The following is a 71,287-nucleotide window of genomic DNA, read 5'->3' on the forward strand; positions in this document are numbered from 1 at the left end:
TTACAAGGTGACTGCAGAGGGGACTGGAAGGGAAAGGAGTTAGCAAACCACCTTGAGTCTCCTTAGAGCTGAGAAAAGCAGGCGGGTATACATCTAAACTCTTCTTCTTCTTAATAGATACATTCTGGAGAACTCTGCTGCTAAGCAGTTTGCATAGGCCAGTGGTGGCGAACCTATGGCACGGGTGCCAGGGGTGGCACTCAGAGCCCTCTCTGTGGGCACATGCAAACAGTGCCCCCTCCCCCACATCTAGGCTGGCCTGGGCCGCTGGGCTCGATTATTACCATTAAACCTAAGACCTAGTTTTGGGGAAGCAGTGTAGGTAACCCTGTTAAGCACTGTTAAACCCCACTGATTTTCATGCGAAGAACTAAAGCGCGATCCTTTACCTGGGAGTAAGCTCGGTTGCTGGCAATGGGGCTTGCTTCTGAGTAAAGCCTCCTAGGGTCGTTTGTTGTGGGGGGGAAGAGATTGTAAGCCTCTTTCAGTCTCCTTACAGAACAGAAAGGGGGGGATATAAATACAACTCTTCTTCTTCACTTAAAGTCTCACAGATGCTCTTTGCGAAGGAGTTTGGGGGGGTGGACATAACTCTTCCTCCCGCACCACCACCATCATGTGGTCCTCTCAGCAGTGTGGCGTAGCAGGTTAAGAACTCGTGTATCGAATCTGGAGGAACCGGGTTTGATTCCCAGCTCTGCCGCCTGAGCTGTGGAGGCTTATCTGGGGAATTCAGATTACAGCACTGCTGCACTCCCCACACACATCCCAGCAATGGGTGAGCCTTGGAGCTAGTCACACAGCTTCTCGGGGCTCTCTCCAGCCCCACCCACCTCACCAGGGGTGTTGTTTGTTGTGAGGGGGGAAGGGGCAAAGAGAGATTATGTAAGCCAGGTCTCCTACAGGAGAGAAAGGGGGATATAAATCCAAACTCCTCCTCCTCCTCCTCCTCCTCCTCCTCCTCCTCCTTCTTCTTCTATTACCTTGGAATGTAAAGAGAATAATTGGCTCAGGCTCACTTAGTCAATTCCATGTTTTAATAAGGACCTGAACTCAAAACTCTCCAGACAAGACTCCGGGCTACTGTTCCCCTTTTCTATGGTTCGCAGTTGCAGAATGAGCATGTGGGGTTTCTCCGCTCATCTGTTCCACCCCAAACTCAGCTGCAAAGAGCTGCTGCTGCTAAGCGTTTAAGCCGGGCGAAGAGTTAAGAGGTGGCAAGCAGCGATCCAGCTTACGTTCCCTCCCTCTCCCCTGCACATTAAGTCTAATGTGCTACAGGCAACCGAGCCTCATTTGTGTTTTTACTGCCCTTAAATCTAGAAAGAGATATTTTCCGTCAATAATAATTAACTAGGTTCCCGTACGACGCAGGAAGGGAATTGCTTTTTGCCCATTGTCTATGTAAATAATGCAACTGCTGTTCGTTGTTAAACGTACCGCAAAGAGTGCAATCCAATTCCTGGGTCATTTAGAGCTGTTCTTGATCTTAGGCAGGCCTTAAATTTCACACTTTAGATAGAAGCATCGTCAGTAATAGTAAGTAAATACAGGCTTGATTTGTGTCAAAATGTGGGCTTTCCGAACAAGGGTGCCAGCCGCCAGGAGTTCTCATGAGATTATACCTTGTTTCCGGACTACAAAGATCAGTTTCTCTGGTTAGGAAAAGGCAACTTCAGAGGCCACGCTCTGTGGTTTACTATAGACTCTATGAGAAACTGAAGTCCTAGAGTGACATCACGTCCCCACTGAACTTCCTCCTTTCCTGAAGCATTTCCCTAAATCTCCAGGAATTTCCAAAACCAGTACTGGCTACCGGTGGTGGGATCCAAAAATTTTAGTAACAGGTTCCCATGGTGGTGGGATTCAAACTGTGGCGTAGCGCCAATGGGGCTGGGCGGGGCATGACGGGGGCGTGGCTGGGCATCCCGGGGGCGGGGCATTTCTGGGCGGGGCTGTGGCAAGGACACAGCCGCTGCGCCGGTCCTTGGGTGGGAAACAAATGCATGCAGGCGCAGGCTGCCATGCACGCCGGTGCACCTCCTGCTAGACTGCTTCAAGTTCTGCTGAGGAGCGGAGGAGGGGCGTTACTAAGGCAAAAATCATGTGGCAAAATCACCAATTAGTCACCCCCTCTTGGCACACACAAATAATTAGTAACCTACTCTCGGGACCCTGTGAGAACCTGCTGGATCCCACCTCTGCTGGCTACCCCTATTTCTTGACAAGTATTCTGGCTTTCTCTGATGGTCTCGATCATTATTGACATGGAATGGAGAAACTGTTCCCAATGGGCTATGGTGTTAGGTCTCGAGTCTTGAATCAGTAAACAAACTCTGGATCGTTGATCGGCAGCATTTACTGGAAAGGTAACGAAGCATTGCTTCCCCACTCCTCCACACGAGCAGTGGACTCTTATCTGGTGAATTGGTTCTGATTCTCCGCTCCTCCACATGAAGCCTGCTGGGTGACCTTGGGCTAGTCACAGTTCGATCAGAACTTTCTCATCTCCACCTACCTCACTGGGTGTCTGTTGTGGGGAGAGGAAGGCAAGGATATTGTAAGCTGCTTTGAGACTCCTTACTGTTGAGAAAAGCATTTATTCTTCTTAATAGATACATTCTGTAGAATGAGGTTTCAGTCCCTGTTCCTCCACATGAAGCCTGATGGGTGGTCTTGGGCCATTCCCTGTTCTCTCCGAACTCGCTCAGCCCAACCTACCTCATAAGGGGTGGGGGGAGGAAGGGAAGCCCCTTTGAGATTCCTTTCAAGAGAGGAAAGTGGGGTATAAAAACCAATTCTTCTTCCATTCAAGAGGCAGGTTTTCCTACAAGTTTGTTGACAACCGAAATTATACATCATCTGTGCCTCATATTTGCATCTTGTCCTGGGATAAAAACAAGTTTAAAAGTGAGAAGGCAGCACCCTCTCCTGTTCACTTTTGGAAACAAAATAGCTTTATCGAGAGCTTGATCATCCGCAGGTGAGGGCAACTCAGCTACAGTCATTCCTTGGGGCGCCTGCAGAGGTGGGATCCAGCAGGTTCCCACAGGTTCCCGAGAGTAGGTTACTAATTATTTGTGTGTGCTGAGAGGGGGTTACTAATTGGTGATTTTGCCACGTGATTTTGGCCTTAGTGACGCCCCTCCTCTCAGCAGTAGCGCGCAGAACTTGAAGCAGTCTAGCAGGAGGTGCACCGGCGTGCGTGGCAGCCTGTGTCTGCGTGCATTTGTTTCCCACCCAAGGACCGGCGCAGCGGCTGCGTCCTTGCCACAGCCCCGCCCAGGAATGCCCCGCCCCCGGAATGCCCACCCCCGCCCCCATTGTGCCCCGCCCAGCCCCATTGGCGCTACGCCACAGTTGGAATCCCACCACCATGGGAACCTGTTACTAAAATTTTTGGATCCCACCCTTGGGCACCTGATGCTCACAAACCACGTCCCAACATCTGTTAATCCAGAAAGAAAGCCACAACTGACAAAAGGTGAGGCACATAGACTCTATACTACCCATTCTCTGTCTTTGGGACCCATTTTCCTTCACTTCCAGGAAGGATTGCCAACTCTGGATTTGGAGATTTCAGGGGTGGAGAAGGAGGATGATACCGTTGGGAAGGAAACTCACCCAAAGTATATTAGGTATCAAACAGGGGTGTCCAACTGGCACTTCAGATGCTCATGACCAATTGGCCATGCCAGCAGGGGCTGATGGGAATTGTAGTCCATGAACATATCAAACGCCCGAACTGGACACCCCTGGTCTAGAACCTTGAATCAATAAACAAACTCTGTATTGTTGATCAGCGGCATTTACTGGCAGGCAACCGAGCACCCAGCTTGGTAAAGCCAGAGTGTAGCTTTTGCTATCCCCTTTATTCAGAAGTTAGCCCCTCCCCCCTCTCATTGTCCCAATGAATGTGAGAAAGAGTTCTTTCGGAGCCAAGGCAGCCCAAGATTGGCAGCAGATAGAGATAAAGCCACCTGGCCTCTTGCCCCCACAGGACAACAGAAACATCCCGGTTCCCATGGGACCGGAAGTGTCAGGGGCAAGCCTAGTTATCTACTCAGCGTGTGAAGCCATAAAGAAAAGATCAAGGGAAGAATGTCCCATTACAGCAATGGTAACATAGAGCAGGCTGGTTACATATATCTTGTGGCGATTACATTGAGGTAGGAATGCATCTCAATCAACTAGATACAACCACCGGCAAAATATTTTGTAAGAACTACATCAAGTTAGGAACGCATCTCAATCCATTAGGTGCAACCCCTGACGCAGTAACTGTCACCACAGCCAATTAGATAGCCTTAAAGGCATATCAGAAGGTTTTGTTATGGAGGTAGAAACTTTTCTATGATGCAACAGGACAAAAGCCGTGTATGCACTTTCGCTTTTACAGGCCTTGGCTCCATCCCCTCCTTTTATTACTAATGCATCTCTCCCCCTCCCCTTTCTTACTAATGCATCTCTTCCCCCCTTGCCCCACCCCCCATGCACGGCTCTCACGATTACTCTCCCCAGAAGTAGTGATCATGCTCCCCCTGCTGGTCAGGTATGGACATACAGCCCACACATATGATTAGCGTATAAAAACGTCAACATCAAGATTAAGTCAATGTAGACTTACACAGATGAAGCTGCCATGTGCTGAATCGGTCTGTCAAGACTATACTCTTTTCAGGATGAAGTTGACGGTGCGATCGCACGTTCTCCGGCAGAGGTTGGAGCAGCAGCGAGCGCCTGCATTGTAAAGAAATCCGATTCTCTGGCAGCGTTTTAAAATCTCATTTAAGCACCGCTACTGTCAAAACCACTGATTCCTAGACCTACCCCCAGAGGTGGGATCCAGCAGGTTCTCACAGGTTCCTGAGAGTAAGTTACTAATTATTTGTGTGTGCCGAGAGGGGGTTACTAAGTGGTGATTTTGCCACGTGATTTTTGCCTTAGTTACACCCCTCCTCTCAGCAGTAGCGCGCAGAACTTGAAGCAGTCTAGCAGGAGGTGCACCGACATGCGTGGCAGCCTGCGCCTCCATGCATTCGTTTCCCGCCCAAGGACCGGTGCAGCGGCTGCGTCCTTGCCACAGCCCCGCCCAGGAATGCCCCACCCCGGGAATGCCCGGCCATGCCCCCATCGTGCCCCGCCCAGCCCCATTGGCGCTACGCCACTGTTTGAATTGCACCACCATGGGAACCTGTTACTAAAATTTTTGGATCCCACCACTGCCTACCCCCATCACTTCTGAGCTTCCCCCAGAAGTGACATCATCATGCTTGTCATACCAATGAGCTTTGCTTTTAATTTCCTCCAAGTGGGCGTGTGTAACAGAAGTTTGGAGTGAAGGATTCCCTATTTCAAATAGGCGCTCGACGCCCTACCGTTAGATCTTACTAAAGGCCCACGTGGTCCTGGTTGAGATTGACAAAGTCGCCTGGGAGAAGCCATGAAGACCTCACAAGCAGATACGGTGGCAACCCTCACCTCCCATTTCAATATGTGTTGCTAACATTGAGCCGTCAGCTCTACTGCTTTTGAATATGGAGGTTCCATTGACCTGTGTGGACCGATAACTGTAGACAGAACTATCCCTCCCGGGAAAAAATATCTCATCTGGGGTATGTTTATTTGGATTTCTGACAAAACAGGCAGTGAAGTAAGCCAAGAGGACTGAAAAAAAAGAAGAGGAAAGGGAGGCAGGATAAAAAGAAAGCTGGCTCACGGTATCAGCCGCCAGCTGGCAGGATGCACCGCTGAAAATATGTCAGGTCCCGTTGATAAGAGAAAGAGACAAAGGAAACACCATGTGGCAGCCAAGACCTATCCTGGCAGTCTGGGCAAAGGACAGCTGCAGAGTTGGGTGCCAAGAGGAAATCAAGGACCGGGAGTGTTTCCCCAGATTTCCCCCCCCCCAGATGTTGAAGGGGAGGGAGAGTGTGGTGCTTCCACTCCATCACTAGACACCTGGCCCTTCACGACACCAAAGGATGGCAACCAAAAACAGAACCAATGGAACCAGGGGTCTGCAACCTGCGGCTCTCCAGATGTTCAAGGACTACAAATCCCATCAGCCCCTGCCAGCATGGCCAATTGGCAATTGGCCATGTTGGCTGGGGCTGATAGGAATTGTAGTCCATTAATATCTGAAGAGCCGCAGGTTGCAGACCCCTGAATGGAACCATTCATCCACAAAATGATGAGTAACAGGCCCTCTGCTTCCACGGGTGTTCAACCATGCTGGCATCAGCTCTGCAGCGTTTGGATGCTACCATTTTGGCTCGAAAGACCGTGCTTACTGGACTCTTCCACATTGTAAGAAATCTTCCCCACACAAGAAAATAATCATTTGATGCCAGGAGACAATGCTAAATATTTAACTGCCAATCCAAAGGAGGGGTGTGTGTGTGTGTGTGTGTGTGTGTGTGTGTGTGAGAGAGAGAGAGAGAGAGAGAGAGAGAGAGAGAGAATATGCCTATGGAAGCGGTGCAAGGCTGCACCGGTAGATTTGCCCTCCCTGGGACACCCTCCCTGGTGGATGAGCAAATCCATCAGAGGGCGGCTATTGCAGCCCTCCAAGGTGGCCAGATGCGACACTCAGCTCTCCTCGGCACCCACCCACTGCCTCTGCTGGCCTAGCAGAGGAATTTGGGAGCCATGGTCAGGGTGGAGTTAACATTCATTCATCAACAAGGGCGGCATCGTATAGCGGATAAGACCAAGGGGATCTTCTTCTTCTTCTTCTTCTTCTTCTTCTTCTTCTTCTTCTTCTTCTCCTTCTTCTCCTTCTCCTTCTTCTTCTCCTCCTCCTCCTCCTCCTCCTCTTCCTGGAGCAGCAGTGGCGTAGGAGGTTAAGAGCTCGTGTATCTAATCTGGAGGAACTGGGTTTGATTCCCGGCTCTGCCGCCTGAGCTGTGGAGGCTTATCTGGGGAATTCAGATTAGCCTGGGCACTCCCACACATGCCAGCTGGGTGACCTTGGGCCAGTCACAGCTTCTCGGAGCTCTCTCAGCCCCACCCACCTCACAGGGTGTTTGTTGTGAGGGGGGAAGGGCAAGGAGATTGTCAGCCCCTTTGAGTCTCCTGCAGGAGAGAAAGGGGGGATATAAATCCAAACTCTCCTCCTCCTCCTCCTCCTTCTCCTCCTCCTCCTCCTCCTCCACAAGTCCATAGAACCCAATGAAGGGCTTTTTGACAGTGTGGAGGTTTTGTTTTCCTTTTGCCTCCGTGTTCTGCAAGAAACCCTCTTGAAGGCGATGGAGGTGGTGCAGCAACGGCGCCGTGTCCCTCTGCCGGGGGCTCTGGATTGGGCTGCCTGTCTACGTTCAGTGTCTTAATCCTGGTAGCAAAGGTTGCTTTAAAAAGAATTCAAAACAGGCAGCCTTTCTGGAAAATGAGCCTCCAGCCCAAATGAGCCTCCAGCCCTGAGCACCAGCTTTGGCGCTTTGGAAACCGACCTTGCTGGGTTAATATATTAACTTCTCTTCTTTGTTCGTGCCCAGATGTTTTTTGACTTGTGACATTGGAATGCCGAACTCCAGAACCACAAGAATCCTCTACGCACCTCGAGCAGCGAAGCTCAACTTGGACAACATTTCAGGAATATGTTCCTGCCTCCTATCACTGAGGAGTTCAGGGCAGGTCACAAGCTTCACCCTTCCCCATTTGATCTTCACAACAACTCTGCAAGGTAGGTTATGCCAAAGGAGAGTTAGTGGCGCAAAGTCTCCCTGCAAGCTTCACAGCAGGGCAGGAATTGGAACTCAGATCTCCCAATCCAACTTGGTAACAGAAGATGAAGAAGAGTTTGGATTTATACCACACCTTTCTCTCCTGTAAGGAGACTCAAGGTGGCTTACAAGCTCCTTCCCCTTTCCCTTCCTCACAACAGACACCTTGTGAGGTAGTTGGGGCTGAGAGAGTTCTGAGAGAACTGTGACTGGCCCAAGGTCCCCCAGCAGGAATGTAGGAGTGCAGAAACACATCTGGTTCACCAGATAAGCCTCTGCCAGTCGGGTGGAGGAGTGGGGAATCAAACCCGGCTCTCCAGATTAGAATCCACCTGCTCTTAACCACTACACCTTGTGAGGTAGTTGGGAAGGAGAGAGTTCAGAGAGAACTGTGACTAGCCCAAGGTCACCCAGCAGGAATGTAGGAGTGCGAAAATACTTGTTGGCTCCCAGCTACCAAAGAGCATAGACCGAATGACTAGCACAGCTAATGCATTCCACAGAGTCCACCTTCCAAAACAGATGTTTTATTTCCGCTGTGCAGAAACGACCGGTGAGATGTGTTTCTCGCCAGGGCAGGGTGTCAATTTTTGAAAGTGAGCCCGGCTCATGAATAACATTCAGGATTTGTTCGTGCGTAAAGTCCGCCCAACTGCCCAGTGGAATTCGAAGGGCGGTGTGGTTAAACATTGCAGGACTGATGCATTAAAAGAGCAAGAAGCACTAAGAAGTCCATTCTTCTGGTTCCAGAACTAAGGGGAAAAGGTTTCTCCAGAAAATCGCCGGCGATTGCTCAGGCCCCGAATGAGTCTTTTTTCCAGAATGGCAATACCCAAAAGTCCGGGAGTAAATTCGCGAAGAGTCCTGCCTTTTGCCAAACCAGCCGTTCTGCAATAACGGGGGAGAAATTTGTTCCAGCCTGTTTTGCCCCCAGTTTTGCATAACATCCCACCTGTACGGAGTTCCCTGCTGAAACACCCCCAGCCGACCTTCGCAGGAAGAAGCCAACGGAGACGGGCAAAATGGCAGCCATCCAGCGTCCAGACTCTACGTTTCAGCATCCGCAAGAGAACGCTGTCTCTTTATTCTCGTGCCAACAAGACGAGAGAACAGAACGAGGCCGCCCCGCTGCCCGTCTCCAGGAGAACAGATCTGCCCAGAAGGTGAGTTCTCCTTTCTTGTTTCAACGCCTGAAGAAGGATCAAAAACGGAAGGTGCGTGATGTAATCTCAAACTCTGCAACGCACGCAGAAGAAATGGCCTGGTCCAGGGGATCCCAGGAGAAAATGACTGCTTTGGAGGGTGAAAACTATGTCATTTTACCCCACTGAGATCCTGAGATTTTACCTCCCCTAGATCAGTGGTGGCGAACCTTTGGCACTCCAGATGTTATGGACTACAATTCCCATCAGCCCCTGCCAGCATGGCCAATTGGCCATGTTTTGCTACAAGTTCTCCAATTGGCTGTGCTGACAGGGGCTGATGGGAATTGTAGTCCATAACATCTGGAGTGCCAAAGGTTCGCCACCACGGCCCTAGATCCACCCCCCAAATGTGCAGGAATTCCCCAGCTCAGAGTTGACAACACAGAATGTTAGTTCCAAGCACTGAGAGCCAGAAGATGGCCAGAAGCAGCGAAACTCTGTCCACAAAGCGAGTTCTTTTTGTCTTATAATTCCAGGATATCTCCAGGCACCACCTGGAGGTTGGCCATCCTATTTGTTGGCACCTTGGAAAACCTGAAAGTGACAGGGAAGTTGTCCCTGTCCCCACTCAAGACTGGCATCCCTGAGTATCACTGTGAAGGCCGTTTGCCAGCTATTTCCCCCATCGCTCCTCAGCTTCCCAAGGGCAGTGAAGAGGTTCACCTGCAGGAGAGGTTTCTTTCCACCATGCCAGTCCAAGCGGCACCTGCAAATCTCCTGCTTTAGAGGGCGAACTCTATGGCGTTATGTCCTGCTGAAGTCCCTCTGCTCCACAAACCTTGCCCTTTCCAGGTTCCACCCAAAAAATCTCCAGGTATTTCACAGTTCAGAGCTGGCAACCCTAGTCAGAGGCATGCTGAGGGAAAATGGCACCCAAGGCAACACCTGCTGAATTGGCCCGGGGCAACACTGGCCCGGGGCAACATCGGCCCAGGGCAACTTCAGCGGAAGGAGCAGCCTGCTGCAGCCCCGCCGGGCACCCCCATGTGACCCAATGGGGGGCGCACAGGGTCAATTGTCCCATGTCCCTCTGGCAGATACGCCACTGACCCTAGCCATGGATGGTTAAATGCCAAGCCCAGGCCTAAAGCAGAGGACTCTGGACAAGTAACATGTCCTGAATGGTTAACAACACAGGGATTAACAACATAGGAAGAATTAGGACTAATAAAAGGAAACACTTCTTCACGCAACGTGTGATTGGTGTTTGGAACATGCTGCCACAGGAGGTGGTGATGGCCACTAACCTGGATAGCTTTAAAAAGGGGCTTGGACAGATTTATGGAGGAGAAGTCGATTTATGGCTACCAATCTTGATCCTCCTTGATCTGAGACTGCAGATGCCTTAGCAGACCAGGTGCTCGGGAGCAGCAGCAGCCGCAGAAGGCCATTGCTTTCACATCCTGCATGGGAGCTCCCAAAGGCACCTGGCGGGCCACTGCGAGTAGCAGAGTGCTGGACTAGATGGACTCTGGTCTGCTCCAGCTGGCTTGTTCTTATGTTCTTATGTTCTTATGGTCAAGATGGCTTCGCATGCCTTACCAAGATCACGGTACCCCATATTCTTCACCGTGGGCAGCAGAGCTATTGATCCTGCAAATCCTCCGTTATGGCCTTAAAATGACAGCGTTTGCTACGTTTGATCCTGTGCCTTGGGTGACATTCGGGGTAATCAAACTTTGTTTCTTGGCATTCGTCTCTTTCTCAAGTGTGAACAACTGAAAACCAGGGGGCTGAATGGAGCGCTCCCAGCAAACCTTATCTTGACAGCAAAAAATAAGGAAAACAGAGATCGCTTAAAGCCAGCGTCCTCCAAGGAAGCAGTTAATGGAAAACCAAAATGCCATTTGAGTTTGGACACTAGGAGCATTTCTAGCACCAAACACTTCTCAAAGGCAGGAAAGGCAAACATGGATTCTTGGACAGGAGACAACTAAGGGAATGGGCCATCCCAGCAATAGCGTCCTCACCTAAGTAATTTCCTCTCTTCTTTCTTGCATTTCTATTTTTGTATCCTTCTTTAAAATGCAGAGGGGGCCAGGAGAGGAAGAAAAGAGGAGTTTTATTTCTAGGGTATAACAATAGCACGCGCTCGCTATAACAGCTGTAACAAAAAGAGGTCCATTATTTATTGACCAATTGGTTGAAGTACCCCTTAAAATATCTTCTGTGGTTATTTGTTAACAGGGTTGTTGCTATTGGGAAGGCTTAGGCTGCCCTCTGGTGGTATGAAAATAATATTGCATTTTCAGAAACCTCCCCCCCCCCCCCCCCGCTTTCAAACAAATATGAAGGCGATAAGAAACACTCAAGATCCAGAGACACTTTTTTCTAGTTCAGAAATCCAGAAGCTTTTTTGAAAACTGCCAGGCAAGGCAAGAAGAAAACGAATCCCAAGCTTCTAATATTCAGAAAATAGTGCAACTGCAGTTGGAGATTCAATTTATCTATCAGAGCAAACAGCTGTTCAATGGTGATTTTTATATTTACTTTTTTTTTTAAGCTGTCTAAGAAAGTAGTTACCACTATATCTCACAATAGCGGAACCCACAATATAGCCTACTTACCTGTAAAGAAGACTAGTTTGGATTTCCTCCACCTTGTGCAATCCAAAAGAAAAGAAAATAGAGGTCAATCATCAATTTGGACACAAGTTACGGTTACATACAGTCATTGAACAAAATCTTGGTGTAAAACTTTTTTTATGGGTCACAATCTTCTGTAGTTTGAATTTGATTTTCACCACTGTTTTTTTTAAAAGGGATTGGTAATTTATTTGTATGGACGTTTAATTGTTTAATCTTGTTGGTGTTTAGCTGTATTACGATTTGATTTTGTCGTGCACCGCCCAGAGCCCTTTGGGGATAGGGCGGTATATAAGATGAAACAATGAATGAATGAATGAATGAATGAATGAATGAATGAATGAATGAATGAATGAATGAATGAATGAATGAATGAATGAATGAATGAATGAATGAATGAATGAATGAATGAATGAATGAATGAATGAATGAGTAAGTAAGTAAGTAAATCAATCAATCAATCAATCAATCTTAAATGGAGGGTCACGTCTTCTGGCAAATGAGGTATGTTGTATACAGAAGTGTTTTCTCCTGTCTCTCTGTCCTTTTGTACTGTCAATCAACCTTAAAGGATAATCTTGGTTTCTAAAGTTACAAGAGTCAGAGACAGAGGGGGGGGGGGGGAACCTTGCTAATGTGTCTCTTCATGCCATTCCTAATAGGTCGAACATGACACAAAGGTTTGGAGCTTCAATGGCACTGAAAGGGAAACACTGAACAGCGTGTGAGGTCACCACTATGAACGTGCTATAAATATAGGAGCATATTTTGGCTGCTTCTGCTCTGGGAATTTTCCCCGCCTGGAAAGCAGGGCAGGATGCCCCCAGATTAGAGCAGGTCCACATGATGTTGTGCTCATGACCAGCATGGCTCGTAGAGGTTAAGAGCTCGTGTATCTAATCTGGAGGAACCGGGTTTCATTCCCAGCTCTGCCGCCTGAGCTGTGGAGGCTTATCTGGGGAATTCAGATTAGCCTGTGCACTCCCACACACGCCAGCTGGGTGACCTGGCTGGGGTCACAGCTTCGCGGAGCTCTCTCATAGCCCTCCCACCCACCTCACAGGGTGTTTGCCAGGAGGCAGGAAGTGCAAGTGCGACTGTCGGCCCCTTTGAGTCTCCTTCCTTCAGGAGAGAAAGTGGGGATATAAATCCAAACTCTTCTTTCTACTCCTCCCTCCTCCTCCTCCTCCTCCTCCTCCTCCTCTCTTTCTTTCTTCTTCTTCTTTCTCTTTCTCTTTTCTTCTCTTTCTCTTCCTTTGGAGTTCCTTGGTGGAGTTTTCCGCCGAATTGAAGCGCGAACATTTCCCCCCCTCTGGTTTAAATGGGAATCTTTGGAGTGTAAGAGAACATCTGTTTGGACGAGGCTTTCCATTTGGGTGGGTGAAGCCCTGCCTTTAGTTCACAGGAGTCAAACTTGTGGTCCTCCAGATGTTATGGACTACAGTTCCCATCACCCCCCTGCCAGCATGATGCTGGCAGGGGGTGATGGGGACTGTAGTCCATAACATCTGGAGGGCCGTGAGTTTGACACCTAGGCTTCAGTTCAGCCTTCATCGTGATGGGCAAGGAATTTCCCTGTGTCTTTACGGTCTTTATCATTGAGATTAGGGGAAATCCTAGAGAGGATACTGCACATCCTTCCCAAGCTCCTCCCTCCACAGGCTCCACCCTGCATTTGCCAAGGCTATGCTGACAACCGTAATGGAGGAGCTCTGTTTTCAAAATGGTGCCCAGCAGGGGCGTAATGAGGCAAACTGTAGCCCTGGGCAAAACCTGAGTTGGATGCCCCCCCGCCCCCATGGGCGGCCACTCCACCACGACCTAACCCTAACCTCACCAAACTTGGGGGGTAGCATAAGGACAGTCTCCTGATGATACGCTGAAATTTTGGTGCCGCTAGCCTAACAACTGCGCCCCCTGCAGGCCAAAAATGGAAAACCACTAAAATACCCCAAAACGAACCCCGCATTTTGATGCCCCCTACAAGGTGGTGCCCTGGGCAGCTGCCCACCTTGCCCAATGGGCATTATGCCCCTGGTGCCCAGCAGTTCAGTGGGGAACACCATTCCCTCTAACAAAGGGCTCGCCCCCACTTCCTTTGCAGGCTCTGCTGTGGTGTGAGCACAAGGCTCTGTAGGGAAAGGGAAACGAAGAGAAAGGTGCTGTGTGTGGGCCATGGAGATACAGTGACAGCTGGGAACAAAGTGTGTGTGTGTTTGTGTGTGCGTGCGTGCGTGCGTGCGTGCGTGCGTGCGTGCGTATTGGCCCTGCTGCCAGAGAAGGGGTGCAATTTGGGGGACCCTGTGCGAAAACAGCTTGTGTCAGACAACAGTCAATGTTTGAGACTTGCCACAGCTCCAGACTGTGGCAACAGCTAATACTAGATGCGTCGGGGACGATTCCTCCTCTCTTCAGATGCTCGGATCGGTGTAGTCGGCACCACAGGGTCTGAGTGAGAATGAGTGTGTACTTCTCTGAAATACGCTTCTGGATCATGGCTAGTCTAAATCACAGCCTGGATCCCAGCTGCTCCATGCGCATGTTTTATAGCCAAGCGATGTAATTAGAATCAGGAACCACGAAAATACCTTTCAGCTTGTCATGGTGTTGAGCTAGGACAGGGGTAGGGAACCTGCGGCTCTCCAGATGTTCAGGAACTACAATTCCCATCAGCCCCTACCAGCATGGCCAATTGGCCATGCTGACAGAGGCTGATGGGAATTGTAGTTCCTGAACATCTGGAGAGCCGCAGGTTCCCTACCCCTGAGCTAGGATCTGGGAGACCAGATTCAAATCCCCACTGAGTGACATTACAAGTTATCTTTACAAGGCTAAATTGGGTAACTAATTCTTATAAGGGGCTTGGATAGATTTATGGAGGAGAAGTCGATTTATGGCTACCAATCTTGATCCACCTTGATCTGAGATTGCAAATGCCTTAACAGTCCAGGTGCTCAGGAGCAGCAGGAGCAGCAGAAGGCCATTGCTTTCACATCCTGCACGTGAGCTCCCAAAGGCACCTGGTGGGCCACTGCGAGTAGCAGAGAGCTGGACTAGATGGACTCTGGTCTGATCCAGCTGGCTTGTTCTTATGTTCTTAACTACAGACCTGATTCTAAACTCTTTAGAGGAAGAAGCAGGGGTCACTAGGGGAGTGGGAAGTGGGGAGGGGAGGTAGAAGTGAATTTCTTGGCCATTAGCTGAATTTCTTGGCCATTAGCACAATGGCCAAGATGACCCTTTAGGTACCTCCAGCTCTATGCTCCTGTGTTTCTAAAGGCCAGCTAAAGCTGTGATGCATAGGGCTTAATGCAGCTGGCACAAAAGAATGATATCTGGAATACACAGAAGTCCTCTGGATAAATTACTGTCTCTGTAGCTTTGGGGGTATAAAATGAAGCAGGAATCTATGGTGAACTCGGGATAAATAGAAAAAGCGGGGTGGCTGCGGGAGAGGGGAAACATGTTTAATTTTGCATTCACGAAAAACAAAATGCTGAACATTTCTTCCCGTTCATCTTTGTATCATCGATGGTATTCATTCCAAACACTTGGGTCACACTCGGAGTACAAGCCTTAAACATCTTTAAAAAGCCCGCAGTGTGACAACATTAGCCAATGCCGACGGGATCATGAAATCACAACTTCGAACATGACTCAGGGAAGCGTGAGTCGGCCACTGATGCATTACGTGGACGTTTCGGCCTCTTCCCCTGATTGGAGTACAGTGAGGAGGGAATCTCACTGAATGAATAAACCCTTTGGGCATTGCAAACTCATATGATGTGCTGGGGGGGGGGATGCTATTCCCCCCCCTCCCTCCAGCCAAGGTTACCAGGAATCATGATTGACTCAGACCGGTGGAATAGCAGTTTGGCTGGCTCCTAAAAATAGCTCACCCTTTTCATCCTCCCAACATAGCTCGGGACACCCAGATATAATCAGCTGTGAGAGGCCAGCCAGAGATACAGTGGCCGCGTTGAGAGATAGGGAGTGGAGCAGGTCTCCCCCACAGGACTCTTAAAGGACCGAGCCTTTCCAAATCCATACATTTCACGAGAAGACGCCTCTCGGGATTGCTGGGAACTCTCTGTAAGTTGCTTCGGAGGGGCTTTATGGGGGGACGGGAGAAGGTCGACGGGAATAAATTCCGAGGATGGTTTGCGGACACCGATAAGGAAATTCTTTCACTCAGCTCAGAGCTCTGCGGGGAGCTGAGGGTCATCGAATAGCTCATTGAATGAAACCGGATTGACCTGTTTGGAATATGCTGCCACAGGAGGTGGTGACGGTCACTAACCTGGATAGCTTTTAAAAGGGCTTGGACAGATTTATGGAGGAGAAGTCAATCTCTGGCTACCAATCTTGATCCTCATTGATCTGAGATTGCAAATGCCTGAGCAGACCAGGTGCTCAGGAGCAGCAGCAGCGAAGGCCCTTGCTTTCACCTCCTGCACGTGAGCTCCCAAAGGCACCTGGTGGGCCACTGCGAGTAGCAGAGAGCTGGACTAGATGGACTTTGGTCTGATCCAGCAGGCTACTGTGTTTTCCCGAATATAAGACAGTGTCTTATATTAATTTTTGCTCCCAAAGTTGCACTATGTCTTATTTTCAGGGCATGTCTTATATTTCTGTGTTCTGTTCGTCGGGCATGCTTCCAAACAAAAACTTTGCTATGTCTTACTTTTGGGGGATGCCTTATATTTCGCACTTCAGCAAAACCTCGACTACGTCTTATTTTCCGGGGATGTCTTATATTCGGGGAAACAGGGTAGTTCTTATGTTCTTATCCAACTGACTTCTTCCAAGCAGGCATAAACTTTAGCTGAGATTCCTTTTCGTGGACTTCCAGTCGTCCTCCGGTCTAGCAAATAGCCCAAATCAGGTCCACGTGCTGCCACCAGACAATTAGACTTTTTTCTTTAAAGCCTTGTCTTGATCTCCCAGACTGGATGCAAATCCATCCCCAGGTGGGTTAAGCCCGGGTTACTCAGTTGCTCCATCCTTCTCCTAACCCTGTTAGTTCCTTTGTCCCAGGTGCAAACTTCCTGGCTCAGCCGTGTGCAGATTAGGGGGGGCACATTTCTGAAGGCACAGTCTCAAAACTTTCAGGGTCTCATCAGGAGACTGCCCTAATGATACCCCCCTGGTTTGGTGCAGTTTGGTTCAGGGGGGCCAAAGTTATGGACCCTCAAAACTGTAGCCCCCATCTCCTATTAGCTCCTATTGGAAACAATGGGGGATAGGGGCACCCCTTTTGGGAGTCCATAACTTTGGACTCCCTGAACCAAACCTCACCAAACTTGGGGGGGTAGCATAAGGACGGTCTCCTGATGATACGCTGAAAATTTGGTGCCGCTAGCCTAAAAACTGCGCCCCCTGCAGGCCAAAAATGGAAAACAACTAAAAATACCCCAAAACGAACCCAGCATTTGATGCCCCCCCCACAAAGTGATGTCCTGGGCAGCTGCCCACCTTGCCCAATGGGCATTACGCCAGTGTTTGCACGTGCCGCTGTAGACATCCCACGCGACTGGGACTGTTTGGACTGGGATCAATGGATATGAAAGAGATGACGTTCCTCGGGTGACTGTGGGTCCGCTTACCTCGCTGGGTTGTTGTAAGCAAAATGGCAGAAAGGAGAACCGCCTGAACTACCTCGGAGGGTGGTGGAGTCTCCTTCTCTGGAGGTTTCTAAAGAGAGGCTGGGTGGCCATCTGTCAGGAGGGCTTTGATTGTGTGTTCCTGCAAGGCAGGGGGTTGGACTGGATGGCCCTTGCTTGGGGCGTCTTCCAGCTCTATGATTCTATGAACCACCTTGAGCTAGTAGCGACTGCGGGATGAATCTGGGAACAATAGATGAAATTTTAACACAGCCGCCATTCCAATGTCTTTGTGCGTTTTACCTTCATTCTCTTGGCCGCAAGAAAGGGCCTGCCAGGCTACAGTTTTTATTTATTTTATTTATTTTATTATTTATTATTTAAACTTTTATACCGCCCCATCCCCGAGGGGCTCTGGGCCGTGTACAACACAAATCTCGATACAAATAAATATAGTTAAATCCTTTAAAAACAGCAGCAAGATAATAAGAGGCATCCAAGAAACCCTAATCCATCTTGCTTTCGGAATTCCTGATCCAAGAGAGAAAGATTTCTGATTGGTAAAAGCTATAGCAGCGGTGGCGAACCTATGGCATGGGTGCCAGAGGTGGCACTCAGAGCCCTTTCTGTGGGCACACGTGCACACAGTTCATGGGGGTGTGGAAAATCACCCCCCACACACACACACACACATCTAGGCTGGCCTGGGCACGATCCTTTACCTGGGAGTAAGCTCAGTTGCTGGCAATGGGGTTTCTTCTGAGTAAACACTCCTAGGATTTTGATTCACCCATTCGAAGCGTTGCATGGTTGCTTCACCAAGCTTACTCCCGAGTAACGTGCGCCTCTGAGCCGACCGTTTTTCTAAACCAAAACCTCAGTATTCAAGTTAAATTGCCGTGTTGGCACTTTGCGATAAATAAGTGGGTTTTGGGTTGCAGTTTGGGCACTCGGTCTCGAAAAGGTTTGCCATCCCTGAGCTATAGGATGACCTGGTTGTTGGCTGGTTAGTTAGTTGTTCTCCAGATTGTACACCGTAGGGTTGCCAGGCACAGCCTGAGAGCCAGCAGATCAAGGGCACTATTGACCACAGTGTGATGTCACTTCCTGGGAAAACCCGGAAGTGATGTCATGCCATTGACCAACTGCAGTTTTTTCTGTATTTTCTCTCACCGGTCATAGCAGGGGTGGCAGACAGTGGGAGCCAGGGGCAGAGAAACTCCTGACGGGGGCTGGACAGATCAAGTGATATTACTCAATAGCGAAGATTAAATCAAAGTGCCTATAGTTATTAAGCTTCAGTTCTTTCTAAAGCATTACAAGCAGCATATCAGTAAACAGAACGCTGTGAAGCAACACATTTGAGTTGTAATCGTTTCTTTATCATTGGAGCTATACAGTGCAGATTTGTAGAAGCATTCATGGGGTTGGCACACTGTTGTTTTCTAAGCATTTAGCTCACACAAGGATTTTCTTGATTGACTCTTCTCTTAATCCTGTCTCGGAAACCCAAAATACAGAAATTGAATTACTGACACTTTCTCCAGACCAGGAAAAGCCCTGCTTACTAAATTTCTGCGTGTCAGGACCGCACCGCGTATGGAGCAGGGACTCTGTGATCAGATGCACAAGAGATAAATTAACATAGAAACATTATTATTATACAGATTAGCCTGTACACTCCCACACATGCCAGCTGGGTGACCTTGGGCTAGTCACAGCTTCTCGGAGCTCTCTCAGCCCCACCTACCTCACAGGGTGTTTGTTGTGAGGGGGGAAGGGCAAGGAGATTGTAAGCCCCTTTGAGTCTCCTACAGGAGAGAAAGGGGGGATATAATCCAAACTCCTCCTCCTCCTTCTTTCTTCTTTCTTCTCCTTTTTTCTTTTTCTTTTTTCTTCTTCTTCTTCTTCTTCTTCTTCTTCTTCTTCTTCTTCTTCTTCTTCTTCTTCTTCTTCTTCTTCTTCTTCTTCTTCTTCAATTTGATAAACCGCCCTACCCCCGAAGGGCTCAGGGCGGTGTACAACAAAACAACAACAACCATAATAAAACAAATCAAATAACCCCAGTTAAAAATACAAAACCTTAAAACTATAGCAGCAGCATCCTACAATAAATAGTTAATAATTAATAATAATTAATAATAGGGGCGTCTGGCATCACACCCCAATGGTCAAAACCTGGGAGTGGTCAAATTCTGGGAGGGGGCTGGCAGATGGTTCGGTGTACAACCAGTGAACAGGGCAAGAAGAGGAGTTGGAAGGGACGCCAAGCGGTCATCCAGTCCAACCCCTTGAGCAAAACAGGACATTCACAACTACTGCCCATTCCCCCAGTCACCTATGCTCAGAAGAAGGGGAAAACAGTTTCCGATGGTAAAATTATTGTGTGCCTTTTGTAGAGGGACGATTTGCTTTACTGTTCTTTTGTAAAGACTTCTGTGAGATTTTTTTTTTTGCTGTATAAGAGCTTGTTTAAGATATGTTTATTGGATATTACAAGTGATTGGTAATTATATACCACTAGCCCAAGGGTAGGGAACCTGCGGCTCTCCAGATGTTCAGGAACTACAATTCCCATCAGCCCCTACCAGCATGGCCAATTGGCCATGCTGACAGAGGGTGATGGGAATTGTAGTTCCTGAACATCTGGAGAGCCGCAGGTTCCCTACCCCTGCACTAGCCTTATTGGTGCTTTTTTTGTTGTTGGTTAACCTTCAAGCTCCCTACCCCCAGTGGTGGGATCCAAAAATTTTAGTAACAGGTTCCCATGGTGGTGGGATTCAAACTGTGGCGTAGCACCAATGGGGCTGGGCGGGGCACGACGGGGGCGTGGCCGGGCATTCCAGGGGCGGGGCATTCCTAGGCGGGGCTGTGGCAAAGACGCAGCCGCTGCGCCGGTCCTTGGGCGGGAAACGAATGCAGGCAGGCGCAGGCTGCCACGCACGCCGGTGCACCTCCTGCTAGACTGCTTCAAGTTCTGCGTGCTACTGCTGAGAGGAGGGCGTAACTAAGGCCAAAATCACGTGGCAAAATCACCAATTAGTAACCCCCTCTCGGCACACGGAAATAATTAGTAACCTACTTTCGGGAACCTGTGAGAACCTGCTGGATCCCACCTCTGCCTACCCCACTCCCATTATGGAACATCCGGGGGGTGGCAAGAGATACCCCACTATTACAACATCTGCAGCTGACAACGGTCAGTTTCCCTCGGAAAAGAATGGCTGCTTCGGAAGGCGGACTCTAGTTTTGGCTGAAAGTGTGTAACGGTCCCAATGTCACCCAGCAAGCCTGTGTGGCAGAGTGGGGAATCGAACCTGGATACCTCTGCTTCTCGACTCCTGCAGAGCTGTACTCACAATGGCTCATTAACATCCCAAGCCTCTTGGGAAATTTTTTTACCACCCCTCCCCGCAAGCAGGGATACTTCTTGAAGGCTGGGTTCCTCTCACAGTTGCCTGCTAAAAGACACCCTCCCCCTTCTTCCCGGTCCCAAAATACTATCACCAGTTGTCACTGAGGGAACCAGGAATAGACTCCGCACATTCCTTCAAGCTCTCCCCATCCTGACTCCATCTCCCTGAACCAAATATACCAAACAAAGTTGCCAAGTTCCACCACCCCCCCCACCGCCCCCGGCTGCCAGCAGGGGATGAAGGGCAGAGGTGGGATCCAGCAGGTTCTCACAGGTTCCCGAGAGCAGGTTACTAATTATTTGCGTGTGCCGAGAGGGGGTTACTAATGGGTGATTTTGCCACGTGATTTTGGCCTTAGTTACGCCCCTCCTCTCAGCAGTAGCGCGCAGAACTTGAAGCAGTCTAGCAGGAGAGGTGCACCGGCAGGCGTGGCAGGCCTGGCGCTCTGCCTGCATTCGCATTCGGCCTAAGGTGACTGGCGCAGCTGCTGGGCAGCCCCCTGCTACATGCCCCGCCCAGGAATGCCCCACCCCGGAATGCCAGGCCACGCCCCCGTCGTGCCCCGCCCAGCCCCATTGGCACTACAGTTTGAATCCCACCACCATGGGAACCAGTTACTAACATTTTTGGATCCCACCACTGATGAAGGAGCAGGATTGCCAGACCCAGATTGGGAAACCCCTGGAAATTTGGGGCTGGGGTTTAGGGAAGACTGGGACCTCAGAGGGTTACAATACCATAGAGTCCTCCCTCCTAGGCAGCCATTTTCTCCAGGAGAACTGATCTCTATAGTCTGGAGATGCTGTAATTCTGGGGGATTCCCCAGCTCCTGCCTGGAGGTTGACATCTCTACCAACACGGGTAATTTTGGCCACATAACAATTTTCTACACTGTTAATCAGAACTGGTTAAATGGCTTTAACTACCCAGTATGTATGTCAATGGATGCTTCTCTACTGGAGAGCCAGTGTGGTATAGTGGTTAAGAGCAGCTGGATTCTAATCTGGAGAACTGGGTTTGATTCCCCACTCCTCCACCTGAGTGGCTGAGGCTTCTCCGGTGAACCAGATGTGTTTCCGCACTCCTACATTCCTGCTGGCTGACCTTCGGCTAGTCACAGTTCTCTCCCAACTCTCTCAGCCCCACCTACCTCACAAGGTGAATGTTGTGGGGAGAGGAAGGGAAAGGAGCTTGTAAGCCCCCTTTTTGGCACTGCTTCCTTCTTGTTGTTGTTGTTGTTGTTGTTGTTGTTGTTGTTGTTGTTGTTGTTGTTGTTGTTGTTGTTGTTGTTGTTTGTTTGTTTTGGTTAGCTGTCTTTTCTCCTGCCTTATTTCACTGGCAGGATTCATCGCTCTATTGCTAGACCTTTCGCTTAAAAAAAAGGTTAAAATCAAAAAGCCCTTCTAATCAATTTTAAATGGTGGAACTAGGATTGGGGAAGGTGGGGTGGAATGAAAAACCTCAAAGAGAAATTAACACATGGCCACCTTCGTTGCAGAAATCGCAGAGATTCTCTGATCTTTGATGTGGTGTGTTTAGGAGCGAGGAAAACATGTGCATAACAAAGAATCTCATATGACGAGGATGAACGCTCTTTCCTTTTACTTTATTTGGGGCGTATATCCCGCTGTGCCCCAGCTGACGGCAGGTGCACAATCAGACATATAGTTCAGTTTTGTTTGGAGTACATGTTAGGTTATTCAGTGCAGAATTTTACTATTCCAGGTCTTTCAGAACACACATATGCAGTCTGTAATCAGATTGGAAAGGCAGCCACTATCTTGCACATTCATCCAGAGATCCACTCATCCCAAAGATCGGCTCAATGCTTGACTCTGTTATCTTTCATCTTCAATTTATGGGAGTCACATAGTGGGCAATCAGACCTTGGAACCAGATTCCTGGGTCAGGAATGCAGACCTGGAAAAGCTGGGCTGAACAACAGGATCAAGGGACTGACAGCAGAACAAAAGCTGATTGGCAGGCAGCAGAGGCAAAGGGAAGCGAGTCAAGCGCCCAGCCATTGATTGAATGGCCTGGCTTGCGGCCAGCGCTCCCCCACCCCGATTAACTTGCCACATTGACTTCTCCTCTGGCTATTATTGCTGCTCATCCATCTATGAGAATCCTGCCCCCCCCCCCCCCCCCAAGCCGCTGTCTAGCAAGCCTTTTGTCGGGCCCCCAATTATCTTGCAGCGAAGCAAAGGGAGAGGATTAGGGGGTAAGGCCGTGCCAGCGAATTCCTCAACTTCCAGCAAGAGATACGCCGGCTATTAAAAGAAGGGCTTGGAATGTGTGGGCATTGTCGATCGAGGGATATTCGGCTTTCTGCGAAGGCAAATGATTGCCTGAAGGTAGATGCAGCCCAGACAGAACAGCACCAGGGTGGTTTTCACCCCTAGCTTGGTTTGCCGACCTTCCGGCAGGATCTGGGATTGTCCCAGAGTCGCGACTGTCCTCTAGACTGCAGAAATCAGCTCCCCCAGAGAAAACGGCAACATGAACTCTATGGTTTCCGATCCGTGCTGAGCTGCCTCCCAAAACTACACACACACACACACACACACACACACACACACACACACACACACACACACACACACACACACACACACACACCAAGCTTCACTCCCAGATCCCCAGGAAGTTTCCAGCCCAGAGTTGGCAACTGGAGAGCCTGGTCTCACAATATGCACGGTACGACATGGATTTGCAATGTATATGATATATATGCAAATCAAATTCTGATTCTGCCATCTATCTATCTATCTATCTATCTATCTATCTATCTATCTATCTATCTATCTATCTATCTATCTATCTATCTATCTATCTATCTATCTATCTTTTATTGATTGATTGATTGATTGATTGATTGATTGATTGATTGATTGATTGATTGATTGATTTTGTATAGCGCCCTATCCCCGAAGGGCTCTGGGCGGTGATACAACAAAATTAAATCGTTTGTCGTCATGTTTCAAGCTTGCCTTTTTGAAAAAATGGGGGGGGGGGGCATCTATTTCTTGATTCATTTGTTTGCCTTGATTTTTACAAACCCGCACACTTTTTTCGTAAACAACTGCAAAAAAAAAGTTCCACAGATTGCGCAGGGGGAAGTGCATGGGTAACGGCACGGGCGTTAGCCAATTGGTGTCATCCTCTGCCGACTTTTCACTAGATGAAACAGTTTCTTGCTGAAAAAATTCAGGACTCAAAAAAAAATTTTTTGTCTGAAGAAAGGGAAACACATGGTGTGTACTGAGTGAGTTGTGTGACTTTCAAGCTGAAAACATTACATCTGAATTTACCCCAATGTCTCCCTAATGTGTCCAGCATATAGAGGTTAAGAGCAGGTGGGTTCTAATCTGGAGAACCGGGTTCCATTTCCCACTCCTCTACTTGAGTGGTGGCTTCTTATCTGGCGAACTGGATTTGTTTCCCTGCTCCAACACATGAAGCCTGCTGGGTGACCTTGGGCTAGTCACCATTCTTCAAAACTGTCTCAGCCCCACTTACTTCACAAGGGGTCTGTTATGGGGAGAGGAAGGGAAGGAGTTTGTAAGCCATTATGAGATTCCTTACAGTTGAGAAAAGCAGGATATAAATCCAAATTCTTCTTAAGAACATAAGAACATAAGAACTAGCCTGCTGGATCAGACCAGAGTCCATCTAGTCCAGCACTCTGCTACTCGCAGTGGCCCACCAGGTGCCTTTGGGAGCTCACATGCAGGAGGTGAAAGCAATGGCCTGCTGCTGCTGCTGCTGCTGCTCCCGAGCACCTGGTCTGCTAAGGCATTTGCAACCTCAGATCAAGGAGGGTCAAGATGGGGAGCCATAGATCGACTTCTCCTCCATAAATCTGTCCAAGCCCTTTTTAAAGCTCTCCAGGTGAGTGGCCATCACCACCTCCTGTGGCAGCATATTCCAAACACCAATCACACGTTGCGTGAAGAAGTGTTTCCTTTTATTAGTCCTAATTCTTCCCCCCAGCATTTTCAAGGAATGCCCCCTGGTTCTAGGATTGTGAGAAAGAGAGAAAAATTTCTGTCAACATTTTCTACCCCATGCATAATTTTATAGCCTTTTTTATAGACTTCTTCTTCTTCTTCTTCTTCTTCTTCTTCTTCTTCTTCTTCTTCTTCTTCTTCTTCTTCTTCTTCTTCTTCTTCTTCTTCTTCTTCTTCTTCTTCTTCTTCTTCTTCTTCTTATTCTTATTCTTATTCTTATTCTTATTCTTATTCTTATTCTTATTCTTATTCTTCTCCCCCTCCTCCTCCTCTCAATCCAAATTCGTTGTCGTCTTCTTCTTCTCCTCCTCTTCCTCCTCTTTGGTGATGATTACTCTAAGAAGCACGCTGGAATCCTAATCTTCCTTCCGCAGGGGGGTGGGAATCATTCATGCTGAGCAGTTCTTCTGTTTGACCTTTGACTCTACCCCCAGAGGCAAGAGTGTCTGGGATGCCTAAGATTCCATGACAGTCAAGACAGAAAGTCCCACAAATCACATCAAAGAAAGCGTCTGTGCACACGTCAGCTTGTTCCCTAAAGGGCACGGTTGCGTGTGGCCAGTGAGTCCCCACAAGGATCCAATTACTGCAATTCCCACTTACTGGAATGCCAACCTGCTCCGCCTTCCCTCTCTCCTACAGATTTTAGAAAATTCTAGTTTGATTCTTGTGTCTCTGTGAGAGCCAGCGTTTTGTAGTGGTTAAGAGCAAGTGCACTCTAATCTGGAGAACTGGGTTTGATTCCCCACTCTGCCACTTGAGCTGTGGAGGCTTATCTGGGGAACTAGATTTGCTTGTGCACTCCAACACATGCCAGCTGGGTGACCTTGGGCTAGTCACAGTTCTTCGGAGCTCTCTCAGCCCCACCCACCTCACAGGGTATTTGTTGAGCGGGGGGAGGGAAAGGTGTTTGTAAGCCTCTTTGAGTCTCCTTACAGGAGAAAAAGGGGGGATATAAATCCAACTCTTCTTCTTCTCCTTGGTCCAGGCCTATCAATTATGTGGGGGGTGGACATAACTCTTCCTCCCGCACCACCACCATCATGTGGTCCTCTCAGCAGTGTGGCGTAGGAGGTTAAGAGCTCATGTATCTAACCTGGAGGAACCGGGTTAAGTTCCTTGCTCTGCCGCCTGAGCTGTGGAGGCTTATCTGGGGAATTCAGATTAGCCTGTGCACTCCCACACACGCCAGCTGGGTGACCTTGGGCTAGTCACAGTTCTTCGGAGCTCTCTCAGCCCCACCTACCTCACAGGGTGTTTGTTGAGAGGGGGGAAGGGCAAGGAGATTGTAAGCCCCTTTGAGTCTCCTGCAGGAGAGAAAAGGGGGATATAAATCCAAACTCTTCTTCTTCTTCTAAAAAGACCGAAAAGCCCCCCTCATGGGTCTCTCAGAATTTCCTCTAAAAAGTATCCCGGGGATTTTCAGAGAGGGCTCCCAGGAGGTCAGAAGAATCTCTCCCACGGGTTTGGCATCTCTCTGCTCAATACTAGGGGAGCCACAGAAGCTCTGCAGGTGTGCAGCTGGGATGCCGAGGGCTCTCCCTACCAGGGAGAAAAACCCCACAGGGTTGGCAGCAGGGCCAGCCGAAGCAGCGCTTCCAGAGGGACACAATAGAGTTTCGCTTAGCAGTTCTCATTGTTCGGGGCCCGTCGGGTTCAGTCGCAAAGCTGACCACAGGCTCTGGGCCACCTCTGGCAGAGCCGCCGGGCGCTGAGCTTGCAGCTTGTGTTTTGAACAGGGGATTCTGCCCACAGCGGCAGAGAGAGCGCCTGGCCAGTCTGGGAGAGGAGATGATCGATGCAAACAGGTGGGTGGCAATCGCTGGACTTCCAGCCGCACAATGGCTTGTAGAGGAGGCAGGAAAGGGGACGGGCTGCCTTGAGAAAAGAGCATGGCGGAAACGCCAGGGAGGATTTGGGGTTAGATATTTTCCTCCCTCTGGGTGTGATTTCAGCTGTTGCAGCGCCTGTGGTTGGGGGGGGGGGCTGCATTCAAAAGAATGCAAGCAACAGTCCCTTAAGGAAGAGAATATTCTGGCAGAGGTGTGCGTCAGAGTTTAGGTGTTTTGAAGCAGAGAATTTCTTTTTACTGATGCCTATGTGGAATTTTTTTTTTTGGCTTAGTCTGTTGGGTGTCAGGATGTGTTTATGCTGCCGTTGCTTGCCATTAGAGTAGCAATAGTGATTTTATTGTCAGGCATAGGCCAGCACAACATCCTTAAATCCCATAAATACGCTAAGGCCCCTTCCGCACATGCAGAATAATGCACTTTCGATGCACTTTCAATCCACTTTGCAGCTGTGTGGAATAGCAAAATCCACTTGTGATTGAAAGTGCATTCTTATGGACTGAAAGTGCATTATTCTGCATGTGCAGAAGGGGTCTCAGATAAAAACGATACCAGATTTAACAATACAAAACCATAAACTTCACACATTACAGTGTAGGTTTAACCTTTTTGATCTGCAACTAATGTCCTCCTTAAAATAGTAGCTAAAAACATAAAAGCGGCCAGCGTAACAGCAACCACAGGGAAAACATTTGCCAAGAAAAGACACACCTTGTTATCCTCCAAAGCGTTAATTTCAAAATAAAATAAAAATTACAGGAGTTACCTTGGATGCAGTCATAAAAGGGGCAATGTAGGATATACCCTGTTTCCCCGAATATAAGACATCCCTGGAAAATAAGACATAGTAGAGGTTTTGCTGAAGTGCGAAATATAAGGCATCCCCCAAAAGTAAGACGTAGGAAAGTTTTTGTTTGGAAGCATGCCTGACAAACAGAATACAGAAATATAAGACATCCCCTGAAAATAAGACATAGCGCATCTTTGGGAGCAAAAATTAATATAAGACACTGTCTTATATTCGGGGAATATAAGAAAATAAGACATAGCACATCTTTGGGAGCAAAAATTAATATAAGACACTGTCTTATATTCGGGGAAACACAGTAATGAGCTAGGTCTTCTACCCGGGCAAAGATACCAATCCCTCGGATTCGGTAGGAAATGATTGAAAGCGCAGGTTGGTGAATGCCTTTCTTCAAGAGGGATCGGAGAGATCAGTTAGGGACCGAGAATAGATTTTGTTTTTCTTAACTTTAGGATACCAATTTGAAAATTTCGTACTGGACACATTTGAGTAACCCTTTGTAAGAGTTGCCAGTTTCCGGGAGGGGAAAAAAAACCATCTGTCCCCTTTAAGAGAAGCTTGATGGGATACTGTTTACCAGCTGATGTTATTGACTCCCGTGCCATGAAAAGTTTGGCTGCTCATTCCCACACCTTAATCCTCCATTACAAGAGAGAGGTATCTTTTGCCAGCTCAATTGGCAACCAAACTGTATTGCTTGGACCTCTGGAATACCTCTGCCCAGTGCATGGCTATCGCTTTTAAGAGAAGCTAAATGGGATGCTGCTTACTAGTTGATGTTATTTTTAAACCCCTTCCCCAGGTTGGGAACAGAGGGAAAAGAAACTCCTTTTACAGCCAAAAAGACTGTTCAAGGAATTGTGGGGCAGGGGCTGTAATGGGGTGGGGTGGGGGCCATCAAGCAGAAAAACTGGTAGGATCCAACCCACTCCCAACTTGACACTGTATTCACGCCAGAAATGCCAAGCTCACCAGATCTAAGCAATTCTCTATGTGCTAGACAGTAGCTCATTCTCTGGAGCAATCTGGATTAGCTTTTGTCAGCAGAATAGGCATCAGTAATAGAATTAGGGCTGCCTGATCTTCTGCTATGGTGGGGGAGGGAATGGGGGAAGAAGAGGCATTGCCTGTCACTTCCGGCATGAACAGTGAAAAATCTCACTGCATTGGCACAGTGCTCCGGGATGCCCCCCCCCCCCAAAAAAAAAAACTCTGGTAAAACAGTAGAGTTTCAGGGACATCCTAAAGAGTCACACCAATGTGATGATGTCACATCTGGTGCGAACCCAGAACTGACATCACCCCTAAACCTTCTGCTAGTTGCTTGCTAGCACTGGGTGTTGGTGGTAGAAAGTGCCATCAAATCACAGCTAATTTATGAGACCCTGTAGGGTTTTCTAGGCAAGAGACGGCAAACGACTGCATTCTCCCGTGTCTCGCATTCTGTCCTCAAAGGAAGAGCCGTGCAGCTTAGCTCTGCTCATGTAAATACAGGCGCAATTAATGTCCAAAACACCGGTATGCTTCTAAAGGAAATCTGAATAATCTATGCTTCGATTCAGCCCAGATGGCTCCATAGAATGTAGTTTGAATATGTAAAGTCCTTCCAATTGTAAAAGTATCTGTTTAACATTCTGACATGTCACACTCCTTTCGACTGTTGCAAGCGCTGCGATTCCAAAAGTATCCAGAGCATGTTGTATATCTATGAAACATTGAACCAGTGGGGCTTCACACACACAACTGGGGATTCCAAAGCGGTCATTTTCTCCAGGGAACTGATCTCTCTAGTCTAGAGACAAACTTCCGGTGAATCCTCAGTTCCCACCTAGAGGTTGGCATCTCTAGACAGGACTGAGGGATCTGCTGGTGTTCTTAGAGAACCCTCCAAAGAGATCCCTAAGTTTACCTTTGCCCATTTTGATATTCCATCTGAAAATGAATTGTAATAGTCTTCTATTTTATTTCATCCTTTCCACGTTTTCTCTCCTGGCTCTCAGGAGCCAGTGTGGCATAATGGTTAAGAGCAGGTGGACTCTAATCTGGAGGACTGGGTTTGATTCCCCACTCCTCCATGTGAATGGCCGATGCTTACCTGGTGCACTTGATTTATTTCCCCACTCTCCCACATGAAGCCTGCTGTGTGACCTTGGGCCAGTCACAGTTCTCTCAAAACTCTCTCAGCCCCACCTACCTCACAAGGTGTCTGTCGTGGGGAGGGGCAGCTAGAGAACCATTTTAAGTCATTACTTTCAGTTTAATGTATTGTCAAAGGCTTTCATGGCCAGAATCACTGGGGTGCTGTCTGTGTGGTTTCCGGGCTGTATGGCCGTGTTCTATCAGCATTCTCTCCTGACGTTTCGCCTGCATCTGTGGCTGGTATTTTCAGAGGATCTGATAGTAGGAATGGAAAGCAAGTGGAGTATATATACTGTGAGGTCAAAAAGTGAGGCCCTCTGAATAGAGTAGCCTGGTTGTGAGTCACAAAGAAGTCTGTAGCCTGGGAGTAACAATGAAGATAGCAAGGTCAATAGGTGAATGCATCTGAATAGAAGTATCCTGGTCTTTGTTTCTTTGGTTGCTATTGTCTATAGTTGTCCTGTGTTTGTGTGGAGCTGATTAGTCACTGTCTTGATTCTAGAGTTTTTCAACACTGGCAGCCAAATTCTGTTCATTTTCATGGTTTCTTCCTTCCTGTTGAAGTTGTCCATGTGCTTGTGAATTTCAATGGCTTCTCTGTGTAGTCAGTTTTCTCCCAGTTTTCTTCCAGTTTTCTCCCTCTTTGCTTTTCTCCACCCAAAGATTAGTTTGGGGAAAAATGCAAGGCCATCCCAGAAACCGGTAATCTGAGCAGGTGAACTCCAAGATTTACACTGGCTGTGAGGTTGAGGAGGGGAAGTCAAATAATCTGACAAAAAATGATATATTTTTTTAGTCCATACTGAACATTAACTTCAGCAGCACAAATGGCACTGTTGTCGGGTTATTTTATCTGAGCCCAGGCTGCAGGGGCTCTTACCCTGAAAATGTTCTGTTCATTCATTATGGTCTTAAAATATTATCTGTTTCTGGCTGGTACCTGGGAATTAATGTGCAGTGTTCACCTGTGGAGCAAAGGTATCTAGGGCCATCAACACCAGCATGACCTGGGGGTGTCATGGAGAGGTTAAGAGGAAGAGCTCTTCAGAAAACCTGTTTCTTCGGGGAAGACCAAAGTAGACAGCTCTGTATTTTTGGCATCTGGCTCCAAGCATCTAGACTCACTGGGGCCACGGCTGGCTAGATGGTTGCATCAATTGTGAGCATGATAGATGCAGCACACATTGTCATAATAAATGCTACACATTCCTACAGGTCCACTTGGTATTTTCAGCTGTTTGGGATTTTGAAAGGTCAAGGCCTATCTTCACTTGTTCTTGGGCTGTTTTGCACGCCATGCTTTCTACAGAGGTGCAATTACAAACACACGCATAGTGTATTGATGGCAAACAGCATGGGCAGGTAGATTATTTGCCCCCTTGTGTTCGTAAAATTAATAGAGGTGGCAAAAATGCAATTTGCCATTTTTTATGGTTATAGATTTGTAAATTGTTTTAAATTTGTTTTAAAATTGTTGTTTTTAGCCTGCTGTGTTTAATGTTATTATGTATTGTTGTTGCAGGCCTGCTGTACGCCGGCCAGAGCCCTTCGGGGATGGGAGGTTTAAAATCTAATATATAGATAAATAAAGCCTGAGCCTTTAGGGAGGGCGGTATACAAATATAAATAATAAAAATAAATAAATAAATAAAATTATTCTAGAGAGCTTTTCTACATAGGCAAGAGGGTAGTGCTGTTTAAAAGTTGCTTGGATAAATGGTTGGGGAGCGTGTTCCGTGCTACTGTGCATACTTTGTTGCGGGATGGATCCCGCTGTATAATTTTGCATCATTTAATGCGTCATCTTAACACGCTGGGCTTCAGTTCTGTTTTTTTGGACTTTGGGCTGGTTCTACAACCCAGATCCTGTTTCATTGGTTATCAAACAGCTTGTCTTGTTGGGCCTTTCCCCACTCTCTTCAATCCCCCCTATGCCGCGTGCTGCTCTCAGCACACGGCATCCCAGGTGGCGCCCGGGCGTCCCCATCAAAAGGCACCGTTAAGAAGAGCGCCTGGGATGCCGCAAGCTGAGGGGGTGCGACAGCGGCAGCGTCGGGGTGGCTGCGCTGTCACCGCCCCTGTCGTGGGGAGTGCCGGGGACCCCGCGCTACTCTCCTCAAGTAGCACGGGCTTAAGGTAAGTGGGGAAAGGCCCGTTGATTGTATTGGCTCAAGTCCCAGTGAGAAAGGCAATCTATACATAATGCAGATAAATTAATAAATGCGGAAGTATTTCCTTTGTTTCCAGAAAAACATTCTTATGTTTTTCTGGAAACATGACCTGACTCGCGTCATTACAGCATTAGCGAACATCAAAAACATACATTGCTGCTGAGTCAGTGTGCTATTTTGGATAGAATGTCAAGCTAGAATCATGGAAAGGTTGCCATGGGAAAGGAGCTTTTCAGGGCAAGGACTCTGGAAAATGACATCATTATGACATCATGTGTCATAATGTCATTTCTGGGTGAAAACCAAGAAGGGACATCACGCTACCTTGCAACACTCTAGGTACCCCACTCATCTTTATGATAAAGATCATAGAGAATTGTCAAAGGCTTTCATGACTGGAATCAATCAGGTTTTGTGGAATTCCAGGCTGTGTGGGCATGGTCTGGTAGTGTTTATTCCTAATGTTTTGCCTACATCTATGGCTGGCATCTTCAGAGGCATGCCACGACCAGATGGGTTCCTCTCCGTGGCACAGTGGGTCTTGCAGCGCTGTGTCATACCTGTGAAGATGCCAGCCAGAGATGCAGGTGAAATGTTGGGGGGGGGGGAGAGATACCAGACCGTGGCCATACTAAACCACCACCACACAGCCCAAAAAACCCACAACAACCAATCATAGGTCGAATCCCCACTTGAAATTTGCATGCAGATCCAAACCTGTTCGTTGTGAAACCGTGCCCTCTTCATCGGAGTTTCTCCCTCCCCACTGTAGCAAGCACACAGCAGACACACCCGGTTGCAGAACTCTTAGCAATCCCCACTACCAGGCGAGCTCGCTTCGTCGGTCTCCCCTGATTGGCTGGCGTGCCTTGATGGGGTGGAACTTTTTCCCACTGCGGAAACGTACATTGTAAGGGCGTGATAAAAAAAACCAACGTGTAGAAGTTTAACGTTCAACTGTGCAAACAGTTAATCGTTACCTGTGTAAACCATTAATGATTAACAGTTACACGTTTGACTGTTTAACGTTTGCGTCCCCTTCTGCTGGCCGATTGCAAAAGCGGAAACGAAACCAAGGAAAGGCTGCGCGCGCATCGCAGCGCTGATTGATTGCCCAAATTCCGTCAGGGTTTCAACCCTCATCCCTCCCCTCGGATCAGCTCTGAACAGTGTTAATGGGGTCTGTGCCACTTGCAACCAGGTCTTGCCGGAATGCAGATTAACGGGGAGAACGAGCACCAGAAACAGAATCTGCCACACAAGCAATGGGGAGGTCGTCCCTCAAACCTGGTTAGTTTGTGTTCTGAAACCTGGCTAAGATAGTAGTGGGGATTCGACCATAGAGATTTGTGGGATCCCTAAAGCAGTACCACAACCAGTGATGTCACTGCCAGGCTTTCTGCCAGAAATGACATCATGGCATGGGTGTCATGTGTTTTCTCCCCCTTTTTCCTCCTTGACAGCAGGTGCAGCAGCAAAAGATGACCCCCACCACCACCACCACCACCTGGCTGCTGGCAACCCTAGATCTTAGCCATGAAGATCACCTGGTGACCCGGGGCCACACACTCTCAGCCAAATCTACTGTACAGGGTGGATGTGAGGGAAAAATAATGAGTTCCTTGGAAGTAGGGATGGTTAAAAACAGACAGACAGATAGACCAATAATGCCTGCAATCAGAGGTGGGATCCAGCAGGTTCTCACCAGTTCCCGAGAGTGGGTTCCTAATTATTTGTGTGTGCCGAGAGGGGGTTACTAATTGGGTCTGCTTTTCCGTTAGAAATTCCATTAGGTCCAAAAATCATCAAGTCCTGTTGTTTCCTATGTGGCTGGTTAGCGAAGGTAGAAAACGGGATAATTCTCCCTGTTGGGCTGTTTTAAAAACATGTTTTAGTAATATGGTAAAGTTCCTTGTTTAAGGAAAGCATCCTTCTTTTGATTTCTAGAAACAAAATTAAGTATTTGAAAGTATTAAGTATTTGACAGGCAGTCAATTAGAGGAGAAGTCGTTGTTTCTGTTGGCAGTAGACGATAGGACTTGCTATAATGAGTTTAAATTATGGAGAGAAAGATACCAGCTGGAAATTAGGAACTTTTTTTACAGTAAGAGTTTTTTTACAGTAACAGAGAAATTATTAATGCCCCGCCCCTGGAATGCCCGGCCACGCCCCCGTCGTGCCCCGCCCAGCCCCATTGGCGCTACGCCACTGTTTGAATCCCACCACCATGGGAACCTGTTACTAAAATTTTTGGATCCCACCACTGCCTGCAATGCATCACAGCCCCCCAAGATCAAGAGGGGAAAGGATGGACTGAGGTTTCATTTGGCCATATCAGCTATTCTTCCACAACCCTCTTTTGCTTCTGGATTGGCAAATTTGGGGCCAAATAAGAAACCAGCTTTCACTAAGGGGAAGGGCAGCCAACCTTCAAACAGCAACTGGAAACCTCCCACTATTACAAAAGAATTGCCCCCGAGCAAATGGCTGCTATGAAGGGTGCCCTGTATGGCTTTGTACCCTGCGGAGGACTGTTCCCTCCCCAAATCATTCCTTTCCAGGCCCCACCCCTCAAATTTCCAGGCATTTTACAACTCAGGACCACTGGTCACCAACCTCTTTCATCAACTGCACAAAAATCAGGTGTAGACAGAGGTGGGATCCAGCAGGTTCTCACAGGTTCCCGAGAGTAGGTTACTAATTATTTGTGTGTGCCGAGAGGGGGCTACTAATTGGTGATTTTGCCACGTGATTTTTGCCTCAGTTACGCCCCTCCTCTCAGCAGTAGCGCGCAGAACTTGAAGCAGTCTAGCAGGAGGTGCACTGGCATGCGTGGCAGCCTGTGCCTGCGTGCATTCGTTTCCCGCCCAAGGACCGGCGCAACGGCTGCGTCCTTGCCACAGCCACGCCTCCGGAATGCCCGGCCACGCCCCTGTCGTGCCCCGCCCAACCCCGTTGGTGTTACGCCACAGTTTGAATCCCACCACCATGGGAACCTGTTACTAAATTTTTTGGATCCCACCACTGGGTGTAGACCTTCTAGCAGTGCTTGAAGCCTTCACTAAACGGAGACCAATATTATTGTTTTAATGGCACGCGGCCCCACATTTTAGCCCGTCTGTCTCTTTTTCAGATGAGAGCATATTAGGAGCGTTAAGCAGCTCAGACGACAGGAGCCACATACCCCGCCAAGGACAAGGGCCAGCCTCTCTTCCCCTCCACAAAAAAGCGGCTTGCCCTCTGTCTAGCTTCGACAGCTGCTGCTGTTGATCACCCCGGGGGCCGGACAGAGCCAGTAAGTGCCTCATGCTTTGCATGTCTGCCATTTTTCTGAGGCTCCCAAAGAATTCAAGCAACACCCTCCTCCAGCAAGTGGCCGAACAGGAGGGAAAGCAAAGGTGCTGCTGGTAAAATGTGGCATTATACTAAGGTGACCAGATGGTCACCTTTCCATCCCGGGATGGGGAAGCGGCTGTGCGCGCACACACGCGCGCACGTGCAGCTGCAGAAGCACACGAGCTTCTGCGGCTTGCCGTTTGCCGCCCTGTGACAGGGCGGCAAACGGCAAGCCCCAGAAGCCCGAGCGCACGACCGCAGGAGCAAAAGGCAGCCTTTTGCACGGCGCTCCCCGGTCAGAAACAGGGAAGCGCCCCAGAAGACACTGCGGCTGCCGCAGTGCCTTCTGGGGCGCTTCCCTGTTTCTGACCGGGGAGCGCCGCGCAAAAGGCTGCCTTTTGCGGCGGCGCTCCCTGGTCAGGAAACAGGGAAGCGCCCCAGAAGCCTTCTGGGGCGCTTCCCTGTTTCCTGACTGGGGAGCGCCGCCGCAAAAGGCAGTGTGCTGCTGAGGCCATTGTCCGTAATCGGGACAATGGCATAAGCCCAGCGGGATGCAGGACACTCTACGCAAAAGCGTGAGTGTCCCGCGAAAATAGGGACGGATGGTCACCCTACATTATACGCAAGCAGTTGCATACACTACAACTCTGAGCCATTTGAATGGCTGCAAGACCTCCTCCACATGAACGGTGGACTCTTATCTGGTGAACTAAGGTCGTTTTCCCACTTACCGTCTGCTGTGCGCTACTCTACCAAAGTAGCACGGGGTCCCCCGGCACTCCCCACTACAGGGGCGGCAACAACGCAGCCGCCCCAACGCTGCCGCTCTCCCGCCCCCTCCGCGTGCATCATTCCTGGCGCTCCTCAAAACGGCGCCTTTTGATGACCCCCCGCAGAGCGCGGGGTAGTGGGGAAGCCCAGGAGCGCGCCAGAAATGACGCACGCTGAGAGTAGCACGCAGCAAAGGGTGGTCATGGTAAGTGGGGAAACGACCTAAGTTTGTTTCCCCGCTCCCACAAATGCTGGGTGACCTCGGGCCAGGCACAAAAAAGGGGAGCAGGTGAAACTCACATTCTTAGCTCCACTTAAGAGATTTTTTAAAAAGTCAATCAGCTTGATTGCAGTTGAAGACCAGAAATTATTTTAAATACAGAGTATAAAACCACAACATACAATGTCCAAATAAAATTTGGGAACGTTATGAAAACTGCAAAAAAATTTTTTACAAATGCAGAATGTTAAAACCATAAGATAAAATCAGGTCTCAACACTAATAGCACAAGGGAGGTATAAAACCGAAATATAAAATTGATAATCCAAATGGCCTACCACTAATTTGTGTTTAAACTACCCTGTTTATATTTACATCTTTTAACAATAGAGGTGCTGAACTTTGCCACCACTCTTGTGATGTTAGGATTGTCATCTTCTAAAAGCCTTTTCATACAGCTTTCCTCTGAACCAGACGAAGTTGCTGTTGGGAGAGAGCTAAACAACTTTGCCCTCATCCCCAGAACATCCATACCGAAGTCTTCAGAAATTTCCCAAACCTGATTTGGCAACGCTACTCTTCCTATTTCTTCCAGAATCCCTTCCTCTCCCAACACTCATAACCACTACACCACGCTGTACAAATTGTCATGACTGCTCCCCACCCAAGGAATCTGGAGAATTTATAAATTGATGATGAAGAAGAAGAAGAGTTTGGATTTATATCCCCCTTTTCTCTCCTGCAGGAGACTCAAATGGGTTTACAATCTCCTTGCCTTTCCCCCCTCACAACAAACACCCTGTGAGGTAGGTGGGGCTGAGAGAGCTCCGAGAAGCTGTGACTAGCCCAAGGTCACCCAGCTGGCGTGTGTGGGAGTGTACAGGCTAATCTGAATTCCCCAGAGAAGCCTCCACAGCTCAGGCGGCAGAGCTGGGAATCAAACCCGGTTCCTCCAGATTAGATACACGAGCTCTTAACTTCCTACGCCACTGCTGCTCTCTTGGGAGAATTCTTTTTTTCCCCAGAAAAACCTAGGCCACCTTCTCTCTCTCCCCTTGGAAGAACAATGCTCAAGACTCCACAACAAGTCGCTTGACTGTTAGTCTGTTTTAAATCGGTAGTATGGGTATGCCCGTAGAGAGACAGAATAATGAGGAACTTAAATAGGTTAACTGTAGTTCCTGATCAATTCACATGTATGTCACAGATGCATAGTTTTGTATGCCTGGGAATGTGAGCGTAAAAACACTTTGTTATTCTATATTTTGTTTAGAATTTTCACATCCAAGGTCCCTTTTAATTCTCTTGATAACCAGGAAGCAAACAAGGTAAGAGTTTGTGCGTGTGGTTTGCCTAACCCTGCTTCTGTGGCTAGCTGCCTGGTCTGGATTGATACTTAATAATGGCTTTGCAAATGGCTTTCAGCTTCGAAATAACCTTGTGCATAAAACTCCACTAAATGTAGGAACAGCTACAAGCACAGAATGGCTTTTGGCATGGGTTGTATTACAGTTTGGTTAATAGTATACTGGCTTTGGTTTGTTTGCTAATTTTTTTAAAAAAAATGATATTTACGTATGAAATGTAGAAGCTCTTATTGCACGAAAAGGGGGGACAGGTGAGATTCGCATGCCTAAATTCAACATTCTCTTATGGCCCCTTCCGCACATGCAGAATAATGCGTTTTCAAACCACTTTCACAACTGTTTGCAAGTGGATTTTGCTATTCCGCACAGCTTCAAAGAGCATTGAAAGCAGTTTGAAAGTGCATTATTCTGCATGTGCAGAATGAGCCTATGTGCCCCAATTCAGTCCCTGAGATCCACCAAGGGCATCCTCCCATCTATCAAAGCACTGGGTTCAGGTATGAAGAGAGGGATTCTTGGGGACCGTGTACCCCAGGTATACCATTCCATCCTACCTTTCAGAAGCGCTGACAGCCCACCTGTTTTTGGTTGGCTTTTGATGCTCAAAGCTCAGGATGGCGAAATCTCACTGAACTGAGTAAATGTTTTTGTATTTTCGGAGAAGGAATTGCCATAGTGTTCTATCCCATCTAGGAAACCAAACTGAAATAAATATTTGCAGGCAAACCATCGCCATTTCTGCTCTGATTTTGATTGTATTAGTAAAATGGGATCAACCTCTTATTTTATAAAGTTCCCCAAACCATACAGCAGGGAATTGCTGGTCCAGATCCCCACTCTCCATGAGCTCCTCAGAATCTGACATGCTAGAATAATGCAGTGTGAATTCAGATGCACCGTTTGATGGGAACGGAATAATCTACTCCAGCAATGTTGGGACAGTCTTGTTGGAATACTTAGCGGAGGAATGACTCTTTCATCGACTTGAATTCCTGGGACAGACCTCATAGCTCCCATTCCAGCTGTCCAGACACACTGAATGCTTTGATCTACATTGGTCTATCAGTCCACCCATCTGCACTCTGTGTGCATGGCTGATTCATCCTCATGGCCACCATCAGGTGCGCATCTTCTAGCAGCGCCCAGGGTAGATATCCTTGCTTGTCCCCCTTAGTTATGCCATTGATCACCACATGATTCTGTTGCCTCTTCTTGAAGGACTTCCTATGTTCTTAGTTCAGAAACCAACCAGGAGTTCAGTATAGGTTGTCCCTATCAGTACCAACACCTCTCTAGTAGGTCTACATCCAAGACTGGCACTGAATTGTTCCATCCCCTCCAACACTTTGGGGGCAAAAACTGTGTCCCTATTCAGAGCTGGATCCACGACTGCTTCAGTGCCATTTTCCCCATTCTTGTTAGGGATTCTTCTGCGTTTGCTAAGTGATCCCAGCCTATCACAGACAACATTGTAAGCGTGACACGCTGGGCGAGAGCTTCCTACAAGGTCACAAGGGTGACTGAGCACAAAATTTCCCATCCAAAGTCCTCCTTTGACTTGGAGTCTGTTTTGTGCCAGTGGCCCTCTGCACTGTGAGACAGCGTGGTGTAGTGGGAAAAACAGGTGGACTCTAATCTGGAGAACCAGGATTGATCCTCCACACCTCCACCTGAGCGGCAGACTCCTATCCAGTGAACCAGATTTGTTTCCCCACTCCTACACATTCCTGTGACCTTGGGCCAGTCACAGTTCTCTCTGAACTCCCTCAGCCCCACCTGCCTCCCAAGGGGTCTGTTGCGGGGAGAGGAAGGGAAAGGAGCTTGTAAGCCACCTTGAGTCTCTTACCAGGGAGAAAAAGAGGGGTATAAATCCAAACTCTTCTTTTCTTCTACATCTTTTTTGTTTCATTGGCCCTTTCCGTACGGGCCAAATACAGAGTCCCAGGGAAGCTAAAAACAGCGTCCCTGGGAGACCATTCGCATGACAGGCACTGCTGCATCGCAGCAGCACTGGCCTCGCAACTCCCGAGTGGCGTGAAGCCGCTGTTTCCGAACCTCACTCCCTGAGCGAGGTTTTTCGGAAACAGCGGCTTCCAACCGCTGCCGTACAAACGGCAGCAGCTGGAAGGTGCCATTCCCCCCTTTCCCGAACGCTGTACCGTCCCTCCGGCCTTCCGGTGCATCACACAGGGCAGGGGACACGCCCCCCTGCCCTGCGACTCCAGAGCAGTCACACGCCTGTGCGACGCGCTAGAAGGCCGGAGGGATGGTACGGCATTCGGGGGACAGCGCAGCCTCTGCGCAGGCTACGCTGTCTTCCCCACCCCTACCAAGACCATCCGTGCGAACGGTCCCGGGGGTGCATCGGCGTCGTTTACGCCGACGCACCCCCGCAGTGTTGCTGTGCGGAAACGGCCTTTGTTTGTGCCATCAAGTCACAACTGACTTATGGTGCCCCCTGGTGGAATTTTCAAGGCAAGAGACATTCAGAGGTGTTTTGCCATTGCCTGCCTCTGTGTCACACCCCTGGTATTCCTTGGAGGTCTCCCATCCAAACACTAGCCAGGGTTGACTCTGCGTATCTTCTGAGATATCTGGGGAGATCAGGCTAGCCTAGGCCATTCAAATCTGGGCTTTGCATCTGCAGCATGGGAGCGAGGGGAAATTGACCCATTTCACTCTGAGCAAATGAACTCCAAGGTGTACACTGGCTGTGAGGTTGAGGATGGGAAGTCATGTGCTCAAGAGAGCACAAGCAGCAGGGGCAGATGCATGCATAAAACCAGTGGTGTAGAGTGGAGTCAGACTCTCCACCTCTGCAAACATCAATACCTTGTTAACGTTGTCGGCAACTAATAAACCGGTAGTCAAATTAGATCCCTTTGCTATTTCCTGGCTACAAACTAAACCTGGCGCTTTAAGTAGGTAAAGGTTGAGTTTTGAAGCACCTTGCTGTAGTTAGAGATGCGCCACCACTCCTCGCCAATCGGAAGGAGGCGTTTGCAGTGGCGTGATGGTTTTGTGGATTGAACATGCGTGTTAACAAAAGGTCTCTGCATGGGTTTGGGTTTTCTCACTAACAAGCGGCAAAGTGATGGAGAGGCTGTGCTCACCCTTAAAACCTGTTTCCTTAAGGATGGCCGAGGCTTCTGAGAACGGGAAGTCAACGAACGTCCCAAGGGTGGACACTGGTCTGCCACCAGCTTCTTCCCGGGATTCTGTTGTAGATCCGCCTCCACTTACTGGAAGCCAGGATTCGAACCCACTGCCTTTGCCGCCTCCTAAAGAATCTTTCTCCAAGTTCTACCAGCAGCGCCAAGTGAACGAGCTGAAGCGGCTCTACCGCCACATGCACCCTGAGCTACGGAAAAATCTGGAAGAGGCCGTGACGGAAGACCTGGCCGAGATGCTGAGCTCTGATGATCCCGCAGGACAAGCCTCAATGAACTTAGATCCGGTGCTGCCAGGAGAAGTTCAGTCCATGCGCTGGATCTTTGAGAACTGGACGTTGGACTCCATCGGAGAACATCAAGGTGCTAAGAAGCTCGCCGAGGATGAAGCCATCCCAAGCGGAGATGTGAAGAGTAGGTCCACAAAGTTTGAAAACCAGTTGCTTGATGTGGACACGCTGACCCCCTCGGGCAACGCATCGAAGAAAGAACAAACCAAAGGGGACGTGCGTACAGCTCGGTGGTTGTTCGAAACCCAGCCGCTGGACTCGTTGAACAAAATGTACTTGGATGAGACCGATATGCAAGAGGCCGTGCTCAAGGAACCCGTTCAAAGAGGGGACGTGAAAGGAGCCGCGCAGCTCTTCGAAACTCACTCGTTGGATGCTTTGGGCCGCTGTAGCTCAGTGGAGGAGCAGAGTATCCTGCAACTCAAGTCAGAAATCCAAGAGCTGAAAGGAGACGTGGAGAAAACCATCAAGCTGTTCCAAACAGAGCCGCTCTGCGCGATCAGGGATAAAACTGGAACCATCCATGAGATCAAATCCGTCTGCAGGGAAGAAATACACAGCAACGCGGTGAGGACCGCTCGGTGGCTGTTTGAAACCCAGCCCCTGGACACCATCAACAGGGACGTGTCCAGAGTGCAAGTCATACGAGGGATATCATTAGAGGAGGTCGCAAAAGGGAACGTAAGCGGGGCCAAGTGGCTGTTTGAAACTCAGCCCCTAGACGCCATACGAGAACTTACTGTAGAGGAGGCGGATTTCAAGGCTTCTCCAGATCTCATCCAAGGGGCCGACGTCACTAAACAGTGCCTGCTTTTTGAAACTCAGCCTCTTGACACACTCAAAGGGGAAGTCTCCGAGAGCATCACTGCCAAAGAAGAAGTCGTCAAAGGAGATGTAAAGTCAACTCTCTGGCTCTTCGAAACCCAACCAATGGAATCGCTAAAGGATACTTTTGAAGTCGGGCAATTGAAGAAAGTAGAGCTTTCCAAGGAGGAGAAAGGAGCCGTGAAGGAAAGGAAGCACATTTTTGAGAGCTGTCCTTTAGGTAGCATCTCCAAGGCACCCTCGGAAGACTTCTCAGCCCCCAACATACAAGAGGTCGAGAAAGGCGATGTGAAAGCTTTCAAGAGCCTCTTTGAGACCCTCCCTTTGGACAGCATCCGGCAAGCTAGCACTGAAGAGGAGGTGAACAGTGGAAGCGTCAAAGCCAATCAGCTCCTGTTTGCAACAACACCCTTGTACACCATCAAGGATTGCTTTGGCAATTTCCACAAGGTCACTTCGGTGAGCAGAGAAGAGGAAGTGACAGGTGGAGACGTTAAGAACTACAAGTGGATGTTTGAAACCAGGCCTTTGGACCAGTTCGATGACAGCGTCCAGAAAGTAGATATCATCAAGGGGATCACTAAGCAGGAACTGGTGGCTGGGGACGTGAAGACGGCCAAGTGGCTTTTTGAAACCCAACCCATGGATATCATCCACAGCCAAGTCAACCCAGCAGAGCGAAATGCTTCCGGGAGAGAAGTTTCCCAAGGAGGGGATGTGAGGACCTGCAGATGGTTGTTCGAGACCCATGCGATGGATGCTCTGCACGAGAAGGCAGAGAAGAAGGAAGACAGAGAAGAACCCGTGGCACAAGGGGATGTTAAATCATACACCTGGATGTTTGAAACTCAGCCCCTGGACTCTCTGAGAGGCCACGAAGAGCAGTATTTGCAAGTCAGCAAAACCTTTTCCCAAGACGACTTACAAGGGGTAGACGTGAAAACCGTCAGACACCTATTTGAGACAGAACCCTTAACTGATAATGCTTCTGGTGGCGTCAGCTCAAAGAAAATAATCAGGTGCTCTAGCTGCGTGGAGATACAATCCGGAGGAGTGTCCCGGGTGAAGGAGTTTTTTGAAGCCAAGCCCTTGGATTCAGCTGGGAAATCAAACACAGCCACAAAAGAGATCGATATCCCAGCAGGTGAAAACGTCAAGCCAGGGGCAGTGCACAAGTTCACTTGGCTGTTTGAAAACTGTCCTATGGATACTCTGAAAAGCAGCCTGGAAGGCATTCAGGAGATACCTCCGGAAAAGGACATTCAGAGCGGAGATGTTGGAGGCAAGAGGTTCATTTTCGAAACCTACTCTCTAGGCCAGATCCACGACAAAGAGAATGAGATGCAGATCGAGAAAATCCAGGAAGAGACCCTGAGCAAAGCCAGCGTCAAGTCCTGTACCATGCTCTTTGAAACCCAACCGCTGTATGCCATCCAGGACAGAGAAGGAGGCTACCATGAAGTCACCTCCGTGAAGAAGGAAGAAATCATGAAAAGTGATGTGAAAGGTGCCAGGTGGCAATTTGAAACCAAGCCCTTGGATCAGATCAAGAAGGACGAAGAGGTGTTTGTGATCAGGGCAGTGACCCAAGAGGATTTTAAGAAGGGCGATGTCCAAGCTGCCCGGTGGAGGTTTGAAACGGAGCCTCTCAGTTCCATCGCCGAAGATAAGAGTCCAGTTGTGAGGACTGTTGACGATGTCCAAAGAGGAGACGTCCAATCCAATAAACAACTATTCGAGTCCGAGCAGTTAGGTCAAAAAAGGTACGTTCGGATGGTCAGCGTGAGTGATGTCCAGCAAGGAGATGTAAGGACGTCCACTTGGCTTTTTGAGAACCAGCCGATCGATTCCCTCAAAGGAGAACCTGAAAGCCCATCCAGCCTGAACACTGTTCAGAGAGAAGACATCCGTAAAGGAGACGTGAAACGCTGCACTTGGTTGTTTGAGACTCAGCCCATGGACAGTCTCAAAGACACCGAGGTTTCCTCCAGTGCCGAACCCTCAGAGGTGGTTCCCCGGGCCAACGTCAAAAGCACCACATGGTTGTTTGAAAGCACCCCGCTGGATAAACTCAGCACTTCGGAACGTCTCACAGAAACAGACTGGAAAGAGCGAACCATAAGAGACGTGCTGGAAGTTCTCTTCTTCCATCAAGTGATCCAACACGGTGGCATCCTTATTGAGGCCAATGATACTGAGAATGTCAAGATGGCCAAATACCACTGTAGCAGTCAAGGGGGCCCAGAGGTTCAAAAAGAGGAAGTTATGAGAGGCAACCTGGAAATGATCCTGTTCCAGCTTCTTCACAGGACCAATGTGGAGGCCCAAGGGGTGCTGGTGAGAGAAGAGGAGGACAGAAATATCAAAATCAGCCCAGTGCAGCTTCTAGATCCTCGCGTAGCAGAGAAAAGCTTAGAAGACTTGAGGGATGATCTGGCAAAAGCTCTCCGAGGCCTTCTGAGTCAAGACGCCTCTTCCAAAAAAGGGATAGTGATGCAGGAGACAGAGCCGGGATCAGTGAAAATCACCATCTATTCTGTTCTCCACTGGGTTGCCCAGCAAGAAGAACTTGTGAAGGGCGATGTGAAGTCCACCATCGGGAATCTGCTGGCTTCGTCCCAAGAGCAAAAGGCCACCGCGACTGTCAGACGAGAAGACAACGAGAGAGGCAACGTCCACTTGTACACTGCCTGCATCGAGAAGGGAGACCTAGATTACCTAAAGAACCTCCAGAGGGAGTCAGAGATAGAATCCCTGGTGTCCTCCCAAGCAAAGGAGGAACCGCTGAAAAATACGCAAGAAGTTTTAGTGCCTGCCCAGTTGCAGGAAGAAAAAGTAGTGAAAACAACAGCAGATGTGACATTAGGGGGTAGCAGTGGGGCTAAGCAAGTTTTATTGTGTGCTAGCAAAGAAGGCATCTTAGAAAGGGAGGCAGTCCATGCCAGTGATCTAGATGGTACGTTGCATTGTCTTGGGCAGTCCCCATCCACAACGATAGAAAATGTCATTTCAGGAAATGTGAAACTGGCCAAAAATGGTAGCAGTAGGTCAGTGAGAGAAGGGAAAACCCTGGGTGATACAAAGGAGGGAGCGGCCCCTGATGCAGCGGCTGCTCAGAAGGATGAGATAGACGGGGCTGTTTGCGCTTCCATCCTGACGACAGCCCGGCCCAAATCGCAGGATTCTGGGAGAGATCTCCAAGTTGCGATGCAAAGCCTCAGACTCGCCACCGCTGAGGCCCAAAGCCTCCAGCACCACGTCCAGAGCAAGCTGCAGAAGACCCCTGAGGATATTTGCCTTGTTGCTAAGCAACCCCGGGCAGCCACACCTCAGCAGGCAACGGCTGTGCAGGCAGCAGTCTACAACGAGGGCCGTGCAGCCAGCGGCCAGCAGCCAGCGAGCCGTGTCACCGTCGTCAGAGTGCAGGAGGCATCCAAGTCCCACGCCAGCGTGTCTCAGAAGAGCACGGCGCCACACGCAAAGGTCAGTGCATCTGAGGACATACAGGGAGGCCAGTGGCCACTGGTAGACTGTCAGGATGGCCCAGTTGTGCCTAGTGCACACATGGGCATTAAGGATGGCCTCTACACTGCCCAGCCAGTGAAAACCTATGTAAACCCATTTGTTGAGTCCGATTACAAACAGCACTCCGTTCCAGAAGAACGTGAGCAAGAGGCTATAATCGGAGGGGACGTAAAGACGGCTATCAGAGCCCTGCAGAGTGCCGCGGCAGAACAGAGGCCGGTAGAAAAAGAGGACGTTGTCTGTGGCAACTTACAGGCCACGCTTAAGTCCCTGGAAAAGTCTAACGTTAATGTCTCCAAAGGAGATTTTAAAGCAGCCATGATTTACAGGAATGCAGGGCAGCCGCGTCCCGTTTGTAAAAAGACAAATGAGGCTCAGGTTCTTAGGGAGCAGGCTTCGGGCTCGCAAGCTGTTAATGACTTTCCTCCTCCTCCTCCAGCTCCAACAATGAGGACCGTGTGCCCTTCGACCAATCTGAGGGAAGCTGAGACTCTGGCCTGTTCCTCAACCAGGCCACCGTATGCGCCTCTCCCTCAGGCCCCTGCCAAATCAAGTGACCAGAAGCCCTCAGAGAAACCGCAACTTCTTCCCAAACCAGAGATTATCTCCCCACCAAGGAAGAAACCTCTTCCACCTCCGAAGCCAGAGTTCCTTTTGCAAGAAGCGCTTTCCTACCCTGCCGGCAGCCACAGAAGCCGATCAGGAAAGGGGGTTCCCACTCCTTTCCTTTCCAAATCTTTGAGCACGGGCGACCAGAACACGCCAGTCACCTCACCCGCAAACCGAGCGCAGGCTTCTTGTGGGGCCCACACACAAGAGCAAACTGCACGCAGACAAGATTCAACGGACTGTCCTCTGCCTCTGTTATCTGCAGCAAAGAGTTCTGAGGAAAAAGCAGTAGAAGATATTATCAAGATGCCTCTACAAGTAGCAGAAGAAAAGCATAAGTCAAAAAGCGAAGAACAGAAGGAGCTGGAGGGAGTTGACCCTAAACCTTCTTCAGAGACAATTAAACATGGATTGGCTGGCAGTGAGAGAGGGGACTGTAATCCAACTAAAGACATTCAAGGATTCCTGGAGTCCTGCCAGCCAGAATATACATGTCCGTTACCAGCACGGCAAGAGGGTGTCTTGTCTCTTGAAGACCAAGTAGGCCCGGTCAACTTGGAAGGGCAGAAGAAGCCATATCTTTCTGCCAAGTGCCATGCCAATATTCTGAGGAAGGGAGCTATCACAACACATGCCTCGTCCTCCAGGATAGAAAGTACATCTACGTGTGAAGCTCATGGATCATGGGATAATCAGAAAACTAGCCCAAGGACAGAAGAAAAGACTTCCAAAGCTCCTGTTTTAGTTCCTTCGTCTCTACAGTCAAGGGAGACCTTGGAAGGGCATCAGGGTTTCAACGGCAGGGAGTCAGGAGATCTGTCAATGAACCCAGTGCAACCGGAAAAGCCAGCGGTGGTCATGCGGGAAAAAGCCTGCCGAGAAACGGAAGAGGAACGTCGCAAGAGGCTGTCGGTCCACAAGGAGGAGATCATGACGGGCAACGTCAAAGAGGCCATGGAAATATTTGAAAACCTGCGGAGGCAGGAAGAGCTTCATGAAATCTTAACTCGTGTGAAGGAATTCGAGGAGGAGACCTCTAGGGTGGACGTGAAGACCTTGAAAAGCTTTTTTGAGAAGGTCCCCGAGTGGGTGGTGCACCATAAGGCTCACCAAACCAAGAAGCCCAAGACGGAGAAGACGGAGCAGACAAAGGAAGTGAAGGAAGACTCTGACAGCATTTCCTCTGTGGAGCTGGCCTTCGAAGATCTGGAGAGGGCAAGCGCCGAGATCATCCACTTGAAGGAGCAGACGCTGAGCAGGCTCCTGGATATCGAAGAGGCCATCCGGAAAGCCCTGTACTCCATTTCTAACCTCAAGTCTGAATCGGACATCGCTGGCCTATCGGGGTTGCTCCAGGAGTCTCTTGGGAATTCACAAAGCCTGGCGGCGGGCAACAACATCCGGAAGGTCAACGTTGTCTCCAGCAAAGCCAGGCAAGAGAGAGGGGCCCAGAGCTCATCCTGGGGGGTCGAAAGGACGGCAGAAAAGATGGAGACGCCCAAGGCAGAGCTGGAGGTCCCTGTTATCATTCACCCCCGAGCGAGTTCTCCTTCTTCGCCATCCTACATCTCCATTCAGTCTGCTGCAAGGAAGCCCGCAGAGTCACCAAAGATGGTGCACTCCTCTACGTCGAATTTAACCGAGGCGGCCATGGAAAGGGACACGTTCACTCGAGATATTTTTAGCTCGCTACCCCACAAGTCCGTGAGGTCTGATGGATACAACTGGGCTCCTTGTGAAGGGGAGCAAGAGCCAGTCCAGATGAATAAAGGAGCGGGTTTGATTAAACAGCAGCACCTCAGCAGTCCTGAACTTCTCCAGCCTCAGATGAACACCAACGGTGACAAAGAACGGGACTTGTCTCCAAGCTTGATCAAAGGAGGCGGACTTGACTACCCTTCCAAAACTCCCCTGAGTGCTTTAAGCCCGTCCAATCCACGGAGGCAGAAAAGCATACTAGAACTTCAGACGAGTCCCGATGGATCCAAGCTCTACGGGGCCACCAGAACGGTCACTGAGCAGTATGAGGAGGTAGATGAGTTTGGAAACAAAATCATCACTTCATCCACCACCGTCACCAAACAATCGGAGACTCAGACCTCCACCACGTGTGACATGGTCTCCTGCCCCACCAGGTACGAAGTGACCGCCTCTCCGATCCTTCGCAAATACCTCAACAGCCCCGACGGCTTCCCTGCAAACAGCGGCCATCAGGAAACGGGAGTGGTCTTCGTTACTTTTGGCAATTCCAAACCCACTAAGAAAGAGTGAGATTATTTCATGGGAAACAAACTACAGCCGTGGTCTGCGCACATTATCTTGCAGGACTTGGACCTAAGTCAGTTTTAAGCCAACCTTTTAACAGGACTTATTGGACTTAAATCTAGATGGTTGAAGATGAAGCGGTGTGTGGGCTGGGTTGCCGGTTAAAGACAAGCTTTGCCAAACTTTCCAAATACAGTCTTACAGCTTGTGGATGAGTAGAACAATACATTCAGAACCCTGTTCTTGAAGAAAAGGGTGCCTACTTGCTATCACAAGAAATCTACAGGGCCTGGGATCCAGAGGAAAGGAATCGAGCACAAAATAAATGTGTGTGTGTAGTGGGGAGGGAGGTCTTCTCAATAATTTTGTATGTTTTCTTGATCTTGCATATCTAACAGAGGATTGCCAACTGTACGATAAGACCAGCATTTATTTCCAACAGCCGACCATGAGATTCTCAAAGTAGAGGCCAAAGGACTCAATTAACGAATCAGTGCGCCAATATATTGGGAGAAGAACTCATTTATTGTACCTTTTCTGAATTTTGCTGGCAAAGGAACCCTTTCTGCCTGCCACTTTATCTGACCTTCATAATCACCCAAAAAGATAATTGTCTTCCATTCTGGATAGGTTCGAAATCATTTCTTTTCCAACTACCAGACCGCTTTAATTGGGGGAGAGATAAATAGTACTATTCATATTTAGCAAGAGCTGAATACCCTAGGAAAGTATATGAAGTCAGAATTTTGTCTTTACAAAGAAGGAGAAACACATTATTCTAGTTTAGACTGAGATGGGTTTTAGGCATATTTATGGTTATTGCTTTTCTATTTTTTATTTTCGATTTGTAATTTATTGTTCCTTGTCAACGAGCCTTTCCTTTTAGCTTCTGCTTTCTTACGTATTTGGTGTTTTAATCGGTGATGAAATTGTGCAAAGCAGTTTTATGATGGACATTTTTGTACATTCACGAGATTTTAGACATTTTCCGGCTTTCGTTTTTTAATGTGCCTTCCAATGGTAAATTTGACTTTTGAAAAATAGTTTGATCTCCGTTTGGTTTTTGTTCCGTCTGGCCTGAATGCTTGATTCCTTTGAAACAGCGCTTGGAATCTCTCCTTTGAACTCCTTCCAGAGGGTAGCTTCGGGGTTCCCTGCAGCAAAACAAAATGGGAGTTATGTGACATATCAAAGAAAAGCACATTCCACTTTAGCATAAACTTTCACTGTTCACCAAAGTACACGTTAACGTATGAGTTTCCACTAACTCCCTGTGATTCTTCTTTGAAGGAAAAGACTTCATATATTTTAAATTTCCGGGTGGGTGGGGGGGATCTGACCAGCTCAACATAAAGTGTGTCTTTGGGCGAGATCCTAGGGCAGTGATGGCGAACCTTTTTGAGACCGAGTGCCCAAATTGCAACCCAACCCCCACTTATTTATCGCAAAGTGTCAACCCGGCAATTTAACCTGAATGCTGAGGTTTTAGTTTAGAAAAAAATGGTTGGCTCCCTCTTCCTCCGCCCCACCCGCTCGAGCAGGGGCCTGCCTTCTCTAGCCTCCAGCAAGTCCCGCGCACACCGCTCTGTGCCTCTCTAGCATCTCTGCCTTCTCTGCGCCCCCACCCCCCGGCAGCAGCCACCCGGAGCACAGGCACCAGGCCTGCCAGCCAAGTCCTCCCTGCTCACCGCAGTGCACGCACATTGCGCTCAGTGGCCCAGCCAATCTAGATGTGTGTCTGGGGGTGTGTGATTTTCCGCCCCCACATGATGAACTCTGTGTGTGCGTGCCCACAAAGATGGCTCCGAGTGCCACCTCTGGCACCCGTGCCATAGGTTCGCCATCACTGTCCTAGGGTCACCAATTTTCCCCTGGGCCACCAGTTGAAGAAGAAGAATCTGTTTCATTTTATTATATTTATACCCCACCCGTCCCTGACAACAGCCAAGCTTGGGGCGAGAGGAAGAGTTTGGATTTATACCCTGCCTTTCTCACCTGTAAGGAGACTCGAGGCAGCTTATACATTCTTTCCTCTTCCTCTCCCTGCCACAGACACCTTTGAGGTAGGTGGGACTGAGAGAGTTCTGAGAGAACTGTGGCTGGCCCAAGGTCACCCAGGAGGCTTCATGCTGAGGAGCAGGGAAACAAATCCAGTTCATCAGACAAGAGTCTGCCACTCATGAGGAGGTGTGGGGAATCAAACCCGGTTCTTCAGATTAGAGTCCACCACAGCATTTAAAAAGATGCTGAGCGTCGCTCCTCTAGTTCCCTTGCACAGGTGTCAAACTTGTGGCCCTCCAGATGTTATGGACTACAGTTCCCATCATCCCCTGCCAGCATGCTGGCAGGGGGATGATAAGGAACTTTGATCCATAACTGTCTGGAAGAACATGAGTTTGATTTACCTATATGAACTAACTAAGTTTTGCAGCACTCCGAACTTTGGGGTGAACATCACTTTGTCGAGAAGTAAGACTGGGCTAGCTGGTTCTGGGTTTTAAGATCACCTGAGGCATTGACCAGTAGCTCTCTCGAACCTTCCCAAAGTCAGCAGATGCTTCATTCAGTCCATCACAGCAGGCTTATTTTTGAAGAGAGCTGCCAAAATATCGCAGGTGAGCGTGTGCTCGTGGCTGGGGATTAAAATTCTGGTTCCAGAGACGCTTCTGCTGACATCTCTCTCTCTCCCTCTCGCTGCCAACAGTAACCTCATTGTTTGTGCCATGAGCAGAGCTTCATGCTTGCTGGAGCCATTTACAGCCAACGAAATAACAACAAAGGTGCTATTTTTGTGAGCCACCTGGTCCCATCAGGAACGGAACCACCCAGGATGTCTTCCGCCCTCTTCCGCGGCTCACTTCAAGACTCTTTCTTGGGCCGTTGTCTCCCTCTGCCCATTACCAATTGACTTGAAACAAACCTCAGCTGACTACAGTTTATTTATTTATTATCATTATCATTATCATTATTATTGTAGATTTCACAGCTGCCAGATCTTTAGCTGGTTGTTGGCCTTCATTACACTTCGAGCCTCACCCAAAAGCCTAGGAAGTTGTAATTTTTTTTTTTATTATTATTATTATTATTATTATTATTATTATTATTATTATTATTATTATTATTATTATTATTATTATTATTATTATTATTATTATTATTATTATTATTATTATAGATTTCACAGCTGCCAGATCTTTAGCTGGTTGTTGGCCTTCATTACAATTCGAGCCTCACCCAAAAGCCTAGGAAGTTGTAATGTATCATCATCATCATCATCATCATCATCATCATCATCATCATCATCATCATCATCATCATCATCATCATCATCATCATCAATCCATTAATAATAATAATAATAATAATAATAATAATAATAATAATAATAATAATAATAATAATAATAATAATAATAATAATAATTCAATTTAATAGACCGCCCTGCGGAAAGTCAGAGTGATTCACAAAACTAGTAAACCATTAAATACACCAAATAGTTTTCAATTAAAACAATAAACCAATTAACCATTAAAATACTAGCAGCAGTATTTATTTATTTTATTCCATTTGGTATACCGCCCCATCCCCGAAGGGCTCTGGGCGGTGTTGTGCTTGCAACTTATTCTCAGCCACCTCGCAAACTTGCTCAGACCAACGTCACAACCCCAGACTTGCTCAAAGACCGGAATCAGTACTTTAGAAGCGGAATTCTTGTTTTCTTGTTTTATTGATGACAAGCATAGGAATAGCTGATGACTATATTGTTTGACTACAGAAGATGACATGCAAGAGATTATATTCCCCCAGCAGAGACACGTCAGACCCACCTCCGTCCCTTTCCCTCTCCGAAGGCTAGAAAACACACAAAACACACATTTCCCAGAAGGAAGAAGAGGGTGGGGGAGGAGGGAGGTCACATGCATCCACACACACATTTCTTAGACAGTGATAACAGCTAATGGGTTTCACTCCCCCCCCCCCCCCATAGCTGCATGAGATACCAGAGCACAGATGAACCTTCCCAGGCCATTCAAGCAGGAAGCCCCCAGTAGCTAGAAACATGGCAGGACCCAAGCTAAAACATTAGTGGGTCATGACCAGTGTTGGGATCCAAAAATTTTAGTAACAGGTTCCCATGGTGGTGGGATTCAAACTGTGGCATAGCGCCAATGGGGCTGGGCGGGGCACGATGGGGGCATGGCCGGGCATTCTGGGGGCGGGGCATTCCTGGGGGGGGGGGCTGTGGCAGAGGACGCCCAACTTCTTTCGCGCCGAGTCCTTGGGCGGGGAAGCGAATGCGCGCAAACGCAGGCTGCCACGCACGCCGGTGCACCTCCTGCTAGACTGCTTCAAGTTCTGCGCACTACTGCTGAGAGGAGGGGCGTAACTAAGGCCAAAATCACGTGGCAAAATCACCAATTAGTAACCCCCTCTCGGCACACACAAATAATTAGTAACCTACTCTTGGGAACCTGTGAGAACCTGCTGGATCCCACCTCTGGTCATGGCAGTCAACACCTGTCAGAAAGGCCAAAGGCCTAGGGCCAGGGGCGTACTACCCAGAGGGACATATGGGGTTAAATGTCCGCGGGCTGCAGCCATTTAGTCATGCGGGGGGCAAAAAATCACCCTCCACATCCCTGTGGCATGGACCATTACTGTGTTCAGATTTGTGAGTTGGGGCACGTTCTATAATGTGATGTGACTTTGAGATGACCTGGTGCAAAAACAGCATTGTTTGGTCATGGTGGGGGAGGGCGGCACCCATATGGGAGGGGGCAGAAAACTCAGGTTTCCTCACCGCGCTACATTTTCCCTAGATACGCCTCTGCCTAGGGCGCAGGTATAGTGCCTCAGCAAATATATATATATATATTGACCGGCCCCTAGTCCTTGCGGGACCCCTAGGCTTGAGCCTAGTCAGCCTTGCAGATAATACCAATCTTGATCCTCCTTGATCTGAGGTTGCAAAGGCCTTAGCAGACCAGGTGCTCAGGAGCAGCAGCAGCAGAAGGCCATTGCTTTCACCTCCTGCATGTGAGCTCCCAAAGGCACCTGGTGGGCCACTGCGAGTAGCAGAGAGCTGGACTAGATGGACTCTGGTCTGATCCATGAGCTCTTCATGTTCTTAAGGCCATTGCTTTCACCTCCTGCATGTGAGCTCCCAAAGGCACCTGGTGGGCCACTGTGAGTAGCAGAGAGCTGGACTAGATGGACTCTGGTCTGATCCAGCAGGCTCTTTATGTTCTTAAGGCCATTGCTTTCACCTCCTGCATGTGAGCTCCCAAAGGCACCTGGTGGGCCACTGCGAGTAGCAGAGAGCTGGACTAGATGGACTCTGGTCTGATCTAGCAGGCTCTTTATGTTCTTAAGGCCATTGCTTTCACATCCTGCATGTGAGCTCCCAAAGGCACCTGGTGGGCCACTGCAAGCAGCAGAGTGCTGGACTAGATGGACTCTGGTCTGATCCAGCAGGCTCTTTATGTTCTTAAGGCCATTGTTTTCACATCCTGCCTGTGAGCTCCCAAAGGCACCTGGTGGGCCACTGCGAGTAGCAGAGTGCTGGACTAGATGGACTCTGGTCTGATCCAGCAGGCTCTTTATGTTCTTAATATGGCCCTGGGAAAATGTGGACAAACCTACCTTGTTCCCAGACTCACCTGCCCTTCCATTCCCTCCCTTCTCACTCAAAGTGCGATGAAGAAATCCCAATCAGCAACCCACATCCCACATTTCCCCTCCAAATCTCTGGCTCATTCCGCACATGCAGAATAATGCACTTTCAAACTGCTTTCAGTGCTCTTTGAAGCTGTGCGGAATGGCAAAATCCATTTGCAAACAGTTGTGAAAGTGGTTTGAAAACGCATTATTTTGTGTGTGCGGAAGGGGCCTCTGCCTGGCTGACCCAAACCAAAGTCCAGCGCAGAACAAGCACATGATCAAGCACATGGGTTGGCAGCTGCTTTGTTGTTTTAGGCCGGAGTGAAGGACGAATGCGCATCATGCGCCCAACCTGCCTGTCCTGCGGAGCATCTGGCCACCCGGAGCCTTCCTCTGCACCAGTCGGGCTTCTGCTGCAAATGCTGTGGGACGAAGTTAAGGTGAGCAAGGGCGGGGTGGGGGGACAGACGGTGCCCCTAAAAGCAGCTTCAACAAAAAATATCAGCTCTAATTGAAGTAGCTGGTGGTGGAGAGAAGCAACAGGTTGCAGCCAGCTTTGGGTGACCCCACAGAATTTTCAAAGCAAGAGATGTTCAGAGGTGGTTTGTCATTGGCTGCCTCAGCTTTAGGGACCCTGGACTTCCTGGACCAAATGCTGACCCAGGCCGAACCTGCTTCGTTTCTGAGATCTCACAAGATCGGGCTGGACTGGGCCATCCTACTGTGTAGGTCACAGGTGTCAAACTCACGGCCCTCCAGATGTTATGGACTACAGTTCCCATCATCCCCCGCCAGCATGATACTGGCAGGGGATGATGGGAACTGTAGTCCATAACATCTGGAGGCCCGCGAGTTTGACACCTATGGCATAGGTTATTTGTTTGTTTGTTTGTTTGTTTGTTTGTTTGTTTGTTTGTTTGTTTGTTTGTTTGTTAAATTTATAGGCCACCTCTTCCCCGAAGGGGATGTCTGCTGGAAATCTTCTGGGATTAAAACTTATCTCCAAGCCACAGAGGCCCTTTCCGCACTGGCCAATTAAACCGGGATAACACCAGTAAAAGAAACGGGGTTGGGGAGAAACTTCTCATGGATCCCGATCCTAATGCAGATCTGCTCCATGTTCCCCAACCCCCGCACACTGGGGTTTTTTTGAGAATCGTGTTATGTGTGATTCTTTTGTTTTAACACGGCTCGCAGCTGCGGCCACAGCCAAGTGAATGGCTGTGAGCCACATAAAAACAAGAGAATTGCACATAACGTGATTTTCAAAAAGCTCTTCCTCGGCTCCCATCTGTGCAGCCACTCAGGGGAAACTGGCCGTACAATGGCCTGGGGGGTCTGTCCTGGCAGGGGGGAAAAGGGCAGGGAGGGAAAGGGGGGGTAGTACCCTTACAGCCCATACAGCCAGAGGTGGGATCCAGCAGGTTCTCACCAGTTCCCGAGAGTGGGTTGCTAATTATTTGTGTGTGCCGAGAGGGGGTGACTAATTGGGTCTTCTTTTCCGTTAGAAATTCCATTAGGTCCAAAAATCATAGAGTCCTGTTGTTTCCTGTGTGGCTGGTTAGCGAAGGTAGAAAACGGGATAATTCTCCCTGTTGGGCTGTTTTAAAAACATGTTTTAGAAATACGGTAAAGTTCCTTGTTTAAGGAAAGTATCCTTCTTTTGATTTCTAGAAACAAAATTTAAATATTTGAAAGTATTAAGTATTTGACAGGCAGTCAATTAGAGGAGAAGTAGTTGTTTCTGTTGGCAGTAGAGGATAGGGCTTGCTATAATGAGTTTAAATTATGGAGAGAAAGATACCAGCTGGAAATTAGGAACTTTTTTTTACAGTAAGAGTTTTTTACAGTAACAGAGAAATCATTAATGCCCCACCCCGGAATGCCCGGCCACGCCCACGTCGTACCCCGCCCAGCCCCACTGGCGCTACGCCACTGTTTGAATCCCACCACCATGGGAACCTGTTACTAAAATGTTTGGATCCCACCACTGCATACAGCCCATAAAACTAAATATAAGCAGCTGAGAAAAGCGGACTGATTTCTTTACGTGTAGTTCCCCTTCCTCTTTATAGCTGCACCCTGAGAATTTCAGATTTGTTTTGGTGGGATAGTATTTGGCATGTACACCGACATCTGACAATATCCTTTCTGCATATTTGCCAGCTTACTCAATTGCGCCATCTTGCACAGAGGATTTTACTGTCAGCTCCATTATAAACTGCTCGCTAAAGGAGGGGGCCATGAAGAAAACTCCAGCGTCAGACAGAAGTGCCTGCAACCGCAAACAGCCATGCTACCTAGTCCGGGATTGGAACTCAAGTCTCGAAACAATCAAACAGGAAATATTCTGATGAGAGAGAAAATGCAGCCATGGGCTTGTAACTTCCACCCAGAAGGCGATCGAAGATCCCCTAAGCCAACCAGACCATTTGCCTTACAGAACAAGGTCAGAATTGGCTGGCCACCTTCGGAGGAAGTGGATACTCCTGAAGAAACACTCAGAAAACTCAGTAAATTTGGAGTAAGCAAGAAGCCACCACGAGATAGGACTCTGTTTCAGCCCAGCCCACCAGCGGGGTTTACCCACAAGGCACCTGGATACAAAACAGTAACCGGAACTTCTCATACAGAAGAGAAAGAGAGGCTGTTACCCGGAGTCACATTTCCAACTAGAAGGCACTGTGTTTCATGCCGATTAAAACCAAAGAATGACACTCAGGACCTGGAAGTGAGAGAAAAGAAGCTGTCATCCACGGATAGAAAAATTCTAGGTGTTCCGGCAAGGAAATCACAACCTAGCCTCCCAGAAAAGCCCGGGGATCTTCAACCTGCCGCCATGTTTAAATGGAAAGGGAGCATTCCCACCGCTTCACCGTTAACATTAATCCCTGCTGAGCCTTTAGCCGTTGGTTCATCCCCTTTCCACCCGAAATCTCTCCAGAAAGCCAAAGCTATCCCCAGTGCAAAAACAGCCGTTCTTTCGCCACACGGTGCTAACCTGCCAAAAGCTTCTTTAAAGGGTTACAGCCTCAGTGGGTGTTTCTGCAGCAAAGATACGTCTGGTGAAGGAAACAAAAATGAGGCTCGGCAGAAAACTGAACTCCGTCTCAAAGCCGGGATTAAGTTGCCTATGTTGACAAAACTGGACAACAGACAGAACAGAAAGGCTCCCGAAGCCAGCAAGACTAACACGTTGCTCCGTCCTGCACTCGAAGAGCCCAAACAATTCAGACCTGTCAGCCCTGAACTGAAGCGTGAAATGGAGGACCACGAACTCTCCCAGACTAAGCCAGAAGCTTCGGTATCTTCAACTGAGCACAAAGATGAGAACAGCAATAAAACAAAAGGACGTATCGACAGGATGTCGGCTTCTTACCCTGATCCACTGGAGACGCGTGGTGGATACAATCAGGTCGGCTGGAACAGGGCCCCAGGGAGCACAGCAAAAACCATAGACTCAGTGTGTCTCCAGAGACATGAGAAACAATCTTAAGAACATAAGAACATATGCTCTGCCACTTGAGCTGTGGAGACTTATCGGGTGAACTGGATTAGCTTGTGCAGCTGGGTGACTTTGGGCAAGTCACAGTTCTTCGGAGCTCTCTCAGCCCCACCTACCTCCACGTGAGCGGCAGACTCTTATCTGGTGAACAAGATTTGTTTCCCCACGTCTCCACATGAAGCCGGCTGGGTGACCTTGCGCAAGTCACAGTTCTCTCAGAACTCTCTCAGCCCCACCAGCCTCATAAGGTGTCTGTTGTGGGGAGAGGAAGGGAAAGGAGTTTGCAAGCCCCTTTGAGTCTCTTTACAGGAGAGAAAGGGGGTGGTTGTAATCCAGACTCTTCTTTCATAAAGCCGTGGTGCGACCGCACTTGGAGTCCTGTGTTCAGTTCTGGTCGCCACATCTCAAAAAGGATATCGAAGAGATAGAAAAAGTGCAGAGAAGGGCAACGAGGATGATTGAAGGATTGGAGCACCTTCCTCATGAGGAGAGGCTGCAGTGTTTGGGGCTCTTTAGTTTGGAGAGGAGACGTCTGAGGGGGGATATGATTGAAGTCTATAAAATTATGCATGGGGTAGAAAATGTTGACAGAGAGAAGTTTTTCTCTCTTTCTCACAATACTAGAACCAGGGGGCATCCATTGAAAATGCTGGGGGGAAGAATTAGGACTAATAAAAGGAAACACTTCTTCACACAACGTGTGATGGGTGCTTGGAAGATGCTGCCACAGGAGGTGGTGATGGCCACTCACCTGGATAGCTTTAAAAGGGGCTTGGACAGATTTATGGAGGAGAAGTCGATTTATGGCTACCAATCTTGATCCTCCTTGATCTGAGATTGCAAATGCCTTAACAGTCCAGGTGCTCGGGAGCAAAAGCCGCAGAAGGCCATTGCTTTCACATCCTGCATTTGAGCTCCCAATGGCACCTGGTGGGCCACTGCGAGTAGCAGAGAGCTGGACTAGATGGACTCTGGTCTGATCCAGTTGGCTTGTTCTTATGTTCTTATGTTCTTCATGTCAATGCAGACTTTTTGGACAAGACTCTGATGATAATCAACCCACTATTGATAATTGCATCTCTTGCAGCTTCTGCCCGCTGCTGCCATCCCTAAGACAGATCCAGGGGCTTCTTCGAGAATTTGTCCAGAGCCAGGTTGAAGAAAGAGAAACTGTGATGAAATATACCATGAAGAGCAGATGGCAGCAGAGGAAAGTCATGAATCACATTAAGTTTGAGCCAAATATATTGCCTTCCACCACGCTTGTTTGAGATGCAATTTAATCCTAATCAACAACTTGAAAATTTAGTCACGGTGCAAAGGGGAAACCATATGATACAGGCTTGATTGTTAATCATATAGAAATCACACAGCAAGACACAAACTGCCTTTTATCAGAGCCTGCACATCAGGAATTTATTAAACATGCCGAGAAAAAAGGCTTCATTTGACTGGAAAACCTATGGAATTTGAAAAATTAATAAACTTTTGTAAGACTCTGAATAACTGAATAACTTTATTATTGTAGCCGTCGGCCAGAACAAGATAGTCAGAGCAAATGCAGGTTAAAATAGGTACAAAACTAAACACGCAGGAAAGCATCTGTAATTAATATCAACAGTCAGACAAAATTAAAATAATTCACTAAACAGGTAGACTAGTTGGTCTATCAAGATTGTTATCATAATTTTTTCCCCTAATATTAACCGATGATAAAATAAAATAAGCAACAGTATAAGTAATGAATAGAAAGACATCTAACACCAACAGCTGCATTTGATCCTCATCCAAACCAGAAAAGTTAACAAAACTAAATTCAGCTTGGACCGAAGCATCCAATGAGCAGAGCAGTACATAATGAACAACATCTTGGACCTGATTAGATCCACATGGACCCAAACAAGAGTCCAGTGGGGCCTTGCTAAACCTACCCTGAGGATATGCGGAAGGAAAACATTGGAACCGGGCACTAGTCAAAGCCTTCCTTAAGAATCTATTGTACTTAATCCTGGGATACCACAAAGAATATTTAGATTTCTGGACCAGGTTGATATCACATTTTGCACACCTAAGCTCAAGTTTTATTAAAATCCCAAGACTTTATCACTTTGAGTGAGGGCATGTCATAGATTGGAAGAAGGGGAAACATCAGGTCAGACCAATGATTCGAGTTGGTGAGCGCAGACAATTGCAGGGATCGAAAAAGTGTTGCAAACGTTTGCAGTGTCTTGTGCAGAATAGGTATGCACCAACGGAATTAAATAAAGCCATCGCCCTTTTTGCTTACAATGTCAAAAATGGGGTACAACTTTATTTAAATCCACTGTGAGAAATTCTGAATGAAGGAGTACCAGTTCTGATTTGCAGGTTGAGTGCAGTGTCTGGAAAGTAATCGGATGGGAGAGCTGTGATTTGGCTTAATTCATGCTTGCTAGACCAGGGGTGGCCAACCTATGGTGCTCCAGTTGTTCATGGACAACAATTCCCAATTGACCATGCTGGCAGGGGCTGATGGGAATTGTAGTCCACGAACATCTGGAGCACCATAGGTTGGCCACCCCTGTGCTAGACTAATTCACTTGCTTCTGAAAGAACCACAGCAAGTATGATAGACAGATATGGCTTTTCAAAGCAACAGTTAAAATTAAGACGGACTCCCATTGAAGTAGCCATTCAAATACTTCCTCAGAAGACCGGTCGTTCTGACACTCCTATCCGCTCTAGAGGGTTTACACTTTCTGCTACAGAAATGTACTCTTGGTGGTTTGCACGATCAAACTTCCATCCTTCTCTTCCGCTGGTCCATTGTCAAGGACACCACTGACTGTCTTGTTGGATCTAAAGAAAATAAATGTTGTTAAATATCACAGGCGGCATCTTTTTTTAAAAAAAAGTATCCCGTATCTTTTGCCAGCACCAGCACATCGTCAATGCAAGATTTCAGGCAGTCAATCCCCAAGTTGTGTTTGGTGAGTGAAAATAACTATTCAAGTGCCCTTAAGTCCTCTCTTTGCCAACTGAAAAAGAGTTGGTTCTAATTTTTTCAGGACCTCCATGAGCCACAGAAAACAATATGGCTGCCAGCTATGAGTTGGAGAATACCTGGGGATTTGGTGGGGGGTGGCAGTGAAGTTTGAGAAGGCTGGTCTTGTTGGATTTTACAGCCTTGCTTGCATGCAGCAGCACGGAATTCTGGGATATCTCAACCAACATTCTAAAGGTGACAGTTGGAAAACAGTTGCTCTACGACTGCTGAGGAAAGATGTTATATGTTTTACATTTAATATTGTAGACTATGCTTGAAATTGTCACTGAACAATGAACAGTGAATGTATCAATGTATATAAGTGATACTTTGTTTATGTATATAGTCCATTTCTCTCTCAGTTTAAGTGTAGCTTCCTTTTGTTTATGATTTCTGAGGTAAAAAAGGCTGGTCTTTAGCTAGATAACTTCTTATATTTTAAAGTGGCACAGAAAGCTACATTCTGCTTGTTACTCTGCAAATAGAAGAAGAAGAAGAAGAAGAAGAAGAAGAAGAAGAAGAAGAAGAGGAGGAGGAGGAGGAGGAGGAGGAGGAGAAGGAGGAGGAGAAGGAGGAGTTTGGATTTATATCCCCCTCTTTCTCTCCTGCAGGAGACTCAAAGGGGCTGACAATCTCCTTGCCCTTCCCCCCTCACAACAAACACCCTGTGTATGGTGTGGGTGAGGCTGAGGAGGAAACCTATGAGAAGCTGTGACTAGCCCAAGGTCACCCAGCTGGCGTGTGTGGGAGTGCACAGGCCAATCTGAATTCCCCAGATAAGCCTCCACAGCTCAGGCGGCAGAGCGGGGAATCAAACCCGGTTCCTCCAGATTAGATACACGAGCTCTTAACCTCCTACGCCACTGCTGCTCCTAGGATCATATACAAATATACCTGTTGACCTTCAGGGTTTGGGGGAAGGGAGGGAATGCATGGGTGTAATGCCATAGACTAGAGTCCACCTTCCAAAGCAATCATTTTCTCCAGGTGAACCAATCACTGTCACCTGGAGAACAACTGTAATAATGGGCAATCTCCAGCCACCACCTGGAGGTTGGCAACTCTAGAAAACAAGTATGGCCACATGGGTGCAGTTCGGCTTATTTATTTAGATATTTGCATCCCATACGTGCATGGCTAAAAACGTGACGTTTGGGAAAACCAGTAACCCAATAAAGCCTCCATCTGTTTCACCCATGAACTGCTAATGTTGACATCGGCTCATTCCGCACATGCAGAATAATGCACTTTCAAACTGCTTTAGGTGCTCTTTGAAGCAGTGCGGAATAGCAAAATCCACTTGCAAACAGTTGTGAAAGTGGTTTGAAAACGCATTATTCTGCGTGTGCGGAAGGGGCCATCAACAGCCAAGACAGCCAGATTCACTGCTACGCTAATAACGCCATACTACAGATTCCTGGCTGCGCTTTAATTAGGGCCCTTTCCGCACAAATCACTAAAAACGTTTTCAATCCCCCTATTTACCATGATGGATTTTGACACTCCCCCTCACTGAAATGATTCCTGGCGGCCATTACGTGATTTTTCCCTTTTGGGGTTGGGTTGGTTGGGTTTTTTTTTAAAGTTCTGTTTTGAATCAATGCTTCCATGCCCCAAACCTTCTTGCCACAAATCTCTAGTCCTCACATCCTTGAGGCATCGTAGATTAGTCCCCCCCCCCAATTAAAACAAACAAACAAAAATGATCGAAATAAACTGGCGAGGGGGAATCAGAGGTGGAATCCAGCAGGTTCTCACAGGTTCCCGAGAGTAGGTTACTAATTATTTGTGTGTGCCGAGAGGGGGTTACTAACTGGTGATTTTGCCACGTGATCTTTGCCTTAGTTGCCCCCTCCTCTCAGCAGTAGTGCGCAGAACTTGAAGCAGTCTAGCAGGAGGTGCACCGGCGTGCGTGGCAGCCTGCACCTGCGTGCATTCGTTTCCCATCCAAGGACCGGCGCAGCGGCTGTGTCCTTGCCACAGCCCCGCCCAGGAATGCCCCGCCCCCGGAATGCCCAGCTATGCCCCCGTCATGCCCCGCCCAGCTCCATTGGTGCTACGCCACAGTTTGAATCCCACCACCATGGGAACCTGTTACTAAAATTTTTGGATCCCGCCACTGGGGGGAATAGAGTGAAATGGTGCCAAGGGGGAAGTTTGGGGATGGCAGAAAAGCATGGGAAATGTATTAAAGACATTGCACAGCAACTGAAGACACTTTCAAAACATTTCAACCAGAGAATTGTTTTAAAAGGGGAGTCATTGAAAACGTTTTGAGGCTGCAAATAAAACATTGGAGAGTAAAGGCAACGTGAAGGAGACGTGTTATTCCCCACCTCAAAATGTTTTAAGAGATGTGTGCGGAAAGCCCCCAGACGGAGTTTCCCAGAGTTCTAACTCACGGATGCTTTGATGGAGGCATGGTTGTGTCATCCGGAAGATCTCTGTTCCGCGTCTCGGGAAGAAAGAAGCAGAGGATTCCCCCGACCAATGCCGAGCTCCCAAAGAGCGCCATCGAAATTGCAGGGTGGATCTCATCCAAAAGGCTGACCAATGGCGCGAGGATGCCGCCTATTCTGGAAGATATGGAGCACCAACCTAAACAGGTCTGCCTGGGGGAGAAAGCAAAGCACAGAAAGTTGTGGCTGAGAATGGGGGTCAGCCTGGCTCACGTTAGCTCCCATTGAAAACAATGGGGATGGGGGCACCCCCTTTGGGGGTCCATAACTTTGCTGCCCCTGAACCAAACATCACCAAATTTGGGTGGTATCATCAGGACAGTATTTAGATGGTACCCTGAAATTTTGGTGCCGCTAGCCTTAAAAAAATTAAAACACACAAAACGACACTGAAATGTTGGCGCCCCCCCATGTGACCAAATGGGGGATGCCCGGGGACATAGGGTACCCCTTGTCCCTAGGCAGGTACGCCACTGGTCAGCCAGCATCCCTAACAGACAAGCACAAAAGCTCTATGATATCCATGTGCATCAAGCAGACATAGTATGAAATTGACAGGGCAAAAATCATATCTTCGGCACACTTTGATGCCTACTGCAGAATTATTTACACAGCAGTTGCATCTTGAAAGGTAGGCTCTTCATCCCAGGCCATGTAAGAATTTGTTTAAACCAGCACCATTAATTGGGACTGGACATGAACATATAGCCAATTATGATCTTTCAAGACTTGTGTGATGCACTGCCTGTAGTTTGGCTAGCAATTTTGTTGCTGCATTTTGGACTACTTCAAGTTTCAAACAATGCCTTCAAGGGTAGCTCCATGTAGAAGAAGAAGAGTTTGGATTTATATCCCCCCTTTCTCTCCTGTAGGAGACTCAAAGGGGCTTGCAATCTCCTTGCCCTTCCCCCCTCACAACAAACACCCTGTGAGGTAGGTGGGGCTGAGGGAGCTCCGGAAAGCTGTGACTAGCCCAAGGTCACCCAGCTGGCATGTGTGGAAGTGTACAGGCTAATCTGAATTCCCCAGATAAGCCTCCACAACTCAAGCGGCAGAGCTGGGAATCAAACCCGGTTCCTCCAGATCAGAGTGCACCTGCTCTTAGCCACTGTTCTTAGCCACTACGCCACTGCTGCTCCCCTGTAGATGTAGCCACTGTAGATCTTGTTATAGTAGCCAAGTCTGAAGTTGACAAGAGGATGCATCAGTATGGACAGATCACATTTCCCAAGAAAGGTCACAGCTAGAGAGCCAGAGAAGACTGGATAAAGGTGCGACATACTACAAATGAAACCTCCTGATTCAACAACATCCCGTAACCATAAAACTGGGGAAAGTTAGGTGGCCAGCCTCCAGGTTAGGGCTGGATATCTCCTGCTATTATGACTTATCTCCAGGAGACAGAAAACAGTTCATCTGGAGAAAATGGTTGCTTTGGAAAGTGGGCCCTACAGCATTATACCCCACTATATCCCCTCCCCTCATGAATACCTGCCCTTCTCACGTTCTACCCCCAAAATCTCTGGGTATTTCCCATCCCAGATCTGGGTTGTTTAACAGTAATAGAGACTAATTATGCACAAGAAGTCTACTGTGTGATGGGAGTGAATGTCCATCATGGCAAGATTTCGTGTACATACATATTTTCTTGAGCCTCGCTTTCACTTTCTATTCTCTCCATGGCAAGTGACACTACTTCTAGCATGATTTTATTTTGCTTTGTCACCAGAGTGGGACAGTTTTGCCAGTGAGGGCAGCTCTGCCCCAGACATCTTCCCTCCACCCACAACCAGTTTTCTTACACCCTTGTGCTGCCATTCATGCCTTCCTCCTTGCCCCCCCCCCCCCGTTGCCAGCTCCTTCATGTCACAGAAAAGAAGCTCACTCACATGGGCTTAGTCAAAACACACCAACCTCTAATTCTTATATTGATACTCGATATCTCAAGATAATAATAACAGAAGGTGCTTAGAAATAACAAGCCTCTCTGACCTCCAGCGGCAGCAGCAACAGGAAGTGTGTGTGTTGTGTGTAGGGAGTGGAAGGGAGGGGGAGAGACTATCTGCTCAAGGACAGTCCCCTTATTCAGAAGCATGTGGTCCAGGGAATTGCTTTGCCTCTTTCACTGGGGTGGTGTTTTTGGAACAGTAATGTCGATATAAGTGCAGCTTAAAGGACTAAACCAGGAATCTTGACTACTGTCTGTAATGAGGTCTGTACCTTTAAGAATTAGCAGATTAGCAGAGTTAAGGGAACCAGGCCCAGGAGAGTTTTCTGCAGAAAAGCTCCATCGCAAGGAGGAATGGCCTCCATACGTGTAAACAGAGAAATGTGAGGAGACCCCACTGCAAGCCCACTGAGCAGAGAAGAGCCCCGAATTAAGTGTTCCATGCATAATGGGTCAGCGTTTCTGAAGTGTGCTGTGTATCTGATCTAGAGCTGTTTCCATCACACTTCGGATACATGCCACCCCAGCCTGGCCATAGTCAGTTCCTAAATTGTAGATCAACTGAAGCCACAATCAGATCCTCACCTGAGAACTGTGGGAAACACCTCTGTAGAAAACACATAGGTGGTTGAAAAGGAAGCCGCAAGAGCTGCCTTGGCGGTAACAGCCAGCACAGTCACGATGACGGGTAAGGCTGGGCAAAGACCACAGAGGAAGAAATTAGAGATCAACCACTACTGCCTTCCTGGAAAGCCGGCACCATTTCATAGCCAGAAATGAGAGCCGGTGTGATGCAGGCATTAAAGTGTAGGCCTAAGATCCAGGAGAACCAGGTTCAAATCTCAGTAGGGTAGCCATCTCCAGGTTCAGAGATACCCAGAGATTTGAGGATGGCGCCTGGGATGGTGTAGTGTAGGAAGGGAAGGGAACTCAGTGGTAGAAATGAAGGACTTTGTATTGTCTCCTGCCTCAACGACAAAAGAGGACTGATAAGTGTGTTGGAGAGATAGTTAGGTTAAGACATTGGGCACCTTTTCTCTAATGCTCTGACACCATCTCCTTGAAGTATAGATTGTTACTATCAGGGAACTTCCTTCCTGTTTCTCCTCCACTCTACACCATTCGTGCATGCACACTTCTCCACCTGCAGAGATGCAGATAGCATCTCTCACCATCCAGCTAGATCAGTGATAGCGAACCTTTTCGAGAGCGGGTGCCCAAATTGCAACCCAAAACCCACTTATTTATTGCAAAGTGCCAACACAGCAATTTAACCTGAATACTGAGGTTTTAGTTTAGAAAAAAAGTTGGCTCTGAGGCGTGCGTAACTCAGGAGTAAGCTTGGTGGTAGTCGGTGGCTTTGCTTTGAAGCAACCGTGCAACTCTTCCAACGGGTGAATCATGACCCTAGGAGGGTTTACTCAGAAGCAAGCCCCATTGCCAGCAACCGAGCTTATTCCCAGGTAAAGGATCGTGCTGTAGTTCTTCACATGAAAATCAGTGGGGTTGAACAGCGCTTCACAGGGTTACCTACACTGCTTCCCCAAAACTAGGTCTTAGGTTTAATGCTAATAATCGAGCCCAGTGGCCCAGGCCAGCCTAGATGTGTGTGTGGGGGGGGCAACTCTGTTTGCACGTGCCCACAGAAAGGGCTCTGAGTGCCACCTCTGGCACCCGTGCCATAGGTTCGCCACCACTGAGCTAGATGGATTAGAATAGAGAATAGTCCACTGGCTGCATTCATTCAGTCTGCAAACTTTACGGCACAATGGGAATTTGAAAAAAACCAAACATTTGCAAAATATTTTCAAATCCCTGCCCCTCATTTGTCTGCACTCACCCCCTCAAAATGTTTCCTGGCTGCCATTTTGTGATTTTTCTTTTAAAAAAATTAAATTCTTCATAGATGGTATGCTTCAAGGCTTCCATACTTAGTGCTGTAATTTACCACAGCTTGTGAAAACAATGCTTCGTAGATTTAATCCCCGGAAATAATTTTCAAAAGACTGACAAAAACAAACAGGAGAGAAGGAGAGCAGCGAGCTCAGAAAACGGTATCGAGGAAGTAGTCCAGGGATTTCAGAGAGGCACGGGAAACGTCTTAAAGGGATTGCGCAGCAAGTCAAAGACGTTGGAAACGTTTCAGCAAAAGAATCGCTATTCTAGAGGATGAATTTAAAATGTTTTCAGGCTGGAAATCAAACATTTTGGGGTAAAAACTATGCAGAACTCCTTGGAGCAAATATTTTATTTCCTGCCTTTAAAACATTTTAAAACGTCTGTGAGGAAAGGATCAGTGAGATAGGTTAGTTAGACTGAGGGACTGCTTCACAGCAGAGTGGAAATTTGAGTGCATTTAGCATTTGACAACTATACTATACTCTTATATTGGCCCACTTCTCCCAAGTATACATTTTAATTCAACTATACTTTTTGGAATTGCAGGGATGATCAGACATACAGCTCCACCAAGTAGGAACCAAGCCGCCTGGCATTTCTTTCGCCCCAGCCGATGGAGCAGGAAGATACAGGACAAGCGCGCTGGTATTTCAACAACTCCGAACACCAACTGGGTCATGTAGATGTCCAAGCCGAAGTTGCCAACGTGAAGGCTGACTCCATAGTAAACAAAACTGTCCACAAACCTGGGTGCAAAGCAAAATACAAGTTGGTCTAGCAGCTTCATTTTTGTGCCTTATTATTTCTAACCCACTCTACCGCTTTTTTATTACTATAATTATTGGAATTATATCCCGCTCTACCCCACCCTGGGCTCAGGGTGGCTTCCACATAGTCAACGTATACAATCAAGACAATAATAGGTAGCGTCGGGGGGTGAGATCTCTGAACGATGCCCCATCATGTGTGGGGTGCTGCAGGGAGCAATACTCTCTCTGATGCTCTTTAACATCTATATGCACCCCCTGGCAAGTCTAGTCCGGAGTTTTGGGCTGTGGTGTCACCAGTATGCTGATGACACCCAGCACCATTCTAGCATTCTAGCGGAAGGCCACCGACCTGCGGCTCCTGATGCTCTCCAAGCGTTGTTTAGATGCTGTGGCTGGTTGGTTGAGTGCGAGTCGGCTGAAGTTGAATCCTACAAAGACGGAGGTCATGTGGCTAGGTCGAGGGGAGTGTCTGGCGGCCTTTAGTCTGCCTACGCTGCACGGCAAGGCCTTAACATTAGCCTCGTCCGCCAAAAATCTTGGGGTGATACTGGACCCATCACTATTGTTGGTTGCCCAGGTCACCCAGACAGCTAAGGCGGCGTTCTACCATCTGCGGCAGGCTAGACAACTGGCCCCCTACCTCTCCCGCTCTGATCTGGCCACAGTGATCCATGCCACGGTCACCTCTAGGTTAGACTACCAGCAACTTCGCTGTACGCAGGCTTACCTTTAGCCATGATCCGGAAATTGAAGCTTCGTGCAAAATGTGGCAGCCAGGTTGCATGGCGGGAACATCTATTAGGAGACGGATTACTCGGTCATAGCCTGCTCCACACTGGCTGCCGATCGAGTACCGGGTCATGTATAAAGTTTTGGCTTTGACCTTTAAAGCTATTCATGGCCTTGGACCAGCATATCTACGGGACCGTCTCTCCCTATATCGCCCTGCTAGGCCCCTCCACTCCTCGGAGGCGGACCTTCTGGTGATCCCTGGCCCCAAAGTGATCCAGCTGGCCCTACCTGATGGAACAGGCTCCCAGGTGAGATCAGGGCCCTGCGGGACATACAGAGTTTCCGCAGGGCCTGTAAAACGGACCTGTTCCGCCAGGCATTTGGCCAGCCAGGATAACACCACACTTCTGTGATAAATATCTGGCCTCCTGTGGGTGCAAGAATGGGGAAGGGGAAACAATTTTAATCACCATCTGAATTTTTATAATTTATATATGGTTTTTAACTGGGATTGGGTGTGAAATGGATTTTAACTGTTTTATATAATTGATGGACACCGCCCTGAGCCCTTCGGGGAAGGGCGGTATAGAAGTTTAATAAAATAAATAAATAAATAAATAAATAAATAATCAATAAGATAATTGATACAATAATAATACAATCAATGCAATAATCAATAAAATCTATAAATAATATATAGTACAAAAAGCAATGTAACTATATATAAATAAGCCGAAAATAAGTAAGAAAGTAAGCGAGTGATGGTGATTGCTACCAATCTAGTGCATTTGGAAGACTTACCAGACCCAGGCCATAATCAAAATAATTTTTCTTAGATGCGGCTTCTTTAAAAAATCCAGCATTCTTCCAGATTTGCCATCCCTTTGTGAAGTCAGCTTGAAAATTTGCAAAGCAAGGACAAAACATCAGCTAGATCCCAAAGGTCTGCATGACACAACTGAAAGCATTATCTGCACCTTGCTTCGGGCATATTTTTTCATCATGGCTGCTGTCTTAAAAAGAGTTGCTTGGATTTCTCTGAAGATGCCAATACTTAGATACAGGCAAAACATCCGAGGAGAAAATGCTACCTTCCCGAACCTTATTGCCATACTTTGCCAGGAAACCACACAGCACCCCAGTTCCTTGCATTTGTACCAGTGGCAAATACATCCTGTAGTACAGTCAGTGGTGAAGAACAATGTCAACATTGGTTCTGGTGGGTTTTCCAGGCTGTGTGGCTGTGGTCTGGTGGATCTTGTTCCTAACGTTTCGCCTCCATCTGTGGCTGGCATCTTCAGAGGTGTATCACAGAGGGAAGTCTGTTACACACTGGAGGGAAGTCTGTTGCATATTGGACACAGTGTGTAACAGACTTCCCTCTGTGACACACCTCTGAAGATGCCAACCACAGATGGAGGTGAAACGTTATGAACAAGATCCACCAGACCACAGCCACATAGCCCGGAAAACCCACCAGAACCAGTTGAATCTGGCCGTGAAAGCCTTCGACAATACAATGTCAACATGCTTACGATTCCCAATTAACTTTATCATTTATTTATTTTCCATCTTTATCTCCAACGGGGAGCCAAAACAGCTTACATCATTCTTCTCGTGTTTTATCCTCACAACAAGCCTGCAGGGTAGGCTAGACTGAGAGGATGTGACTGGCCAAAGGTCGCCCAGTAAGTTTCCATGATATACTGGGGTTCTGAACTTGGATTCCCCTGTGTAAGTGCCGGTTCGTTACTGACCCATGGGGCGACCCCACATCACAGTGTTTACTAGTCAAACTGTGTGATTTGCCAGTGCCGCCCACAGTTGTCTACACTTTAACCCAGTGGTGGGATCCAAAAATTTTAGTAACAGGTTCCCATGGTGGAGGGATTCAAACAGTGGCATAGTGCCAATGGGGCTGGGCGGGGCACGACGGGGGCGTGGCCGGGCATTCCGGGGGCGGGGCATTAATAATTTCTCTGTTACTGTAAAAAACTCTTACTGTAAAAAAAAGTTCCTAATTTCCAGCTGGTATCTTTCTGTCCATAATTTAAACTCATTATAGCAAGTCCAATCATCTACTGCCAACAGAAACAACTACTTCTCCTCTCATTGACTGCCTGTCAAATACTTAATACTTTCAAATACTTAATTTTGTTTCTAGAAATCAAAAGAAGGATACTTTCCTGAAACAAGGAACTTGACCATCTTTCTAAAACATGTTTTTAAAACAGCCCAACAGGGAGAATTATCCCGTTTTCTACCTTCGCTAACCAGCCACATAGGAAACAACAGGACTTTATGATTTTTGGACCTAATGGGATTTCTAACGGAAAAGCGGACCCAATTAGTAACCCCCTCTCGGCACACACAAATAATTAGTAACCCACTCTCAGGAATTGGTGAGAACCTGCTGGATCCCACCTCTGCTTTAACCCCAACAAGCCGAGTACTCATTTTATTGGCCTTGGAAGGATGGAAGGCTGAGTCAACCTTGAGCCGGCTACCCAAAACCGACTTCCCATGGGTTCAAACTTGGGTTGTGAGCAGAGCTTTGTAGCTTACCACTCTCCGCCACAGGGCAACTGAATCCTAGATCCTAGTCCAACATTTTAACTACTATACAATGCTGGCTAACAGCCTGACCTTTGGGGAAAGGGGCACTTGCTTTAGAAAGCAACAAGCATGAGATTTTTTCTTCTTCTATCCACTGTATGTTTTAGATGAAAAGCCGGTTTCTGAACTCGGCTTTGCCTCTCGTTCCAGCAACAACTGCCCCCACACTACCAAAATCTTGGGATGCTACCCTGGTTTTCCAGAAACCACTTTTCTTTGCTTGTCTAAAATCTTTTTGGAAAACAAACATTAGACATCTCAGCCTTTGGCACCTTGTCGAGCAAGACTTCTGGGACGCTTCGTTTGTTCATCAACGCTGCTTTTTGAATCTCCTTTCTTGCTTCCACGACCTTCCCTCTTGTCAAAAGCCATCGAGCAGAACTGGGAAGGCCCCTGCAAAAGAGAGGATATTGGGAAAAACTGCAGGTTAATTTAGCTTAATTCATTAGCTTGCTGTACATTGGGGATGGCGCTCCGAAGCTCCGATGGAAACGGGAGGGGAACTTCAGCACACGCTGGATCGGCCGAAACAAAAGCCAGCTTGGGTTTGGATGGTATGCCAAAATGATTGGCACAGTGTCAGGAGTGGCACCTGCCTCCTCCTGGAGTCAGACAAAAGGCATTGGGAATGACACCTGGGTAAAGGCAGTGGTGGGATCCAAAAATTTTAGTTACAGGTTCCCATGGTGGTGGGATTCAAACAGTGGTGTAGCCCCAATGGGGCTGGGCGGGGCACGGTGGGGGCGTGGCCGGGCATTCCGGGGCGGGGCATTAATAATTTCT

The 71,287-nt window shown here is 48.1% G+C and overlaps 2 protein-coding genes across 4 annotated transcripts in view; one reads left to right on the plus strand and one right to left on the minus strand.

Moving 5' to 3' along the window:
* The first annotated feature begins 15,350 nt into the window (after positions 1-15,350).
* On the plus strand, positions 15,351-48,932 carry XIRP1 (xin actin binding repeat containing 1). 3 transcript variants are annotated; one of them, XM_048510928.1, is made up of 4 exons: positions 15,351-15,606; positions 34,645-34,806; positions 37,112-37,166; positions 40,341-48,932. In XM_048510928.1, exon 4 carries the CDS (start codon positions 40,342-40,344, stop codon positions 47,893-47,895), a length of 7,554 nt encoding a protein of 2,517 aa, XP_048366885.1. In that variant the 5' UTR covers positions 15,351-15,606; positions 34,645-34,806; positions 37,112-37,166; position 40,341; the 3' UTR covers positions 47,896-48,932. The 3 variants fall into 3 exon arrangements, with proteins under 3 accessions (XP_048366885.1, XP_048366884.1, XP_048366883.1); XM_048510927.1 differs by lacking the exon at positions 34,645-34,806; XM_048510926.1 differs by lacking the exons at positions 15,351-15,606; positions 34,645-34,806 and adding an exon at positions 26,060-26,351.
* A 13,546-nt stretch (positions 48,933-62,478) lies between these two features.
* Positions 62,479-71,287, minus strand: part of SLC22A13 (solute carrier family 22 member 13) — an 80,334-nt gene continuing 71,525 nt past the window's right edge. The window contains exons 5-9 of the mRNA XM_048510503.1: positions 70,777-70,897; positions 68,690-68,784; positions 66,918-67,132; positions 65,073-65,181; positions 62,479-62,692 (exon numbers count right to left, since the gene is read on the minus strand). Of these exons, the coding sequence (XP_048366460.1) occupies positions 62,479-62,692; positions 65,073-65,181; positions 66,918-67,132; positions 68,690-68,784; positions 70,777-70,897 (754 nt within the window). The remainder of the gene's footprint in view (positions 62,693-65,072; positions 65,182-66,917; positions 67,133-68,689; positions 68,785-70,776; positions 70,898-71,287) is intronic.

The sequence above is a fragment of the Sphaerodactylus townsendi genome, linkage group LG11 (genome assembly GCF_021028975.2).
Source record: "Sphaerodactylus townsendi isolate TG3544 linkage group LG11, MPM_Stown_v2.3, whole genome shotgun sequence".
Classification (NCBI taxonomy): Eukaryota; Metazoa; Chordata; class Lepidosauria; order Squamata; family Sphaerodactylidae; genus Sphaerodactylus; species Sphaerodactylus townsendi.

Bases quoted from the DNA above. Each gene is read 5' to 3' on its own strand.
- XIRP1 (XM_048510926.1), top strand. The intron at 37,167-40,340 runs GTAAGAGTTTGT...TGTTTCCTTAAG, and splicing joins ATAACCAGGAAGCAAACAAG to GATGGCCGAGGCTTCTGAGA.